Genomic DNA, 72089 nt, shown 5'->3' on the forward strand with positions numbered 1-72089 from the left:
GATATCATTTCACTATCTTTTGTCTGCTGAAAAGTTGACTCTCAGTCTACTCTGGCACCTATGAAAGTAATGTGGTTATTTTTCCTGGCTGTTCTTAAAATAATCTCTTAGATTTTGGTTTTTCAGCAATTTTTCTAGCCCATGATGATGGGTAGTTTTTATTGCATATATCCTGCTTGGAGTTCATAATATTTAATACATAATTTCAATTATTGCATTTTTTAGTTGTAGAATTTCCATTTGATTCTATTTTATAGATTCTACTTCTATAGTGAAATTCTCCATTTTGTACCAATTTTTCTTGAACATATTAGTCACAATTCTTTTAAGATTCATATCTGATAAGTCCAATATCTGGGTCATCTGTGTATTTGTTTCTATTATCTGGGGTTTTTTTCTCCTGATTTTCAGTCATTTGGTTCTATCTTCCGGCATGCCTGGTAATTTTTTATTGTATGCTGAACTTTGTATATAAAAGTAATGGAATCTTTCTTTTGCACTGAAGATTTAATTTTTATCTGGTGATAAAGTAAAATATAGGTGGGTTAAGTTGTTTAAATTAAAAATTGAAATAATTTTTGTTTAGATTTCAGTGTTTTTGAAGGCTGACATTTCTAGCATGCTTCTCAACCTACGAAGGATCTTTTACTAGGGCCTCAGTTCATGCGGAAACGTTCTCTTTGGTGGGCACTGAATTTTTCTCTCTGTAACATTGTGAGACTGATAAAGTGTGTTTAATTTTTTAACTCCTTATCAGTTATTTTCTAATATTTTTGTTTTAATTCTGGCCCACACAAGAGTAGCTTAGGAGTTAGGAAATCCCTTAAGGGGAAATTGTACAGAGAATATCAGACTCATTTCTCTGTGATTCTTTTTATTATCTGGGATCTGGAATCTCAAATTTTGGCTGCCTTGGTGGTCTTGAATTTCCAGTTTTTCATCTTGTGAACTCAGTTTGGTTGCTAAAACCTTTTTTTTCTCCCCAAAGCCCAAGTACATAGTTGTATACCCTAGCTGTAAGTCCCTCTAGTTCTTCTATGTGGGATGCTGCCACAGCATGGTCTGATTAGCGGTGTGTAGGTCTGTGCCTAGGATCCGAATGGGTGAACCCTGGGCCATCGAAGTGGAGCATGGGAACCCAACCACTATGCGACTGGGCCACTCCTTGCTAAAACCTTTAAACTGATATTTTCTGTTATCCTCTATGATCAGTGCTCTGAATTACCAAATGTCCCAAGGAGAAAATAGCAGTGGAAATGTATGACTTATTCTGATGCATTTTTCTTCTCTCCTAGGTCTCATTGGTTGTTCTCCAACCCCGCCAATTGGCTGTTTTTGTTTTTGTGTTTTGCATTTTATTGTTGGTTGTTTTTTTTCCATAGTTAGCCTAGGTGGCAGTATTCTGATACAAGCAACTTTGTTATAATCAGAAGCAGAAGTCTGTCAAACGTTTTTTATATGTCATAATTTAGAAGTTGGATTATGGGTTTATGAGTCAGATTGTCATGCTTTGAAGACCAACTTTACTATTTTTCTGACATTTGACTATAAGCAATCTAGTTGCTCACTCTTGGCCTGCTTTCTCATATGTAAAATGGAGATAACAGAGTTTACATGACAGTTGTTGTGAGAAGATATGAGAGTAATATAAGCACTGTGCTAAGCATAGAGCCTGGTACTTGTGAAGCACAAATACAAGTGACAAACATGAATATCAGTCAGGTTCTGCTCTAAAGGTGCTCATCACTCAGCAGAGAGTACAGACATTATATTACTTTTTAAGTGAAACTTTGCCAATGCTTAGCAATTACAACATTTTTTTAGTAATCAAAAAATGTTTAATAGTCTGTGCAAGAATCTACTCAGTGATTGTTGCCAAGTTTACTAAATTGTATTTTTATTATTCTTTTTAAAATCTGGCTTTTTTCTACTGTCCTCTGGCACCTCACCTGTTCTGCAAAATTTCCCTAATATTATCTGTAGTAATATTGTACTGTATATGCTTATTTGGACTCAGTTTGGCATGCAGTTTTATGCTGTTGTCTATTTAACTTGTACTTATATTTTCTCTCCAACAAAATTTTACATCCCTAATGGAAACCATGACTATGGTTGTTATTGTTGATAATATTCCCATGAGCAGACTACTGATTCATCATTGCCATTTAATAATTATTTGTGTAATTGGGGCATGAGTTGAAAGAAAGAAATAGGAAAAAAAGAGATTCCCACTCGAATTTAAAATGAGAAGATATATAGGGATTCACAGTTCTCAAAATTGTGGTTTCAAGAAAATGTTTTATTTCTGTTCTCTTTGGTCACCAGAGAAGTAAAATGTTAAGTCTATTAAAATAGATCACTTATTTTATATATTCCAAAAGATAAAAAATACTTTCAAATTACGTATTTATTAATTTCAGAAACCAATTACAACTTATAATAGGAAACATTAGCCCGTGCTAACATATGAGAACTCTTGCACTATAAAAATTGCATTAAAGTCTTTTGTTACTTGAAAAGAATTGATGTTATTATTTGGTTTTATGATTAAAATTTCCAGGCTCTTTGGTAACTCAGGGAAGGCATAAACTGTGAAAGCCTCTCTTTAAGGGCCTCTTGGCTGCCCTAGGCCAATTAGACCATTCTTAAGACAAGGCCTGGTCTGTTAAACTAAGAGATTTACCTGCTACAGAACCCTGTCTAGCTCTGCCTCAGTTCTTTGTCTAATCCTACTTTTGATGAACTCCATATAAGCATTGAAGCATCTTTCCTTAGACTTTCTACTTTTGACTTTTATTTAGACCTTCCTTGCTTTCAGATTCCCTCCACAGAGGGCTTAATTTCAAGTTTTCTGCTTAAGCTCCCTCTATGGTTCTATTAATTGCCAATATAAAGTTTTTACTAATATAGTGTAATAATTACCCAGAACTCTCTGGAGAAGCTCTTTTTCTCTAGCTTCTAAGGAATACTTTGACCACAACATAGTCTAAAAACCAAACTTTCATTAAAAGAGATGAACCCAGACCTCTCCAAGGGAAAGATATGGGTACTATAAATGGTCATTTAAATGCAGTATACTCTTCTTCTAGGAGTAGTGTTGGATTAGGTTTGATAATCAAAGTCAGGATGCACAATAGATTACCGCCAGCATCAAGTTGGCTTAGATTTAAGAAAGAATACATTACAGAAAGCAATGCAGCATCACAACAGTAGGATTAAACTCCCAGTCACAACTTCCAACGTCCTAACTGTTTCACATTTACGTTACATGTGGTCACGAAAGATGAGGCGAAGCCATCATTCTGGGGGCCTTTCATGTTTTATACCTAGTTAGTCACTTAGCCCCTTCAGGAGTATGTGACTCTCCTATTTCTCCCTATTTCCTGGAGCAACTGTTCCTCATCAATACCTTCTACATATTACCTGATAACAGGTGCTTGGTATAATGCAGAGTCCTTGGCCTAATTTCCACGTATCTTAGATCCAATATAGATAAACTCCTAATAATTAACTGAGTTACAAGGAGAATTATCCAAAGATCAAATCCTCAGGCGTCCTGAGTCCAAAGAAAAGACCACAGAATCAGTTATTAACCACAACTATTCAACAGTGCTTATAAATTTATGAATAATGAATTAATGGAAATAATACCTGCAAATATACCAATTATCTTGCAATTAGTCAACGATATTCAGTGAAGGAAGCATTTATTTATTGCTTGCTATATTTTGGAATTAAATGGGTAGCTAATGCAATGATTTTCATTCTTTTAGGTTGGTAGTGTAAGTCCAAAGTGAATTCTGTTATTAAATGTTAGAATCACTTTTTTTCTCCTTTTGGTGAGGAAGATTGGCCCTGAGCTAACATCTGTTGCCAATCTTCCTCTTCTTTCTTGAGGAAGATTGTCACTGAACTAATATCTGTGCTAATCTTCCTCGATTTTGTATGTGGGACGCCACCACAGCAGGCTTGGTGAGTGCTATGTGGGTGTAGCCTGTGACCCAAACCCAAGAACCCCGGGCTGCTAAAGCAGAGCACAGGAACTTAACCACTACACCACCAGGCTGGCCCCTGGAATCATATTTTTAATGGATTGCTGCAGTGACATTCACATTGCATTATTATGTATATTAGCTGATATTAACACAGAAAATTTTAGACAGAAAATAAGCTGATGTGAATGGGTTTTGTTGTCAATGTCTTTATGTTCAAAATGTTTGTACCAAACCAGGCTCGGAAGGAAGAAAAGCATCTTCTTTACTTTAACTATTGACAAGCATCAATAATGTGAGACCCTCCAGTAAAATATCTGAGCTTAGGTTTTTTAACAAGATCAAAGTAAGCACTGCTATCTGTCAAAAGCATAGTTAACATAAAATATTTCAATACTAATAGCATTTGTAATATGTTTAAATAAGTCATAAATTTTGTTAGTCAAAATATTGAAAACAATAAAGTACCATTCACTAACCAATATATTTATGATACTGTTATTTAAAATTATAAAAATATTTATTGTCCGTTCCGAATCTCTCTTCCATTGCAATCATTCCAAGAAAGTGCCTCTGTACTTGGGTCTAAAGATATCATTATGGATCTCTGAATAATCTGCTTATTATTTGATGAAATTCTTCTGAAAGTCTTCCCAGTATTAAGTTGCAACTGTTCTGTAAGAAGGAATATATAGAAAAGCCAATTAGCTTGTCAGACTCCATAAGCATTTTAAAGCTGGTGTTTAAGAGAGGCCCATGGCTACTTTGATTTTACAAATTTCACTAGGTGATAATTTCCCAGCCATCAGAATTAATGAGAATTCAGGAAATGTCAAACTTCAGGGAATATAAAACTTCACATAACAACATTTTAGAAGAAGCATCTAGTAACCTTCCCAGGTGACAAATCAGGCCTTTCTTTATACATATTATGAGGAGAAAAGAAGGTAGAAGGTGAGGGTAGAGAATGTGGGCAAAGCTGAATCTAAAGCTTCTGGCAGAGTATTTTGATCCTCCACTGCACCTGGTTTGGATCAGTCTAATTTAACTAACTAATCCTTCTTACACATTCTGTAAGAATGGAAGAAATGCTATATCTCTTGTAAGATTTAGTAACTGGGAAGGTAGATAGAAATACAGAGAGAGGAAGTAAGAATGGAGCTTGCCAACTTCACAGTCTAAGATGATGCAGATGTCCATCCATGACCCTTCATAAGCCCTTATTCTAGAAGGTGCTGACCACCCTTTAGAGAATTCAGTTCTCACTGCATTATTCTTTAGGACTAGCATCTGTGAAGGTGATAGTATATTAGAATATTCCCTATAAAAGCGTGGAGGGAAAATATCTCTGGGTTATACAGATTGAATTTTTCCTTTCCCCTAAGAAGTGCATGCCTCACTTAGCTAAAGAGAGAAGCATTCTTTTTTTTGTAGCCATCAGCTCTAATGCCTTTTTGAAGTCTCTTAGAAGTGGTATGTGTATCTTCCAAAGTCACCTGTATGTACCTAGAGTAACACTTTGCACAGCCCCCACCTTTCCCTGTGCCTTCAACCAGAAAACAACAAATCCCGGTAGTAGACGAGTCAAGGGCTTCCAGGCAATGGTGCTTCGTATAGGTTCCCTTTGGAAGGCAGTGTAGTCATTTGTGCCATTGCATGCTTCCCTCAGTACATTTAAAAATTTCTGCTCTATGACCTAGGGGTCTCAACAATAAATTGGCGTGATATCACTTTTCCTGCATTTTTCACACTGCACACAGCCTAAATTAAAAGACTGTGAATCAGGGTCATGGGAGTCTCTTCTTTTACTAGAGCTGTCCACTGGAAGCACTTTCTCCCTCCCTAAAGAGCTTATGCTTTTACCAGCTAAACTTAAAATGGGTCTTTTCCATGTCCATTTCCTGCATATTTTGTTCTTGTTCCAAAGTATTTTTTCTCTGCCTTTCATGTTAGTAAAAAAAAAAAACACTTCATTGTGCCCTAGTGCATATATTAAAATATAAAATAAAAGAGGATTAAACATATAAACGGAAAAGTCAGCAAGCAAATAAAGAGCCTAACACCAAAAAACACAAAAACAGAAAGAAAAACAGTAGGTTAAAAGGTTGCAAAGGAGAAGAATATGGGTTTCTGAAAGGGGTTTAAATGTAAACAGCCCCCTGACCTTGGGTTCAAATATAGAATAAATATAGGGGTTGGACATATTTATTAGGCAGACAATTTGAAAAATTTAATCCTCGGCTAAATTAAAAAACATCCAAGGAAGGCAGTATTTGAATGTCTACCCTCAAGTCCAAGAGGAGGCATCTCTAGGGATTTTCTGGAGAGAAGAAACTCTATTGCAACATTTTCCTGGCCTGAAAGCCTACTTAGGAGGAACTGAACAGGACTCAGCCCCAAGGCCAAATTTCAGGCTCAAGTGGATGGGTTGCCAGGACATCCTACACGCCGGACAAAGGCAGTGAAGCCAAGACTACCCACATTCCCATGCTTTTAAAAACTAGGGAACCTCAAGGGGGTACTTGATTTATGTGGAATAACTGGCCTGCCCAAATAGATTTCAGAAAGAAAACCTTTCCAACACTCTCACCTGGGATTGAAGACTCTGGAAAATGGGGTGGAAGAAGGAAATAGATTAAATTGCTCCTTGGCTAATGCATTAGGACTCTTGGAAAACAGCCTGAGGCTGAGAAAATAATAATAAGTAGCAGTTATTGAGCACTTACTGTGTGCCATGCCATGTAGTTTTACATGTAGAATACCCTCCTATCTGCACAAAACTCCTTCAAGGCATATGCACTTATTACATCAACTTTTATGGGTGGTGAAGCTTAAGCCTAGATTGGTTAACTAACCAATAAACATGCTATGAACATGAAATGAACATCTAGTAAATGGTGGAGCCAGGAATCAAACCTAGATCTGCCTGACTTAGGGCCTGCATTCTTGATGACCTACAGGGTGATGAATGAGCCACTGAAATAAAGAAAATAATGAATTAGGAAGGAAATTTAACAGAGGAATGATTTGTACAATTCTCTACTCAATAAAGCTCATAAGTAAAGGATGTCAAATAAGATTGTTTAGAACTCACGTATAGAACAATAGGAGCTTAGAGGACCTAATGTTGCAGGGCACAATTTGCACATTTACTCAGGTTCTGAAATTTGGAACCTCTATGAATTGTTCCTACTCCTTTGACAACTGTTATCAATCTAATTTATTGATATTAAAATAATGAAAAGTAAAACTTAAAATTAAGTGTCTACAATATGTTGTTTTCTGTACTATTGCTATATGCATTCACAGACATTCTCTTTCTTAATCCAATGCCCAACTCAGTGGTTAGTATCAAATATGCATTCAAAAAGTATTTTTTAAATAATGAGGTAGGTAGTATTTCCCTCGTGTTACAGATGTGACAACTGACACTCAGAGAAAACTTACCAAAGACCACAAGACCTCATGTAGGATTCAAATTTAGTTTTTCTAACTTCGAAACCCATACATTTGGTACAATATCAAAAGCCACAAAATTACAAAATTATGTTGTTATAGAAATGAATAAAGGGAGTGGAAAGGAGATTACACTCCTGCAGGGTCTTAAACATGAGCAAAACCTTTTATGGAACAAAAATTGATTGTATATGGGGATGTGGAATAGTGCAGAGGGAAGCATTCTTGGCCACTGCTTCCAAATTTGTTCAGATAATAGCACATATAATATTTGTATAGCACACTGTGAGAATGAGGAAATAATTCTCAGCTGGAGGCAACTTTCCTGAGAGCTCTAGCCACCACTAGCTCTGACTGACAACCCCATGAGCTGAGGGGATCCTATCTTATCATGCTTTTAATCCATTGGCTGCATACAAATATTCCAGACTTAAAAGTTGAGAAGCTTAGTTCTGGGCATATGAAATAGCAGGCAAAAATGTAGATATGAGAAAATGCATGAAATATTTTTGAAACTTTGAGAAGTTCAGCTTGGTTTAGGAGATACAGTGGGAATAACTTAGAGTCAGATTATGAAGTTTTTTATATGCCAAGTATTGGGATTGTAAAATTACTTAAAAACTGCAAGAAAAAAAAAAAAAAAGCTAAAATAGTACTATAATAGAAAAAAGGATTTTCCTGTTTCAATTTTTTCTTCAATATCATTTTGTATATTTGAAAGTGTATTTATAACTCAGGGTTTCTTGCTGTAGTGCAGTAGTTGGTATTAGACCAAACCTCCCACTGAGATCAACTATTAAAGCAGAATAAAATGAAACAAAATAAAGCAAAAAAGAACAACTACCTAAAATTATTCTCCAATAACTAAGGCAAGAAGGAATTGAGAAATCAAATTCCTGAAGAGAAAGTAAGTGCATTGAAATGAGCCCTACATTTGTCTTCACCTTTTCACCTGGGCTGCCAGTTCCTAGCTGTGAATGTAGACGCTGATCACAAAGCAGCAGCCTAGAAACTGCAGGAAGACAAAAAATTGGACTTCAAGATTACCAGAAAAGCCATAATTTGAGGGGGCCAAAATCAGGGGACTTCAGAGACATAACTCTGATAGTCTACGTATAATTTCTACTCTAAGCATTCACTGACTCGGAAACATGGAGAAACGCTGAGATTCTGCTCAGAAGCTAAATAGTTTACCAGGGATTTTGAAAATCTCACAGTGTTAGAAAGACAAAAAGCAGTGTTCAGATCCCCCAAATAAGAACAGTTCCATTTAAACACGTAAGCTTTTTTTTACATTGAGATTCTTGCAAACATTGCATATGAGGAATAAGAACAAACTAAAAAGAGGCCAGTTTTCCCTGAATGATAATGTTCTGCCTGTACTTAGATGTGTGTTGGAAAACAAATACACTGAATCCTCTTTGGAGGAAGATATCTGGAGCTTCTATGATTTTTTTCTACATACTGTCCAGCATTCAATAAAAACTTATAAAACATGTCAAAAAGACCCCAAATAACCAAAAACAAAGAGAAAACAAATAGGTACAGACATGCAGCTTATTTAAAATTTGGAGACAAACATAAATTTTTAAATAACTGAGATTAATATATTTAATAAAATAGATGATAATTTGAAAAACTTCACCAAATAACATTGTTTTAAAAAGGAATCAAATATACAGCTTAGATAATTGAAATTAAATTAAAAGATGAGTTTAATGGCATCTTAGCAACTGCAAGATACAGGATTAGTGATTGGGCTATAGATTAGTAGAAAATAATTCATAATGTAGCATAAATAAGAGGATGGAAAATAGACCAATCTAAGAAATATATAGATAAACTATTATAATTAATTAAAATTTAGCAATGTTGCTGATTATAAGGTCTATATGGATTAGATTTATATATTAGCTACAAACATTTTAAAAAGTTGAAAGATAAATCAATTTACAATAGTTTAAATTTACGAAATACTTAGGAATTAATCTAATAAAAATTGCAATACCTCTATACAAAAGTGTACTAAACATTACAAGAGAAATCAAAGAAAACCTAAATAAATGGAGGAAAACATTGTGGTCAGAGATTGGAGGATTAAATATTCTTAAGATGCCAATTCTCTCTATTTTTATTTATAGTTCAATACAGTTTTAAAGTCCCAACTTTCTGTGTCAATATTCTTCCACGTTATATGTGTGTCACCACCACAGCTTGGCTGATGAGTGGTATAGGTCTGTGCCTGGGATCCAAACCTGTGAACCCAGGCTGCCAAAGTGGAATGTGCCAAACCTAACCACTGCACCACAGGGCCGGCACCTTCAATTTTTTTTTAACTGACAGGCTGACTCTAAATTTATATGAGAATGCTAAGGACCAAGAGTAATCATGACAATCTTAAGAAAGAACAAATTTGGTTTGTATCACCAGATATCAAGGTTTTTATGAAACTATTATAAGGAAAGAATATGAGATATTGGTATGTGAACAATTTGACCAAAGGAAAAGAATATGGAGTCCACAAGCAGACTCATTTATATATATTCACCTGATTTACAACAAGATTGCCGCTAAAATTTAGTAAGGATAGGATTATCTCTTCAGTAAATAGTACTGAGTCAATTGAATTTTTTATGGAAAAAGTAGTAATTTATTCCTACCTCACACCTCATTTACAGAATTCAGTCCCAATAAATTATAGACCTTAAAGTAAAATGTAAAAAACGTAAGGTCCTACAAGGTCAAAGAATATCAACACGTCCATTTAGAAAGATTCTAAAAAATATTTTTTAAATCATAAAACACTATCTAGAAAGAAAAGGATGAGTAAATTGGACTTTATTAGAATTAAAAAAAATTCTGTTGATTGAAAACACACCATTAAAAGAGTGAAAAGGCAAGCCATACAGTTTAAGATGACATTAGGAACACATATATTTGGCAAAAGACATGTATCCAGAATATATGAAAAATGCCTAAAAAAGTATAAGGAAAAGACAGCCCATTCGATTTTAATGGCCAAGACTTGAACAGGAATTTTGAACAAGAGGATTTCCAGATGTCTGATAAATATACGTAAAGGTGCTCAAACTTATTAATGATCAGAGAAATGCAAATTAAAATCACAGTAAGACAATACTAAGTGTTGGTGAGCCTATAGGACCTTGAACTCCTGTACATTAGTAGTGGGAATATAAATTCTTCTATTTTGGGAAACTGACAGTATCTATAAAGCTTAGTGTATGCATACCTTCTGACCCAACAATTCCACTCCTAGCTATGTAATCAAGAGAAACACATGCCATTTTACACCAAGAGACAGATGTGAGAACATTCACAGCAGCGTTAGTCACAATAGAAAACTGGATACGATTCTCTAGCAACAGTAATTTTTGTACATTTGTGTGATGAGATGATATAGAAGAATAATAAAGAAAAAAATCTACTGCTATATGCAGCAATTAGATGAGTCTCGCTGATAGATGAGCCAAAGAAGCCAGACACCAAAGAATACATATATAATATAACCCCATTTAGTTAAAGTTCAAAACTGGCAAAATGAATCTAGTTGATAGAAGTGAGGATATTGGTTAACATTTGGGGGCATTTTAACCGGTAGGCTTTTAGGAGGAAGGCTTTTTGGATGTTCTGTATCTTCTCTTTTTTCATTTGGTTGTTAGTTACACAAGTATGTTCCCTTTACAAAAATTCATTGAGCTATACATTTCACATGTGTTTACTTTACGGTATGCCAGTTATATTTCAATAAAAAAGTAAAATATCTATATGCATAATATAAATAAATTTTATACATTTTTATTATACATAAATCTAAACCATTCCCTTCTTGGTCAATGTTCTGCCATCACTCCAAACTAAACTGTATAAGGTCATCCTGTCTTCAGTTTCAGCCACCTACTCACATCTCTCTCTCTCCCCTTCTTTGATCCTCACAGGTCATAAAAGCCTGAAAAAATGAGTTTACTTCTTGGGCTGCTGTTTTCACATATGTAAAATATAAAGATTGGGTTACATTACTTCAAACTTTCTTTCCTTTTATTGAACCTTCCTTCATACGACTGCCACTCTAGTCTTTCTCACATATAGCTTTCATTACTCCACTGAACAAAGTCTGACAACATCTTCTTCAATAAATTTAAAATTTTCCACTTGGTTTTGAAGACAAAAACTATTCTGCCTGTCCAATCTTATGTCTTACAGCTCCCAAGAACATCCCTCTCTCCTATCTCATTGGTTCAGAATGCTCAATGCCCTGAGATTCCTACGTATTAAATTCTGTTAGGTCTTTTTCTTCCTCTCTCTTTGATATCTGCTAGCTGTTCGAGTCCACACTCAAGCCTTCCTTCACCTTACTCCTCTAGCCCTCATTGATGTGCCTATTTTCAAGTACTTTGCAGATAGAATGGTGTAATCTTATGCTGTCATACATATGCCTTATACGTGACCATTATATCCTCCCAAGGGGGTATCAGCTCTTCAAGTTGAGGAAATATGGGTTTGCATTCCGTACCACTAATTTAATGTGTGCACTCTCTGAGAAGAAGCAGTTTTTCCCAGTTTTACTGAGATACAATTGACATACAACACTGTGTAAGTTTAGAGTGTACAGCATAATGATTTAACTTACACATATCATGAAAATGGTTAGCATAATGTTTAGTTAATATCCATCACCTCATATAGATACAAAAAAACCCCAAACAAAACAAAACAAAATGTATATAGTTTTTTCCTTGTGATGAGAACTCATAGGATCTACTCTCTTAACAACTTTCATATATATCAGACAGCAGTGTTAACTATAGTCACCATGTTGTATGTTACATCCCTAGTAGCTATTTATCTTATAACTGGAAGTTTGTGCCTTTTGAGCACATTCATCCAGTTTCCCCTTCCCCATCTTTTTATCTGTTTGTGATTCTTCTACTCTAATACACTGTCAGATTCTGGAGGCCAGGCTTCAAATTGCATTCTTCTTTATTTTCTTACAAATTGAGCCTAACGTCCTACACAAAGAAAACCTTCAATATATACTTATTAACTGACTTTTACTGAATCTTTCAAAGAAACAGGCCATATAATATTAGAAACTAACAACACAGAAGTTTCCTTTACTCAAACCCTCTACTCTGTCACACTCTGCATAGGATTCTAACTACTTATCATGTGCTGCCGGGCCCTGTGGGAGCTAGCCCTTGCCTAACCTCCTGGCTTTCTATCCCTAACCATCCCCCCTCCTCCTCTTAGCGGTTAGTCTTCTTTTCCCTCTGCCTGTAATGCTCTTCCCTCAGGTCTTCACAGTACCTAATTTTTCACATTCTTCAAATATTCCCTCCTTAAAGAGGTCATTATCCATCTTATCACTCCATATCCAATATTACCTTTTCTTTTTCTTTGTAACTTCACCTATACTTAACCCAAATATAAAACACTTAAACGTAGAGACTTTGAGTTTCTTATTTTTGGTGTATCTTCAAGCCTTGCACATGTAATATGTTCAATAAATATATATAGAAATAAACAAATAGAGTAAACATTTACAATGACAATTGAAAAAATTCTAATTCAAAGCATAGGTTCAGAGCGAATTAAAGCTGAAGATCCTGAAGGAAAGAGTAATATATCAACCATATGGGAAGAAGACAATCTCAGTATCTGTGAGTATAATTAATAATAATAGAGTGAATGTGACTTGTGGACAAATTGTTCTTATAAAATGATAGGGTAAGTGAAAGTGTTTTAAAACTTCTGAATTCAGCCTAAGTTGAATATTGAGCTATATAGTAAATGATGAATGAAGTTGATTGTCTATATCTAATCTTATTATAAAGAGCATCTAGAGGCCAGATGACTTTAGAATCACGTCATAGACAACTCTTTAATTCTCTAATTTAGGTGGAGACAGGGATCATTATACCATTTAACTGACTTTAAAAGTTGAGGCAGTAAAAACAAATGGCCTGTCTAATATTTCAACATTAGTTTTAGCATCATGTTGAATTTCAGTTCATAGCCACATGTTTGTTCCTGCATTTACTACATAATTTGCCACATAATTTATATTATGAACATAAATTTCAATGTAGTGAGAGAAGCATCACACTCTGCACTTTACAATAGATTTCTCTTCTGTAATCATCCAATTATGGGTAACCAGAAAGGCAATGAATACAGGACTAAGTATTAAATGTGGACATATTCCCCATTAATTTATTCAAAAAGTGTTGTCAGGAGTTGGTTCAGGTTCAAGAGTGGGCTGACTTATGGAAAGACGTGAATTCAAGCCCAAATTAGAATCTTAAAGGAATTATAGTGGGTTTGTGGTGGCAAAGTTGTAGCACATACCAATTAGATGACTCTTGACAAATCACATAGAAACAGTTTATAAAAATTAAATGTAGACAGAAATAATATTAGTGATATATAATCATTTTTCCTCTTGTGTGATACTTCCCATAGATTTATCCCTTTACTTTCATTTATTTTTTATTCATAGATATCCAAAATTCCCCTCTCCCCACCCCCAAGAAAGTTCCAGTCTCAAAGTTGTTAAAGTAAAAACAATTGTTGTTAAAATGGAAAATAGAAGCAATTTTTATCATGGGCCTACCACAGTTTGGCTCAGGTCTTCCAGTCTCTGCTCTAGTGAGAATGAAGCCAGACCACACACTGAGGCTGAATTACAACACTTCACAAAGAAGAAAAATACTAATGGAAAAAATCAAATGGGTTTCCAAATAGGAGGTGGTAGACAGTGCAGAAACCTCTTAGAACAGCTCTTACTACAGCTAAACTCTGAATCCAAGGCCTCAACACTCAATCATGAGCTTGCATTCCTATTTCACTGTGGCTGTAGGACAGGAAATGTCCATGCAACTACATGTTGTACTAGAGTCTATCAGCTTGAATGGAAATGCAGTTTTAGAGCCTTTTACCCCAGTCCCTACTTTTTGCAAACTCATCCTGTCATTTACAAAAATAAAAATGAAAGGTGCATGGGATATTTTGTTCTGTAAAATTATTTCAGCAAGTGAATGAATAAATTAGGGGGTGAATAATTGGAAGGAAGACTTTAAATTGATAGTGACAGAGAAAACTAACTTCTACAATCTTGGGCACAAAGGCAGCTTCCTAAGTCCTCAAATCCAAGTAAGTGTTGATAAATCAAATTGTAGGAAGAGGAGGGGTGAAGATGTGTGTTAGGGAAAACTCAGAAAAGGTAATTGATTCCTTCTGGAATGTTCCCCATCTCTTATCTCCAGCCTAGTCACTTAGGATACAGTAGCCAGCAGAAGAAAATACTGCCCCTTCCTTCAGAAAGACAAATATAAATTTAAAAAGAGCCACACAGATGCAAAATTAGAACTGCTGTGAGTGCTAGAAAAGAGAGATACATGTTAATATGAGAGCGTATAAAATGTATGACTTGACTAGGGATTCAGAGAAGGCTTTTCTGAAGAAATATGATGGAGCTGACCTATACTGTAGGCACATCAATCTCAGAATCACGAGGAAGTTCATATCCTGAACACAGCCAGGCTGAGAAGGGCTTCCCAACATTATAACTTGGTTAGACCTGGGAAGGTTAGGGTCATTTGGCCAGACATATATGTTTCCATGGCTCTTTCACAAATATTATGCAAACTTCTGAAAATCTGGACCTAACTTAGCATTTAAGGAGTCCTTTGGGGAAGAGTACAAATAGGAGCTGAGGAGATGCTATAAATCTAAATCAAAAAAATAAATAAATAAAAGGGAAAAAATAGAGGAAAGAAGCAATAGGGAAGAAAATGAACATTTTTAAGCAGCAAGTAGAAACTAGGTGTTGGGTATAAGTTATTTCATTCAATCTCCCCCAAATACTATGGGCATTTAGTGTAATTATCCCCATTTTATACGTGTGGAAACTGAGGCTTCCAAGAGTTAAGTAATTTAGTGACTATGATAAATCAGGTAATAGATATGCTGGGATTTGAACACAGGACTCTTGCTTCAGAACCATGCTCTTGTTTTTTCCATGCACAGTGCTTCTTCTCTAGAGAAATCTCACTAGGCCTTAGGAGTAGATTAGATGTGTCATTCTAAACTCTATGTTTAACCCTATTTAAATAAAGGGAAATGCTCCTGAGAACTCAACCCAATTGCCTTATCCCAAGAGAGAAATCCCAGAGATTTGCCTTAACTCTGTGTGTCTTTGATAACTATTGTTTCTGTCAACCTAGTCATGCCCTGACCTTTCTCTTGTGAAAGTAGATTGTGCCCTCCCCTAACTACGGAGATAGACCTATAACCCAGGCTGGAATAATAACACTTTCCTATCCTCCAGCTATTTTATATGGAAATGGCCTAGAATAACCAAAACAACTTTTGAAAACAATGATATAGTTGAAGGACTAACACTTGATTTCAAGACTTACTAGAAAGCTATAGTAAACAAGGCAGTGTGGTACTGGCATCAAAATAGACAGACCAATTAAATATAATACAGTCCAGAAATAGAACCACACATATATGATAATTGATTTTTAGAAAAAGTGCAAAACAATTCAATGGAAAAAGTAAACGCAAATGGTGTTAGAATAATTGGCTGTAATTATGCAAAATGTAAACTTCAATCCATACCCCACATCATATATATAAATGAATTCAATATGGGTCCTAAAACTAAATGGGAACCTAAAAATATAAAACTTTGAGAACAAAACATAGGAGAAAAGCTTTATGACATTGGATTAGGCAAATATTTCTTAGATATGGCACTATTGCAGGAGGTCGATAATGCTATTTCATTATGATTTTAATTTTCATTTCCTTATTGGCATGATGTTAAGTATCTTTTGTCATTTTTATATCTTCAGAGAAATGTCTTTTCAAATTTTCAGCCCATTTTTAAAATTTTATTTTGTCTTATTGAATTGTGTGTTCTTTACATATTCCAGATACAAGACATTTATCAGACAATTGTTTTGCAAATATTTTTCTCAGTTTGTGGCTTATCTTTTCATTTATAAAAAGTAATTTCCTTCTAAAAGTTTTTAATTTGATGAAGTTTATTTTGTGTTTTTTTAATAGATTAACTTTATATATTTTAAAAAATCTCTGCTTACCTGAGGTTACGATGATTTACACTGTTTTGTTCCACTAGTTATATAGCTTTCACTCTTACATTTAGGTCTCTAATCTTCTTGAAACGTAGGGTAAAGGTTCAGGGTCACATTTTTCTGTATGAACATTCAGTTCTTCCATCATCTGTTGTTGAAAAATCTGTCCTTCACCCATTGACTTATCTTGACACCTTTGACAAAAAATCAATTGTTCATATATGCATTTCTAGACTCCATATTCTCTTTCACTGATCTATTTACACATCCTTAATACCAATATCACAATGTCTGGATTATTCTAGCTTTATTAAGTTTTGAATTCTGGTAGTGTGTTAACTGTAGCTTTTACACCTACTTCAAAATTAATTAGCATATTCTATGCCCTTTGAATTTCCATATAAGTTTTAGAGTCAACTTGTACATTTCTAAAGAAAAGGCTCTCCCTTTGTACAGCTTCCTTTTCTTTCTTATTCTGACTCACAGATTCCAGCTACCTTGGCTTCCCCAAATCCTGATGTCTGTCTTTTTAAATCTGCAAATCCACGAGGCCACCAGGCTCCATTTAGGCTCATCCTTCCTACCCTGCGGCCTGGAAATTGCTTCTAGGAAGTACACTGGAGTATTTATGGGGCTGACCTTGTTTGTTTCCCTTTTCTCAGGGATCCCAGGCCTCTGCTGCCTTTTGTTGAATGTCTGGAAACAATTGTTACAAATATTTTGTCCAGTTCTCTGTTTAGGTTGAGAAGGCAATGCCTGTAGCAGTTAATCCTTCGTGGGCAGAAGCAGAATTCCTGTCAGTCATTTTAATTTTAGTTCTTCTAGTGGATGTGTAATGTATCTTATTGTGATTTCAATGACTCATGATCTTGAACAACTTGTCGTGTGCTGTTGGTCTTTCACATATCTTCGTTTATGAAAAGTTTATCAAACATTTTGCTCATTTAAATGTGCTTGTCTCCTTGTTAAGTTATAGGAATTCTTATATATTCTAGAAATCAGTCCTTTGTCAGAAATATATATTGTGAATATTTTCTCCAAATCTTTATCTTTCTTAATCACGTCTTTTGAAAGACAGAAGTTTTTAATTCAATAAAATTCAATTATTGATTTTCTTCTTTTATGATCCATACTTTTTGAGTCCAAGAGATCTTTGCCTACCCCAATGTCACAAAGATTTTCTCCTATCTTACTTTTCTAGAGGTTTTATGGTTTTGACTTCTACAGTATATCTATGATCAATTTGAAATTAATTTTGCATGTATAGTATAGGGTAAGGGTTAAGGTATATATTTTTTCAAATGGATATCTAGTGGTACCTGCACCATTTGTTGGAAAGAAAATTTTTTCCCATTTAACTACCCTGACATATTTGTTAACATTAATTAACCATATATGTGTGTTTGTTTACTTTGGGGCACTATTTTTTCTTCCGTGATTTATATATTTGTTTATACTTGAAGATAGGTGGTTTAAGTCCTCCAGCTGTGTTCTTTTTCAAAATTGTTTTGGCTTGAAGAAAGGATCAAAAGTTCACAGGAACCTGAGGTCATGTCCAATGGTAAAGAAGGAAAAAATTGAGAAAAAACTGAAAGAATTATAGTGCTGAATTTTGACCCACAAAATAAAATAAATATTTATGTATCCATACTAATGTAAATAAACAATTTTTAAAAATGAATATATGAAGAGAAAGGACAGCTCCTCCATTCAGAGATTTCCAGATAATAATTATAGAAGGAATGAAGGAAATTCTAAGTTTTGCCATAAATGAGAGTTGAACTGCATTATCTATTGAGGTCATCATGTGGTATTCTTTTTAGGTTTGTGAATGTGCTGAATTAAATTGTTGATTATTAATTTTAAAAATCAATAAAAATTATATAATAAATATTTATGTATTTGTAAAATAGAAATATGTTAATATTATTTATAAATGTTTATTTATGTTGTTTAATAGTATAATAATAATTATATTAATGATATAAGGTTATATATATTCTTGATGTCATAACTTCATAGTTAGGAAATTTTCCTCTTTATTATGGTAATAATCTTTGATTAAATTCTGATTTGTCTGATTTAATCATAACTATTCCCACTTTCTGTTGATTAGAGTTTAAATGTTACACATCACTCCATCCTTATACTTTATATTATCCTTTTTTTTTTTTTGGAAGATTAGCCCTGAGCTAACATCTGTGCCCATCTTCCTCTACTTTATATGTGGGATGCCTGCCATAGCATGGCTTGAGAAGCATTACCTAGGTCCGAACCTGAGATCCAAATCTGCAAACCCTGGGCCACAGAAGCAGAATGTGCAAACTTAACCACTGCACCACCAGGCTGGCCCCATACTATTCTTTTTTTAAAAAAATTCTAAATGGGTTTCTTGTAGACAGCATATAGTTGTATTTTGCTTATTATATCCAATCTGACATCTCGGTCTTTTAATGGGGTTGTTTAATCCATTAATATTTAATGTAATTATCAATATGTTTGAATATAAATCTACCATCTTTCTAGTTCAACATGATCCATTCACATTTTGTTCCTTTTTTCTCCTTTCCCAAATTCTTTTGAATTATGTATTTTTCATACTCTATTTTATTTCTATTATTGCCTTATTACATATACCATATTTTTTAAAAATTGTGTTGGCTTGTCCTAGGGTTTCAACTGTATAAATTTAACATACCATAAGATAACCTTAGATGGTCTTACACCAATTCATGTATATACAAGAATCTTGCTATTAAATACTTTTATTTCTCCTTTCATTCTTTATCCAATTATTTTCTTACATTTTTTCCTACATGTGCTATAATCCCACAATTCATTATTAATTTTATTTTGAAAGAGTTAATTATCCTTTTTTTTTTTTTTTGAGGAAGATTAGCCCTGAGCTAACTGCCACCAATCTTCCTCTTTTTGCTGAGGAAGGTTGGCCCTGAGCTAACATCCATGCCCATCTTCCTCTACTTTATACGTGGGACGCCTACCACAGCATGGCTTGTCAAGCGGTGCCATGTCCGCACCCGGGAACTGAACCAGCAAGCCCTGGACCGCCGAAGTGGAACATGCACACTTAACCTCTGCACCACCAGGCCGGCCCCGAGTCAATTATCTTTTAAAGAAATTACCAATATGAAAAAATATTCTATGTCTACCCATGTATTTACCATTTCCAATATTCCTACTCCTATTTGTAGATCTAAGTTTTTGTCTGTATATTTTTTTCTCTTGCCAGAGAACTTTCTTTAACATATCTTGTAGTGCAGATATTCTGGTGACAAATTATCTGTCTTTTTTAATCCTTTTTTATTTTGTCTTCATTTTTAAAAGATGTTTTCATTGTGTTTACCATAGTCTTTTTCAGTACAGGCATACCTCAGAGACATTGCAAGTTTGGTTCCAGACCGCAAAAATAAAGCAAATATCACTTTATTATGAGTAACACAAATTTTTTGTTTTCCCAATGCCTGTAAAATTTATGTTTACACTATACTGTAGTCTATTTTGTGTGCAATAGCATTATGTTTAAAAAATAAAGTACATACGTTAATTTAAAAATACTTTATTGGTAAAAAACTCTATCATCTTAGCCTTCAGCAAGTCGTAATCTTTTTTACTGGTGGGTATCTTGTAAAAGACACATCATCTGTGAAGCACAATAAAGCAAAGCACAATAAAATGAGGTACACCTGTTAAGAATATCATTTTCTACTGTCTTAATAAATTGCTTAAGAGAAGTCTGCTGTCACACTTATTTTGTTCCTTTGTGTATAATGTGGACTTTTTTCTCTTGGCATTTGAAATTTTCCCCTTTATTGTTAGTTTTCAGCAATTGGTTATGATGCACTTTGGTATTTGTGGTGGGCAGAATAATGACACCCAAAGACAGACACGCCCTAATACCTAGAATCACTGAATATGTTACCTTTGTGGCAAAGGAAAATTAAGGTTGCAGATGGAATTAAGGTTACTAATCAACTGACTTTTAAATAGGGTAATGGTCCTGGAGGAGCTGGGTAGATCCAATGTATTCACAAGCTTTAAAATTATAAAAGAGATTCAGAGAGTCAGAGGAAGAAGTGACTGTGAAAGAAATTCACAGTGAGACAGTGAGATACAATGTTGCTAGCCTTGAAGATGGAGAAAAGGGTCCCTGAGCCAAGGAATGTGAGTTGCCTTTAGGAGATAGAAAGGGCAAGAAAACAGGTTCTCCCCTAGAGCTTTCAAAAAGGAATGTTGCCCTGCAGATGCCTTGATTTTAGGCTAGTGAAAGTTATGTTGGATTTCTGATATACAGAATTTTAAGGTAATAAATTTGTGTTGTTTTAACCCACTAAGTTTGTAGTAATTTGTTGCAGTAACAATACAAAAATAACAGAGTGTAATTTTTTTTATATATTTATCCTCTTTCTGGGTTGCTAATCTTCATGGATCAGTGGAATCATACTTTTCGTTAAATTTGGGAAATGTCCAATAATTATTTCTTCTAATATTTCTTGTGAGTCTCACTTCTGGGACTTGAATAACACAGTTTGACATTACTTCCCAAATCCCTGACTGTCTGTTTATATCTTTGTCAGTCTTTTTTTTCCAGTCTGGATTTTATTTTGTAGTTTCAATTGCTGTACAGTTGGCCCTTCATATCCTCGGGTTCTGTATCCTCAGATTCAACCAACCACAGACTGAAAGGCCTACAGTGGTCATGTCTCTACTGAACATGTATAGACTTTTTTCTTGTCATTATTCCCTAAACAATACAGTATAATAACTATTTGCATAGCATTTATATTGTATTAAGTATTATAAGTAATCTAGAGGTTATTATACAGAAGGATGTGTACAGGTTATATGCAAATATTATGACATTTATATAAGGGACTTGAGCATCCTCGGATTTTGGTACCCATGGGGGGCCCAGAACCAATCCCCCATGGATACCTAGGGACAACTGTACATCATGTTTACTGATTTGTTTTTGTGGTGTCTAATCTGCTTTTAATCTCATGCAAGAAAAATTTTTATTTTAGACATTGTATTTTTATTTCTAGAAGTTCTCTTAGGTTCTTTTTTATAACTGATATTTTTTCCTCATTTGTTCTGTTTTCCTTTAAATACTTGAAGATATTTGTAATAATCCCTTAAAAGTTATTATCTGTTAATTTAATCTTTTCTGTCATTTTTGAGTTTTTTTCTATTACTGGTTATAGGTAACATTTTCTTGTTTCTTCATATGTCTATTCATTTTTATTTGATGTTGGCCATTTGTAAATTTCATATCATTGAGTATTGTAGTTCTTTAAAAATTCTTTCAAAAACTGTTGGACTTTGGTTTGGCATATAATTAAGTTACTTATTTTGAGGCTTACTTTTAAGTTTTATTAGTGCAAGTTTAGGGTAGTTTCACTCTAGGACTTTTTTTTCAGTCCTACTGTAATGTCCTTCTGCTGTCTCTACTGAGTGTTGTGAGTGTTCAATGTAATCTCTCCATTTCTGGCTGTCCAAAACTCAAAATTCGTCCAGCCTTGTGTGAACTCTGCATATTTTTTAGTTTACCTCTATCAGGTTTTACTTTTCCTGGACTAGTGGATTTTTTTCCTATGCACAAAGAATTTAGAATTAGAATTTTCCCTCTGTAGTACCCTCTTTTCACACATTCTACTCCTCATTTTCTGGCTGTCTCCACATCCTTGAAATTTGATCCCTCCCTCTTCCTCTTCCAATAGACCAGAATTCTATAGTTAGGGTTCCCCTCCCTGCACCATGAGCTAGAAAGTGCCTTTAGAGAGAAAGCCACAAAGATAATATGATTTACCACATTTGTTTAGCTTCTCTTAATATCAAGATAATAGTCCTGTAATGATGATTGCCCGATGTCTGCAAACAGTTATTTCATAGATTTTGTCCAGTTTTCTAGTTGTTTATGGCAAGAAGGGAAGTCTCATCCTGGTTTCCCCATTCAGACAGGACATATAATTGCTTTCTCTAGTTTTTAACTGATAATTTATATGTTGAAGGATTACCAGTATGGCTTTTCAGAAAAGGCTGTTTTCTTTTATCTATACTAGATTCTTACCTAATTGTAGGGATTCATTTCTGAGAAAGAATAGACTGAATTAAAACATTGCCCCTTACACATTTTTGCTTTAATACCCTCTAAAAGAATTTTGTAAATATATATATATCTTTGCACATTTTCAAGTTAACATCTAAATACTTTATGAGCTATTTAAACAATTTCTGCAAGAAATATGATATCTAATATATTGCAAAAATTGACGTGAAAACAATCTCCCCAATATTTTAAATGTTTGATGTTTTAATAAGAGTCATAGAAAATTTGATGTCCTATATAATCTATTTTTTAAAATGTGTATACTAGCTTCTTTCTAACTTAATTTCCACCAAGGACTAGTTTGTCGTAATGTAATATATTTTTAGCCTTGAATTATTTTTTAATTTTTTTAAAGACTGGCACCTGAGCTAACATCTGTTGCCAATCTTTCTTCTTCTTCTTCTTCTTCTTCTGCCCACAGCTCCACAGTACATAGTTGTATATTCTAGTTGTAGGTCCTTCTGGTTGTGCTGTGTGGGATGCTGCCTCGGCATGGCTTGACAAGTGGTGCCATGTCCACGCCGGGATCCTAACCAGTGAAACCCTGGGCCGCCAAAGCAGAGCATGTGAACTTAACCACTTGGCTATGGGCCAGCCCCTAGCCTCAAGTTATTTTATTGACTTCTGTATTACACTTCTCTACCACAATAATATGCATTGAAATTGTAAGTTAACTTTTTTCTTCATTTCCTGGGATACAATGTTCTAAATTTTTTAAAGTGTTTTCATCTATATATTATTATAATTATTGCTATTATCCTAAAAATTGATCCAAGTAACATATATTGCACATTTTATTAAGTAATTATTAAACTTTTAAAGTGAAGTTTTTTATGAAATACATTTTTTAATATGATGGATAGGACTTTTTTTAAATTAGTTCTTGTGGCCTTGGATGAATATTACTTATTGCTAGAATAAGATGGGTTTCAACATCATTAGCTACCCATTTTTCATTTTTATAGATCTAAACCCTGAGGAACTATGTACTCATAAATAAGAAAAGTGGAATGGAGGGAGTTTTATTTTATCCATGTCATTCAATTCTTTGTACAGCCTCCGAGTTATATCCCAAAAGTGACATGGCAATTTATCATTAAAAATTATTTTTGATAATTCATAAGTGGATAACTACATTACAATCTACTTCAATCTTATTCACTGCAAAGAATTTGAAGCCATCTGATGTGCCAAAAAAAAATTCTTAGTCAGTAGTGTCATTCATTTTCATTGGGGTCATAATACCAATGTTTAGATTATTTTGAATTCTTCCTTTTTTCAGCTTCTTGGAGGTTTTAATACCATGGGTTATGAATGAGAGAAAGATTCAAACTTTCTGTTGTAAAACTGGAAAATAGCTATTAATTCCTTGGCTATAGGCACTTTCTTAGGTAGGTGACTCTAAGGAAAGAACATAGATGGAAGTACAGGATCTGGAAATTTGCCCAATTTTTTAAGCTATCCAAATCCATGTATTACTTGGGAAATATGTACCCCCTGGGGTCACAGATTCTCAGTTGGAAGATCACAATACTAGAAGTCTCTGGTTGTATGCATCTACTGTGAACAGTTCTAGACGTTGTACAATACAGACTATAAGACGCGAAGTTCTACTTTCTATAGGATTACACTTTATTTAGAAGCACAATATTACACACTTAAACTGTATATAAATATACTGCTCTATTTTTACAGATGAGGTAAATGAAGCTTAGAAAGATGAGGTAGTATGCCTGGTTTTTCCAGGGCAGTAATGTGATGGACCTGGAACTCAAACCTGGGCTCCTGTTATTCCAGAGTCCCTGCTCCTTTTACAAACACTGTCTTCCAAATGGCCAGAAAAACAATAAAATTCAACAAATTTGATAAATGGAAGCTGCTAGGTGAATATGTGTTCTTTGGAAGTCTATATAAAGAAGAAGAGGCAGAAAAAAACTGGCCTTAACGAATAAGGATTGCTATAGGTAAAGCAAAGGGTCAAGCTGGGGAATAGGACAAAGCAGTGGGAACGTGTAAGCCACATTGTAGGGGAAAGGGGAGACAAGAACAGCTAGATAGGGGGTTTGTTAGGAAAGTAGAGAAAGTTGGCAAGTTGCTGTGAAGTCAGGCATGGAAAAAATCTTAAAACAATGATTCTATCCTTGAGAATTAGGAGTCATTGATGAGTTTTGAACAGGAGACTTGGTGAAAGTCATGTTTTAGGAAGAATTATCTGGTAGCAGCCTGCATTATAGTTTGAAAATGGCTTTGACAAGACTACCTAAGTAGGCTGTTGTAATAATCCAGATGTGAGGTTATAATGGAATAGAGTAGAGTGTTCGCTGTGGGAATATAAAGGAGAAGACAAATGCCAGAGACAGTATGAAGAAAGAAATCACAGGCTGGAATAGGTAATTCATATGGGGAAAATAGTGAAATATTAAGCAAGAGCAACTGCCTTGGGTTGTACAGAGCCTTTAATGCAAGCTCAGGGTTCTGGATATTGTAAGTAGTGAGGAGCCAAAAACTTTTTTGAGCATGAAAGTAAGAGCTAGTGATATAAATATTTATCTCATCCTACAGCAGGAACATTAGGATATAATTATAAAAACCTAGGAATCTAACGTCTCAATTCGATAAATTACGAATTCCGCTCCTCAAAGGGTAATGTAAAGTTATTTATTTTTCATATTAGGTCACAGCCAGAATAGCTTGTTTCTGCTATTTTATGTTTAAAAGAAAGTGTAAGTAGATATTCAGTGAGATTTTGGATTACTCTGCAATTGGCTTCTATTAGGAGACAAGAGGATGTAAACAATTTGGGCTCAGACACCCTCTTCAGATAGTAAAGCTTGTTTAAGCAAAAGCTGCTACTTCCAACTATCACCCCACACCACACCCAAGAGGGCCGGCTGCTGTTAAGAATCCTCACCCCCAGGAGCAGTTGCTGACAGGAGTATTGGAAGAGGAGAATTGGAGGTGGTTCTCCCAGGTCAGGGAAAGTGCAGGGGGAGGCTTGCAGCAGAGTTTGGAAAGAATTTATCTATAAGTCCCATGAGAGAAGCAGAATATGAAGGAAAGGTGGTCCTGGCAAGATCACGCTAGACTAGCTGTCTTCTTCAGTGGCCATTTGACTTGGAAAATTTTTGCTAAGCATGCAGGCTCTTTTCTCTTTCCCTCTCTCCCTCTCTCCCCAATGCCCTCTCCTATTTTCACTAATTCGCTTTTCCCCCAACTAAAAGAACAGAAAGTAGATTGGCTATTCTTCTACAGAAACAGACACCTACCTGGACAATGAGACACCAGTCTCCTCACTTTGCTCCCAAAGTTTGTAAGTGGCTCTTATGGAACCCCTCACAAGATTGGAGGCAGGGAATATTTTATTCCCCTCCTACACCCTAAAGAAAGGAAGGAACTGTTAAAAATTTCCAATGAATGATGACCCAATGAGTCATGACTTCATTGATTCTTTCCTTTTACTTTCTGCTTATAAAGTCTTATCGGGGAGGTAGTGATGAAAGGATGTTTGGGGGTAGCAGAGCAAATTTGGTATCTTCCTAAGAAGATTGTAAGTAGATCTGACCCCTAAATTTTTAAGACATTTTTATTTTGGGGTAATTTTTAATTTAGATATAATTTTAAGCTTCCTGAAAATGTAAAAAACACTAGAAGGAAACTTCCAACTGCCCGTATTCACATATTGTTTACATTTTATTTTATCACCCTATCATCTATCTGTCATCTGTCTATCTGTCTATCTATCTATCTATTTATCTATCAATCATTTATCACCTGAAAGTTGGAGGCAGTGAATCTCTCTACCCTTAAGTACTGTATTATGTATTTTCTAAGATATCTGGTTCTTTTTAGAATGTGCCAGGACCAGAAGTTTGTCCCTAATTTTCAATTCTAGTGATAAAATTCAGAACAACTAAAAAAGTCCCTCTCAACATCCTATTGTAAAAACATTTTTTCTGGAAAGCAAATTGATAAATAGTAATAACACACATACTCATCATCATTATATAATAACAACTACATATTAGTATCTCAAAATATACTTGGCAATTTATTCGTCATTTTATATATTATTTGTTGTTCCCGTTATATTTTTCTAATCATGCTATTCTTCGCAATAACAACTTATAATGGAGGTTCTTTTAAACAAAGTAACTACAAAATATTATTTCACTGAGTAAGGAAATTTAGAAAGTGTTATTAGTTAATACTGGATTAAGTATTAATTTATGACCTTTATATCAGAAAGAATGAGTTTGTATCCTATTAACACAAAACATCATTAAGTGATTGAGAACATGCACACATTCTAGAAGACTGGACCAAACAGACCTTCAAGCTTTTATTGAAAGTGTTCACTTTGGGCAGGGAGTTTGGGTTGCTTTCATTTATATTAACCTTCAAGCTTTTATTGAAAGTGTTCACTTTGGGCAGGGAGTTTGGGTTGCTTTCATTTATATTACCTTTTCTTTGCTCTGCCCTTCTTCAGTGTGTAGCCCAGTAGTTCTTTAACCTTGAACCTTATGCTTGACTACTTGTTCATTTCTCTCCTGATGCCCCAATGTTCCTTTCCTCTTCTATCCTTTTTCTTTCCCTGGTCATATCTGAGGAGGCCTTTGGATCTAGCTGGCATAGGAGAAGAAAGAACAACACAGGATCAAATATCCACAAAATGATTAGATCTTTTAAGTAGCCCAGGGTAAATTTTTCTTAGAGTAACTTCCATGCTAAGATCTTCTGGGGTCTTTTCTCATCTTTGAATGTCATTAACAATAAAAAATATGGTTAATTTAGCATCTTCTCTGTGCTATGCACTGTTCTATCATTTTATACATAATGCAATTTAATCTTCAAAATAATCCTCTGAGGAAACAATGTAACCAATAACTGAGAAAATATTGCTATTGAAAAATCTGTTACTAGAATATAAATATTACATAATATTACAAGATAGAATATTGTAAGATACCAGAATATAAATATAAAATAATAGAATGTAAATAACTAAGAATAAGTCACTATTTGGGGCTCATCTTATAAAATCCTCATTTTTTTCTATTGCCATTGTGTATCACTTTGAGAAAAAAAATCCTTATATGTTGTTTGAGATGCTTTTCTTTCTCCACCCTCACTCTTTATCTTCTCTTTCTACTACCTGGAACAGATAGGATGGCTGGAACTCCAGCAACCATCTTGAATCATAAAATTGTCTTGAGAATGGAAATCTTGTGCTAAAAGGATCCCTAGTCATTGATGATATTGTGAAAACTCCATATCAGCCTAAATCTGCTTATATCCAGACTTTTTTATGAGACAGAAATACAATTCTCTCTTTTATAACCAACCCTAGTATCATTTTTGGCTTTTCTGTGATATAGAAAAAAAACCCAAGCTCCTAAACTATAAGTACTTAAATATTCTATATATTTAGGTGCTTGTACTTATGGTGAAAAAATTTGATGGAGACAATAGCTATTAAGCTGGGTAGAATAAGATCAGATTTTTTTGTTTCAGATTTTGCTGACTACAGTATAGGAGATAATTTAAAAAATAGTAACAAAAATATTGGAGTCAGAAAACCCATAGGAGGCTGTTACAGTCATCCAAGAAAAATATGATGAAAGCTGAATTTACGAAAGTTGTGATTGGGATAGAGGGGAAAAAAAAGCAGTTAAACAGATACTTCAGATATAAAACTGTCAGGAATATAAGACTGAGTGGAAATGGGATGACAGAGAAAGAATAAAAAAGTTCTAGAAACTCTCAGGTTCTGAAACTGGTAGGGAAACCAATATAGTTTTTGAACACTGAGAGGAGAAATGTCAGTGGGAAAGTTCAACTTTGCACATGTTGAATTTGAGTTATTTATGTGAAAGCTGAATGGATATGTGCAGGATGCAGCTGGATAAGGAGACCATTGCTGTTGCTTAACAGAGGAATTCTGGCTGGTAGGATGTGTGTGTGTGTGTGTGTGTGTGTGTCTTGAGAATGAAAACTATCAACCTGAGAGAGGATAGAGAGTGGGGTCAAATAAGATAAATAAATAAATAGATAAATAAATAAATAAAATCCTGGGGAACCTCAAAATTTAGGGGTTGGTGGAGGACAACAGGTGTCCAAAAAGGAGACAGATAAAAAAGAGTGAGTGAAGAACAAAGATATCCAAGAGTCATTTCAAAAAAATGTCATTTCAAGAAATGTAATTTCAAGAAGGAGTGAATAATATAATGTGCTCAGTGCAGCAGATCACCACTGAATTAGGGAATGAGGAAGTCATTATTGTTATTGAGAACAATTTTGGTTGAGTTGTTATTTGGTTGAGGAAATACTACAGTAGGTGAGGAGCAAATGGCAAGTGATTCTTTAGAGAGGCTTAGGTGAGAAGTAAAAGGAAACATTCAATAATAGTGAGAGCCAAATGTAGATTAGAAGATGATTAAAAATGAGAGGATTGAAGCGTTATTATGAAATAATTGACTAGGAACGTTTGGAGAAACACCTGTGTCAAAATGATACCCACATCATAGGTCTAGGGAAATTTGGTCTTGGCTTTAATTGTTCTAAAGAAAGAGCAGCAATTCAATACAAATTTCCAGGTCTGCATAGTAATGGATGAAGTTATTTAGATAGGAAATAATAAATAAGTTACTTTCGTTGGATTTTGGTATCAATGGGAGAAAAATGAAATAAATCAAGAAGACACTTAGGCAAATGATCCGTCCATTAATGTATTTCCAGACTTCTGCTGGCAATTAGGAAAATGTTACACCAATCACATCTGTACTTTCTCAGTCAGCATAAAAATCCAGAATAGACTCTAAATTAGTTACCATGAAGCCAGCAAGCTCATGCAAATGTTGTAACTCACGTTTTTGAATTTCACCATTTCCCAAAGCAAGTTGACCCAATGATCTATATTTGGTGGTGATTTTTATTCCCAGATGTTGAAAACAGCTTCTTTGCTGGCAGTAGGTCCTTGAGGATGCATTTTCCCTAAGCTTTAAATAGCACACTTTAGGGAATTGGTATTACCCAAGATATAAAAAGATTAATAAGGATTTAAAATTGAATAACTCTAGTAATTCCTTTAATGGCTGTGCATCCAAACTGTTTCCTTGGTTAATATTATAATAGTTTATTTATCACCACATTCCTTAGAGATAGCTCTCTTAAGTTTGTGACCATAGGGTTTCCGTCATAATGCAGTGCTGAGGCCGCACGCCTTATTTCTTGGCACAACACAAGCAACCTTGCATAAGTCCATGTGTGAGACTTTGGAGAGCCTAGTCCCTTCGATCCCCTGTGTAAAGTTTCTTTTTAAAGACATCTGAATTTTATCTGTGTCTTTCTGGCTTTCACTGAGAATGTTTATTCAATTCAATGTGAGAGAATTGAACTCTCGACAAGGAGCATGATGAATTTTCTAATTCAAACTGAGTACCAAGAGGTGGCCTGTCATCATTTTCCTTTTGTTGCACTGAAAAAAAAAAAAAACCAGCAAATGAGTCTCCTTGAGAGCAGTTCCCACTTCTGTTTCAAGTTCCCCCACCAAGTCATTAAACATTCTCTGGATTTTGTCAACAGCCTGGTAAACATCCAGAGAAAGAATCAAAATAAGATCGTTTATTTAACATTCTTCTCCTCCAACTGCTGATTAGGATAAATAGTTTGGATAAAACTCCTATCTGATCCAACAATCACAAAAAGAAAGCGTTTAGCTATTGGAGAAGTTTAGATTAAGTTAGAAATACTTTAAACAGCAAGGAATTTTTTGCACACTTTGATATTTTCTTTATCTTCAACTCATCTTGTTAAGGCAATGTTAGAGCTAAACATTAATGTTAAATAACCACTGAGAAAGCTCCATAGAGTCTAAGTGAAAATATAGGAACCCATTTCCAGAACAGGCTATAGGCTGGAAAACCTCAAACTCAGTGCTCCATTTTAAGTAACGGAAAGAAGTTGAGTCTAGATAGCTATTTCCAAAGGCTGTGTTTTCAGACTTTGGGTGAAATGTGTGCTGATTCTGCTTATCTCTAGAGAATATCCAATGACTTAGCCAAAAGGGAAAAAATGTTTCTAATTATCAAAAAGACTTTTAGGCTTGTAGGAGATCAGACGTAATATTATAATGCCTCATTTTACATCTCTGTGCAAGATTTTCCAAGAAAATATGTTGTAATTCTAAATAAAGATCTAATGAAATACACTGCTATGTAAAAAACATGTTACCATCTTTTATGATCTATAATCCAGATTTTAATGAAGTAGTTGTGATTCAATAAGTAAAATAATTAGGTCAAATTTGTAACATAGCATTCAAGATTCTGTAATAGCTCACAAAATCACCTCTACCTCAGCTCCTATCAGCTTTGCTCTGAATATCTATCCTATGCTCCAGAAAAAATAGCTTAATTACGGGATCCATAAGATGCCACACACTTCAAAGCATTTGTGTCTTTTCTCAGGCCACTACTTACAATGCTTCTTTTGTTCTTTGAGACTGACTATAGTCCTATCATTCCTTCTAGAAGGACCTCAAATGCCATCATGGAAAGCTATCTTTGCTAGACATAACGATTGTCCAACAAACTATGATTCTTCAGACTGAGGTATTAGGCAGCTATTTCAAACCTGGCCCTTTGAGAAAAACAACTGACAGTAATTGTGATAAAATTAGAGCTGTCAAAAGAAAATGAGAATTTTGGAAAATCTTTCTCTACCACCATGAGTTTTATAGTTTCCTGATACTTTAAACACTTTTCTGAGGAAATTGGTGAGGACATTAATGATGGTGACTTTTTGGTAATGTATAATGAAATACGTCAAACTGTGGAAGAGCTACATAAATCAGTGATCTGTTTTCCAAATGACAAATGTGTGAAGTTACAAAATCACATATGAGTAAAATAGTCATTTAAAGTGTAAGAAAAACTGGTGGCTTTTAAGATAACAAGGTAAGAAAAGTTTATTGATATGATTTCAGATTCTAAATTCCAACTAACTTTAAAGAAATTACTCCTTGTCAGGAATATTTGCAATTATCTGAAAATTCTGCTCCCTTTTCCAGTTACATATCTGTGGGAAAATAGATTTTCTTCATATACTTCAATAAAAAACATACTACTACAAACTGGCTACAGAAAAAAAGGATTGTGAGAATCCACTGTCTTCAATTAAGCCATCACAGATTTTCAAAATGGTAAAACAATGCCACTTTTGTCACTAAATTTTGAATATATGATTATTTTTCAAAATAGCTCCCAATGAATAGGTTTTAATGTAGCAAGTATAAATTTCCCCATGAAAAATGTGGATGTTTAAGAAATGCAACTTCATAAACTTTAGCTCAATTTATTTTCTGAATCCAATTGAATTATTTGCCTGATAAAGAAAAAAATATATATATATTCCCGATAATCTCATTTAAATTTGAGAATTTCCTAATAATTATAGATTTAATGCAAATTATTTTAATCCTTTTCTTCCCACTTAATTTGGTGAAAGGATGGGAAATGGAGAAAGGAAGTGTTAACTTCTCAATTTTGGCTACTTCCTGTACCAAATATGCAATAATTTGTCATGGGATCTTCTACATAGTTAGGACTTGAGATTCCTTTAAGGTGCATGGTGGATGCTGGGGAAGAAGTTTTAAGTAATGTGATGTGAGAAGAGGGATGAAAATCATATTTACTGGAATTTTGAAATATCATCACTATGTTGTTATATATATATACACTTTACATCTTCTTATTTTCCCATTGGGGACATTTTCTTTTGTCATTAAATGTTGCTCTACATTATAATTTTTAAAGATTGCAGAATATTTCATCCTAAGGACCTATTATACTTGATTTAAAAAGTCTCTTGAACATTTAGATGTTTCCAATTTATTGTTATTATAAACAATGCACTCAAGTGAATATCTGTTTACCCAAATCTTTGTATTCATTCATGATTATTTTCTCAGGACAAATATCTAGTAAGGAGCTCTTGAGTCAAAGACTGTTTATATTATTAAAGTTTTGGGATTATTTTCCAAAATTATCCTCTAGAGTAGTGGTACAAATTTACATTTCACCAAGAACTATAGGAGTCGAGATTATTTCAGACATGAAATAATCGTTTACATATTTTTTGTGAATATCCTATGTATATTTATTGTCCATTTTATTATTTGCATGTTAGGCCCTTTGTTATTGTTTTAATTATTTGTACTATAATTCTTTCAATGATGTTAAAATGTTTCCCTGTTCTTTCTTTTGGTTGCATTTACCTGTCTATCCTTTTACTTTTAAACTTTGTCAACCATTATTTTGCGAATCTCTTTTTAAGGTAACAAATGCCAGATTTTCCTTTTTGTGTCAAATTTCAATAGAGAAATTTAACCTATTTGTATATTTTACAACTAGTATCTAAGTTTCGTCTTAATTCTGTCGTCCTCTTTGCTTTCAGTTTTTAATTTTTTTAAGTAATCTTTGCCCCCTCCTGTCTTGTGCTATTTAGATCACATTTTCTTTGCTCTTTTGTTTAGTAATATATATACTTTATTTTTTTAGCTTTATTGCAGTTTAATTGACAAAATTATAAGATATTTAAAGTGTACAACATGATGCCTTGATATTCCTCCCCTTGAATTAATTAAGAAATCCATCACCTCACGTATTTACCTTTTTTTTTTTGGTGAGAACATTTGCATTCTACTTTCTTAACAAATTTTGGTTATGTAATACAGTGTTATCAACTGTAGTCACTATGCTATACATTAGATCTTCAGACCTTATTCATCTTATAACTGAAAGTTTGTACCCTTTTACTAACCTCTCCCTATTTCTTCCACTGCCCAGCCCCTGGCAACCACTTATCTACTCTCTGTTTTTATAAGTTCAACTTTTTTTTCCAGATTCCATATATAAGTGATACTATGCAGTATTCGTCTATCCCTGTCTGGTTTATTTCGCTTAGCATAATGCCCTCCAGATTTATCCATATTGTCTCAAATGACATAATTTCCTTCTTTTTTTTAAGGCTGAATAATGTTCCATTGTGTATATATATATATATATATATATATATATAACTCTTTTTCTTGATCCTTTCATCTGTTGATGGACACTTAGGTTGTTTCCATAAATTGGCTATTGTGAACAATGCTACAATTAACATGAGACTAAAGATGTCTTTCCAAGATAATCGTTTTGTTTCCTTTGGATATATACTCAGAAGTGGGATTGCTGTATCATACAGTAGTTCTATTCTTAATTTCTTGAGGGAACTTATGCTATTTTCCACAGTGGCTCTACCAGTTTACATTCCCACCCACAGTGCACAAGGTTGCCTTTTCTCCACATCCTTGCCAGCAGGTGTTATTTCTTGTCTTTTTGATAATAGCCATCCTAACAGATGTGAGATAATATCTCAGCATGGTTTTGATTTAGCATTTCTCTGATGATTAGTGATGTTGAACACTTTTTCATGTGCCTGTTGACCATTGTATGTCTTCTTTGGAAAAATGTCTGTTCATGTCCTTTGCCCACTTTTTAATTGGGTTATTTGGTTTTTTGCTATTAAGTTTTATGCAGTCTTTGTATATTTCGGATATTAACCCCTTATCAGATGTGTGGTTTGCAAATATTTTCTCCAATTCCTTAGGTTGCCTTTTCATTTTGTTCATGGTTTTCTTTGCTATGCAGAAGGCTCTTGATTTGATGTAGTTCTACTTGTTTATTTTTGCTTTTGTTGCCTTTGCTTTTGGTGTCAAATCCCAAAAAATCATTGCCAAGACCAATATCAAGGAATTTACACTCTACGTTTTCTTCTAGGAGGTTTACAGTTTCAGGTTTTAATTTCAAGTCTTTAATTTATTTTGAGTTGATTTTTGTGTATACTGTAAGATAGGGATCCAGTTTCATTGTTTCGCATGTGGCTTTCAGTGTCTCCAGCACCGTTTAATGAAGAGACTACCCTTTCCCGGTTATATATTCTCGGTTCCTTTGTCAAAAATTAATTGAACATATATATATATATATATATATATATATATATATATATATAGGTTCATTTCTGGGCTCTCTATTCTGTTCCATTGATCTATGTGTCTGTTTTTATGCTAAAACCATACCGTTTGGATTACTATAGTTTCGTACTATAGTTTGAAATCAGAAAATTGTGATGCCTCCAGCTTCGTTCTTCTTTCTCAAGATTGCTTTGGCTATTCGGGGTCTTTCATAGTTCTGTAACATAGATACTTCAGCTCCTGCTTCTTATGGAAGTTATGATTACTTTTTAGTTATTAAAATACATTTATCCATAGCAACCATGCTTTTACTTAGCATCTGTTTCTAAATTAGAGTAAAAACACTTGAATTCTCTCTCTGTTGCATTACCAATCCAATTCCTGCATTCCATAAGGAAAGAACTCCTTGGTTGAGTTTTTTGGTGATCACTTTTATGTTTAGCATGGCAATTTTAACATATACTGAAAATTAAAAGAGCTCAATGTAGCCCCATATCCACATCATCCAGATCCAAGTGAGACTGATACAGCTGCCATCTATCCTTTTTTACATAAAAATATTTAAACCAATGTTTTTCTAATTATCAATGTCAATGATGAAAAAGAACCTATATAATATCTTTTATAAAAATTATAATTCTAGCTCAGTTTTATTCTCTTCTTAACTCCTTATTTTTCCAAGTCTTTATTGATATATGCATATTAATATTACATTATGTATATTGTATGCACAATATGTAAAAATATTTTGCACACATATATTATTGTATGTGTAATGAAAACAATTATTTAAACTTAATTCTATGTTTCCTGGTTTTTTTGGGGCACCATAATTTCTTTCATACCATTATTTTCCATACTTTTGAAATTTTTCATTGTCCTCCAGTCTACTATAGCATGTATTTGAGTCATCTTTACCAGGAAAGTATATGTGTGGCATTCTTCCTAAGCCATTGCATGTCTGATAATATCCACTTTTTTGTCTTACACATAAATGAATTTGGCTGATCATAGAATTTTGCCATGCATTGAAAACATGACTCCATTTTTTTCTGTTTAACTATTTTCTAAATAATTAAACTATTTTTGTGTCTGGATACTTGCACTATTTTTAAAAGTTTATCCTAAAATTCAAAACTTTCATGAGGTTATGTGTAGAAAACAACTGTCTTATTTTTCCTGAAACTTAACAATCTCATACTCTGAGTATATTTTTCTACACTCAAGAAAATTTTCTTCCATTGTCTCTTAAACTTTTGCTTTTTATTTGTCATGACTGTTATCTTTTCTTAATTTCTATTACATACATTGAAATTCTTTGGTCTGTCACATATATGTCTTAATTTTCCACATTTTAGTCCTTTTTGTCTGTGTTATGAGAGACTTTCTAGAGCTTGACTTCTGTTTTATCTATCCTATTTTCTACAATCCTGATATGTTTTCTATAATCTCTTTTGGAGTACTAAATTCAGCAACCATGTTTTCCCTTTCCACACCTCTTTCTCTGACATTAGATTTTTATCATTGTGACTGCCTCCTTAGTTACATAAGTATATCTTCCTCATATTTTCTTGAAAGTATCTCACTCTTCTAAAACAGAGAATATTAATAAAGTACTGCTGCGTTAAATATAGTTTTCTTTTCGTGTGCAAAATATTACTGTTGGCGAGGGCAGGAAGGGAAATGAAGTGGTCACTTCTTTAATGTTTGAAATCAGCTAGTCTTATTTTCAATATTTTTACCAGGAATTGTTCAGTTTCTGTTACCATTCTCCAGTTGCCAGCACAGATAAAGGTGTTTCTCTGTATTTATAATTCATCTTCTCAATGCCCCATCTGTGATGTAGCTGTTGCACTCTAATAATCTCATCCATAGGGAAGTAGGCTTTTGGTGACATTTATGTGACTGTTTTTGACATTTCCTCCAAAGTCCTTGCTATTCTTCAGGATATTTCCAGCCATCCCCACACAGTGCTTTAGGCTTCCATCACCTGTCACCAGGAAAGTTTTAGTGACCTCCATTATCTCTTCCTCTAAACCATTATGTAGACATTTCAGACTGGAAGTTGACATTCACTTATTTCAGTGAGACTGGTGGCATTTTCATAATTGTATCCCCAATCTCCCTCCTCCACCAAGTTTAAATGGGGGGAAAGATATTAAAATGATTGTGTTAAACCCAAAATCATTTAGAGATCTCTCTAAAATATTGATTTCATCACATAACTCTCCTGGTTCAAAAACTGTCAGTGGACCAAAACTGCCTATGGGATAAAATGAAAACATTTCAATTTATCATCCAAAGTTGGTCATAGTATGCTTTTAAATAGTTTTTCCAGTCTCAGCTCACATATCTCCTCAGCTCAGTTTTTTGCTCCAATAAGATCGTTTCCTCATTTTTTCCAAATAAACTGTACTCGGTTCTACTTGCACACTTTCCCTCACGTTGTATCATTGGTCGGGAATGCCTTGTATGTAGGTAAATTCTCTCCATTATTTTATTCCTAGCTTAAGACTTACTTCTTTAATTGAACTATCCAAAACCATCGCAGCTTATATCGCATTTTCTTGCCTGTGTTACTCATCAGTAGTTAATTAGGTGATGTTGAATATTTCATGATATAGTGAATGAGGAGTTGTCTCATATCTTCTACTTAGATAATACCTGGAAGTGGCACTTAACTTTAATACTTTTTGATCTACATTTTGCCCCCAACATTAATATATATAATAGTTCTCAACAAATGCTTGCTATACAAAAGTATGACTAAACAGAGAAAACAAAACAGAAGACCTAGTAATTGGTTTTCATTTTAAGATACTTCACACATTCTTGGAAAAAAGTCTAACTCTCACTGAAAAGTTCAACTGAGTTAGAGTTTAATCAATAGTTTTCATAATAAAGTTAAAATTATTGTGAAAGAAAATTGGACCACATTCACGGGGTATTTAGAATGACCTTCAAGGGTATCTTTTCTAAGGAGAGATGATAATTGCCTCATCATGAAGGCAGAATGGTGAAATGGGCTTTGAAGTAAGATCAAGTGGACGCACTTTGAAGTGAACTCTGAGTTCACCACTCTGCTCTGCCACTGTCTAATAGAGTCCTCTTGGGGAGGTTTCTAATTCCACTTTACCATTTCTTCATCCAAAAAATGGGAATAATAATGACCCATGAATGATATGTCAGGATATTAAATGGAGACTAAATATTTAAAATATCTCTAGAAGTTCAGTGTCTATTACGTAGAAGATAATCAAAATCCCATTTATTGAGTAGTTTATATCCCCATAAAATAAATTCATCTGCCATAATTTGATGAGGTAAGTAGTATTATTACCCCAATTAAAGATGAGGAAACTGAGAGACAGACAGGATAAGTAATTTCATAAGATCACATAGTTAAAAAAAAATGGTGGCAGACCCAGACAATTTCTGTTTTGTATGTCTAGAGCCCTCACTCTTGACTACTAGGCTATCCTGCCACCCAGATGCAAGGGATTCTTGGTCTCTTTTCTTATCTATCTTGACTCACACCGGCAGTCAGATCTCATGTAAGTTACTTACCTCTTTTGCAGAGCTAGTGTAAGCTTGTTGGGATGTTAATGGGAAATGATAACCCTCTATTTCCCTTGAGATATGAACACGAGACAAGAGGGATTTAAGAAACTATATCACATTACTACAGAAAGTCTTAAAATCTCTTTTCTGGAGATTTTCAACAGTATTGTTTGGAATGGCTAAGGTATTTCTGGATGAATTTTACAACATTCCATTGTCCCCTTTGAGTCCTATGTTCATATAATTTGATTTTCTAAATCCGTTGATGTATGATACAGATAAGTTTCCCTTCATGTGGAAATGAAATAGCTAGTATCCTAAGTGGGAAAAAATTCATATTTCTAAATTTGGCTTCTATTTATATTTATATATTTTGGAAAAAATTAAACAATTTTTATTGTGTATAAGTTTAAATGAACCTATACCTTTTATAGTTAATGAGGCAATTGCACTTCAACAAAGTTTAAAACATCTAATTTTCAAATTCCTTTTCATGGCTTTAACACATTCTGAACATTTTAGTCAAAGTAATTAAATGACATCTTAGAACATTGATAGCATAGACATATTAAAAGATATAGAAACAGAAACAGGGAAGGAAAGAAAAGGGAAGTGACAGGAAAGCAATAGAAAAGCAGCTCACTGGGCTTGAGACACTGCTGAATATGTATCTATCTCAGCCTCAGTATCCATATCAGAACATGATGACAATTCTAAAGTCAGCTTCCAGGATCAAACTTTTGGATGTGGGTGGTGTGAACATGAATGTGTGTGTGAATGTTTTTTTCCGGCTGGACAGACATTTTTCCTTTTTTGCCAAAGCCATGTTGTGTGTATAAAAGATGAACTCTCTATTCCCAATGCTGATACAGGCACCAGAAAGCAGTAGGAACACACTGGGAGCCAACTCTCTTTTGGAAAACCAGACCAACTCTTGGAAAGAAGCCTCAAAATATTGAGTTAATCCTTGTGTAGAAAATCATTCTTCTGGGGTTTGCATATCAGTTATTTAAATATCCTGAAACTGAGATAGGGAGACAGCACATTATAAAAATAGAACTGAAGTGGCCTTAAATGCTCATTTGGATCAAGTCTTGGGATACTGTCATAAAGCCAAAGATAAGAAAATCATGCCAGATGGTGGCCAGTCAACTTCCACAAGGCAAAGAGAAATATCACAATTTTCACATGTGAGACCATTCCTATATCTTATCACCTTTCAGTAATGAAATTTCTCTTTATAAATAGTAAACATAGACACATGAAGGTATGGGGTATGAAAGAGAAAAAGGAAGTGGAAAAAATATTGTTTAGGTGATTTAGGCATATAGAAGGCATATAGAAGATGGTCAATGGATAATAGTCCCTTCCCCTTTACAAAAATCCTCTCAATAACCCTTAAATGTTGACATTATGCCCATGTTCCAGAAATGAAACTGAAGCCTAACTACGTATAAATGATGGAAATGGACTGGGTCTGTTTGACCACAAATGCCACATGTAAGCTTTCCACAGTATCAGGCTCTTCTTCAGATTGTACTGGCTTTCCCAGAACTATAACAAAGATCTTTTTTACTGCTTTATTGGTGTAGTTTCTTCTCGAGATGTCTGCTTTAATGAGCATACCTTTCTCTCTCAAAGCACTGTAAAGTAATGCTTAAAAGTTTGAGTCTCTGGAGTTAGCCTTTTTTTTTTTTTTTTTTTTTTTGAGGAAGATTAGCCCTGAACTAACTACTACCAATCCTCCTCTTTTTGCTGAGGTAGACTGGCCCTGAGCTAACATCCATGCCCATCTTCCTCTTCCTCTACTGTATATGTGGGACGCCTACCACAGCATGGCTTTTGCCAAGAGGTGCCATGTCTGCTCCTGGGATCGGAACCAGCAAACCCAGGACCGCCAAGAGGCGGAACGTGTACACTTAACCACTGTACCACCGGGCCGGCCTGTCTGGATTAAAGACAAGCTCTGTCAACTGCTCTTGTGTGATCTTGGAAGTTACTTTAAAAATTTTGTGCTCAGAACAGTAAAAGGACATTAAATAAGAACTAAAGAAATCTGAATAAAGTGTGGACTTTAGTTAAGAATAACATACTGATGTTGGTTCCTTAACTGTAACTATAATAATGGAGTGTGTGGGAATTGTGAGGTGTATGTATGGGATGGGGGATGTATGGGAATTTTCTGTACTATCTTTGCAGTTTTTATGTACATTTGAAATTGGTCTAAAAAATAAAGTTCATTTTTAAAAAACTATGCTTCAGTGTTCTCATGGTTTTCTTAAGAAAATTTGATGAATTAGTACATATACAGTACTTAGTTTCTGGTAAATATGAGTATGAAAATAAGCATTAGCTATTTTTGAAAAAGTGTTAGCTATTTTGGAGAGTATTTAGGAAAGGGAGAGGTTCGGGCAGAGAAGGAAACTCTTTTTGTTGGGAATATACTCAAAGTATGCAAAGAACCAGTAGTTAGTCTAAAGAGTTCCTACCTTCCTATGCACCAAAAGTTTGTGTAGCAAAGGCCTTATCAGGGATGTGCATTTTAAGATCAACGAGTATCCCTAAATCTTTTAAGAAGAGTTTACCTGCCTGCTTCTCTCCAACCTGTCCCCAGTTACGAAGACGGGTCAGATGAGATTGAAGAGAAGCACAAGGAAAAGAATTAAACTAAGCGCTGAAGAGAAGCAAATTAATCCCACATAGAAATTACGGATATTTTGCTGAACTTTCAATGTGACTCTGGCTGTCTGAACTATGAAACTCAATGTTGGAAACTCAGTATTCTGCTGCCTAAGTTTCTCAGTCACCAGTCGCCAATCACCAAGTCCCCTCATTCCTCGATACTTGGCTATATTGCCTTCTGTTGCAATTTTCTTACATAGGATGAAAAATTCCATGTAGTGCCACAGAAAGAAAGCATATGTGAAAAGATAGCATGTTCATTAGGAAATGAAACTAGGTGTCAGATGAAAAGAATTAACGACTAAAATAAATATCTATGAATCATCTTGAGAAAGCTTGCTGCTTGGTTGACTCCTTGCACATTACAAATTTGGGGGATGATGTCCCCCTGTCCCCTTCTTAACATAGTGCTCATTTCATTTTCTAGCATAAAATTGGATCACAAAAACAGTGAACCTCTAACTTCAAAAGACTTTTCTATAGCTGAAATTATATATTGATTTTTCCCAATCTTGAATGTGCATGCAAACCTCCCTGGGAAGTCTTGTTAAAAGTTATATTATAATTCAATGGTTCTCAGATGGGGTCGAAGATTTTTGCATTTCCAACAAGCTTCTAGGCCTTTGAACCACACTTTGTTGAGTAAGGCTATGAAGGGTTAGCCTAAGATACACTATACTATGCCTGCACATTAAGATATATTACACTATGCCCACACATGAAGTTTGAACTCAGTAAGGACCATCAGTCCTGTCTATCACCAGGTAAATAAACTCCTATGTTTTGAAACTCTAAAGAGACATATATGCCTTCATTTTTTTAAATAAAAATGAGAGCTTAACTCAATAATTCTCAACCCTGGCAGTACCAGAGAAAGTTTCACAAATTGCCCCTACTAGTCTATGGAGATTTTGATTTAGTTGGTCTGGTGCAGACCTGGAGATTAGCATTTTTAAAGCTTTCCAGATGATTCTAACATGCAACCAAGATTGGGAACCACTGTAGAACTGAGATAAGCGTAATTAATTCCTTTCCACTTGAGCTTATTCATTGATTAGCTTCCTCACATCACCCAAGTGGCGCTAAATTCTGAGGCAAAACAAAGTAAGTGGCTACCAGCCTCTAGGATTCTGAAGTCAAATGTTTGAGAAATACTGTTTATTTCTTATCCTTGCTTAGAGATTCACTAAGCATCTATTAAAACTATATAGATAATCAGAATTGCTGTTGAATATGAGTGGAATTCTAAAGCTATGGGGCTCAGTCAGCAAGCTGATAGAAAATGGACTTGGGGCAGACATTTGTGTAGGCTTTACACATCTATATGGTGTGTTTAAAGTCTGACCTGTCAAAAACCAACTGGTCTCTAGAGAAGACACTGAGAATATAGTGGGTGATAGAGTCTCCCTAGCCTGACTAAGGACATGGGTATCAAGTTGGTATCAATGTAAAACATATTAATAAGAAGGTCTTTAAATAGCACTGTCGCAGCCCTCATCCCTCCTACCTGCCTAACAGAAAGGAAGAGAAAATTAAAAAGGTATTACAAACAATAGGAACAGAATTTACCTTTCCTTGGATCCGTGCAAGAAAGGAAAAGTGGTGTCTTGTGTACTCAGCATAGGACTTAACACAATCAGGACCGACTGCTGACAGATTTCTCCTTCACTCCACCCTTGGAACCAGGCCAGAAGTCGGGCTTCAAAGTATATCTAAGTGAAAGTTCATTTCAGCTTTATCAACAAACATGAGTGCAGCCAAGTAATTCTGAATTGCCCTTATATAAACAATGTTTATCTGTTATTTCCTTTTGAAAATAACTATTGTGTTTTTTGAATAAGCCAATAAAATATTGTTTTTCTTTGTGATTCCTGACATGTTTTTATATAAATTCCACCAGTAAAACCTACTTTTGAAGGTTCCCAAGATTTGAAAAACACTTTGTGTTTTGCCCATGAATAAGAATTCAAACACAAAAAGGGATATTTTATATCATTGACTATTTAAGAGTGTCGTGATATTGAATATTACCACAAAATGTTTCCCCCCTTCAAACGTAGTTTCCTTATCAGTAAAATGGGGTGAATTGCACCTACCTTAGAGGATAATGAGGATTATGTGAGAAAATATTCACTGTATTTAATGACTTTTAAAGTCTTCTTCTGTCAATGGTTAGCTACATGGTCTCATCAGATTCGAATTAAGTCTGTCCTGTCCTACACTCAGACTGTACTTGACCCACTGGTGGGGATTGTAGTGCACTGAAAAGAATTGTGTCATGCACTTAGGGTTAACCCAGGCAACTTCTTGAGTCTTCATCAAACTCAAAGGCAGAGACACACTTTTGGCTTCATCTACTCTGAAACGCATTGAGATTCGTTTTGCTTTTAATCAGTGCAAGCAGGCACAAAAGGTTGCATTTACATCACGTTTTTGGCCTTTACTTTTTAGAATCAGTGCTTTCCAAACTGGTTCTCAAGGAGCCCAAACACTTCCTCAGAGTCATTTGGTGAGGGAGACGGAGGAGGAATGAGCATGGATTCAAACAGGTGCCTCTACCTCCTGTTAGAGTAGCTTCACTCCTACTCACCTATTACTTCTCTGGAATAAGACTTCTAGGAACGAAAGAGTTTTACAGCTAAAATAGGCATGATAATCATGGCTTTAAACAGTTACAGGAGATGGAGCACTACCTAAACTTGAACCTATCTCAATCTTCAGTCAACAAAATAATAAATGAATTAATGACCTCCCATTTTCCTACCAAGTCTATTAATATTTCTTTGAAGTGACAATTTGTATGTTGAATTTCATTTCCACATCAACTTTCTATGTGCTTTCAGACCTCTGTTTCCATTAAAAAGTGTTTGTTTTTTTCTCCTTTCTCACTGAAATGCTTAATCAATAAAAACGCCTTGCCAATTTGATTAAAATTCATTATGTGGAATCTCATTTTATTGGAACATGCTATTCAAGCCATTATTCTGGACATTAAACAGTTTAAAGTGTGCAGAAATCAAATCAAGAAAAGAAAAGGCCACATGGATATGTTTTCAGGCGGTTGTGCAATGAGTCTCTAATATGCGTTCTGAAGTGTCTTTAAATTGCTGTTAAGATTTTAAAGATATTTGCTGATCTCTGCATAGCAGCTTTTGTGTATTTGCTGGCAGGATAATTCCAAATATAAAGAGAGGGCACCAGATAAACAAATCAAATTACAGTAACACTTCATTAAATGCAAGTTTCTAAAAGTTCATTCAATAAATATGAATACAAAAGACTGCCCTATTAAATGTGTGCTTTATTGAAAGTGTATGTGTCTCAAACACTCCTTCTTAAATATAAAATTTTAAACTTGCTAATGCTATGCAAAATTTTCAGAACAATTTAATTATTCACCAAATTTGATTCAGGCCACTGTATACATTTGGATGAACTTTCCAAATAATCACAGGTAAAAAAGATTATTTTTATCCAAATTAACCCAAGTAGGTTTGGGGGGAAGTAGGAATTATTTATCTTTCATTAAAAGCAATGAAGAGAGAATATTTTTCTTTCCTTTCTTCTTTTTGCTTTTCTATTTGTTTAAATCAGTTCATCACTCTAGAAAGCACTACAGAAAGAATAAGTGAATTATACCAATTATTTCATGTAGTAAACTATAATCCTCATAAAGTTATCATAAATAGATTTTTTTCAGTATTTCTCAGGTTACCAGAAGAATCACAAAGGTTTGAAATCCAAATAGATTCCTTTTTGCTAAAGTTTGTTTAAAATATAAATTGGTGGTATCTACCTCAAAATTAATATGTGTAGGTCCATCAAGGGATATGTAAGAGGATAACCATTTTAGCATCTCTTTTAGTGGTGGGGATTTGGAGGCAAGCTGAGACTCCATCTAGCGAGAATGGGTAGGTAAAATGTGGAGGATATATAACATGGAGAATTGTGAAGCAGTTAGATATTGTGAATTAGATTACACGTTGCAATAATGTAAATTGACCTTAAAGACATAATGGTCAATGAAAAGAACAGAAGAGAATATGATATCTAACATGGTACTATGTAGGTGAACTAAACATATGTGCACCCAAAAAAACAAAACATAGTTTGCAAGAGTGCATATAAGCCAAATAAATAGTGCATTGACTGAAGAGTAAGATTATTTTATTCAATCCTGTGCAACCAGCAGCCACTAAAAAAAAGGTCTATGATGTCAGTACTCCATCATATGTTGTTTAAGAAATACAAAGAAAAGAAACAGACAACTTAGTGCTTTATCATCCCTTTTCCCTTTTTTTGCGTATACTTTTTTAAAAAGAATTAACACTGAGCATTTACAGGACTTATGATAAAAAGGTCAGGGTTGGAAGTGACCTTGAAGTTAATTTAATGTAATTTTCTCTCTGATATTTAAATTTTCTTTATAACACTCTCTCGAAGTACCTGTCAAGCCAACAAGAACACTTGTATTAAAGAGGGCTCCATATCTTTTGAAGGAGCACATGCTTTTGGAGTGTACCAAGTTACTCCTGTAACATGGGAACCAATGGGAGACTGAGTAAGAATATCCCACTTTGTGCAAAATTCTATTCCTCATAGAATATAAAGTGTTTTCTCAAAGTTGAGGAAAGACCACTGACATTAGTATTAAAAAGTAGAGAGAAAGACAAAATTTTTAAAATGCAGATTCCTGGACGCCACCGCAGACCTACTGAATTAGAATCTCTGGGTCTAAAAATCTGGGTTTTTAACAAGCCACTGCAGACCTACTGAATTAGAATCTCTGGGTCTAAAAATCTGGGTTTTTAACAAGCCTTTACCCCCACATCCATTAAGTGATTCTTATGCTCATGAAAGTTTAAGAATTCCTTGTATAAAGAAGCAACATTAAAGTATAATTTACTCTACTCATGTTTCTATTAATAAAAAACATTTAACATGTTCTGGTAGTAAGCTATTTTATATTTTTCCTGTATATGAAGTTCACACTTCATCTTTCTTCTCATTCATTGCTCTAAGACACTGTATTCACAATGAAATTTAAAATTGAGGAAACTGCAATCTTTCATCATAATTTAAATTTATGATTTTTGTTGTTGAAGAAGAATCTAAAACCACCAGGAATAAACTTAAAATGTGTTTACAATTGTATTCTTCTATCATAGCAACAAAGAATTATTTCTTTAATAAATATCCCTGTAGTTATCCAATTCAAAAATTTCTTTTCTTGTCAGTACTGTTGAAATAGAAAACAAACGAACGAACACTCATTCACTGGCAGAGTTGAAAGAGAGAATTGGGGATAAAACGTGAAGATCGGGCACTGAAGTTCTATTTATCACATATGCGTACCTATTTTACTAAGAGAGAATACTAGATGAGAATTTTGAACAAGACCAACACTGTTTTGAAATGTAAGTTCTGAAGCCAAAATTCATTGCTCTGACCTAATGAGAGGACCACTTTCCCCCTTTTCATTTTCTCATCTTTAAAATTTAAAAATTTACATTTATCCTGAGGAAATAAAGGACAGGAAAGAATTTACTTTTTCTAACCACATCCAGCTGAAATGGACAGCATATTATTGGCCATATAGTGATCAAGTTATTGTGGTTTGTAAGGCTGTTATCCTCCTCATTGATTCAACTTTGCAAATTTTGGAATTCTGGCAATGATGCCGAGACGGGACTTGTAACATTTTTCCTTGTTTTCTCTCTCTAAAAGCTCAAAGAAAACTACTCATACTGCTGACACACACTCATTGACTACACACTCACACATGCACGTGCATGCATGTGCAAGCATGTGCATGCCTCAGACACACATGGACGCACACACAGCATATCCCTCTGAGAATAGAAATCTGGCTTTTTGGTGCATTATAAAGAATAGTGAGGGCCAAACCTTTTAGGGCTGGAAAATAGTTAATGTTCTTGCCAGTGAGTTAAAGCTGGAGTATCCCCTTTGTCATAGCTGAATTTATGACATGGATCAAAAACTATAAAAAGCTATGTTGCATCCTGCCATTAAGGAGAATTAATATTTTCAGTGGTGTATTAACCAACGTTTTTCCAGTGTCTCTCGTTAAAAGCAGATTGTTGACTTTTCATCATGGTGTGCCAAACATTTTCATTGAAACCCTAACAAGACTTTCATCTTAGAACCATTATTTCTTAATGGACTTGGATAGGGGCAATGTAAAGGAATGGCTTTGCTTTGTAGCATTGCGGCATGCGGCAATGGCCCGTCATTAGCATGTTGGGCCTTGCTGAATCATTACACATGTAGACATTTAAGGCGTTTCCAGTGAGACTGATCTTTTCCTTGGAGCACACTTCATGTTTTATCTATTATGCTTAAGCAACATAAGTTCTTTTTCCACTTTCATGTATCTTTATTATGATTTTTTCTATTCAATTGTCCAGTAAAAACTATAATAAATGAGATCATTCACACACACACAGACACACACACACACACACAGAGCTTTTTTTGCTTCTTATTTTTTATTGAGGATATCTATCTGTGGAATTTTCTTCTGTACTTAGGAAATCAATGAGTCTTTTAAAAACCCTTAAGCCCCAATAATTTAGCAATAAACTACATGACATCAGTTGTTCAGATTCCTCAAATATATATATTCTCATATATCGTTGTCTTCACATGAACTGGAACTGATTGTACTATAGCAAAGGAAGTCTGTAGGCTAGAAGACAAAAGGTGCCATGAAAATAGAATGCCTCCTTCTTCTGGAACCTTCCAATTTGACTGAGTTTTTAAATATATGGTGTGAAAATGATTATGATACAGCTAGTGAGCTGATGATGACAGGCTCTAATTTGCCCAATAGTCCTTCCTTTCTCTCAAATACATATTTAGAGTCAATGACAATTACACATAGAGATGGGAATTTTGGCTTTTGGCTTGGGTTCTCACTTGAATGTGTTGGCCTATATCTCTATTGAGTGTTTTATGATGTGGTTGATCAAATTGTAAGGTATGACTATAGACATACCACTGACTCTGAAACCAGTAAGCTTGGAGTCACCTAAGGTTAGCTATCAAAGTCAGATAAACTTCTGAAATCCAAGAATGCATGGAAAAGGGCTGTTTATCCAAGAAATAATACCTAATTCTAGAATCCAGATTTCACAAAGTTTAATATGCCTCCCAAGAAGTTTTATGATTTGGAAATCTGCATTTATTAAATACATATTTCAAAATCCTTTGTTGGGTATATAAGTATAGCTATTCAATTTTTATTCCTGGGATACAAAAGTCATCCCACTTCCTCTAGATATATTATTACAGTCATATGCTTTTGACTGAAACTAACAGATTTCCAAAACAAAAGTGTATTAAACAAGGAAAGTTATCAATATAGCTCATGTAAGAAATCCAGAGGCTGCCCAGCTCAGGTGGGTAATTGTGTAGCTCAAGTTTGTAGGGCCCTGATCAGCACTTTGGCCATTAGCTTTCCCACATAATTGCAAGCCTGTTGCAGCTCTGAGTGTCACTTCCTCACACAACTATATCCAAGGCAAAGGCAAAAGTAGTTGAGGCTTTCTACTCACAGTTCTCTTTCTTTTTCTTGAAGAAAAACATTTCTCAAAAACTCAATAGATTTCCCTGTATGTTTTTGTTTATTTATTTGTGTGTTTGTTTTTAGCTTGATATGGAACATATGAAAGGTAAATAATTTTTTTAATTGTTTGAGGGAATCCCAAATGATTAAAGCTTCTATTGTGTCTAAACAGACATGCTATTAAAAATATTTAATAAATGGTACAGCTTGGGGACTAACAGGACTAGATGCAGTATCAGAATGGATGCCAGGTGTAGTGACTGGAGCCTATTCAATTGAAAATTGGCTGAGTTGACTTGTCTTGATTTAGCCTAAGTGTTTAAATAAAAAGGCTTTGGCTAAAAGGTGATGGAGACCCAGACTGTGATGTCCTCCACCAGACTACACTGTCAGTTTCTTGAGGGCAAATAGTTTGTTTTACTCATGATTGAAGCCCTAATTTCCAACATGGTGCTTGAAACTCAGGGAGAAGTTCAATATTTGGTGAATTAATCAATGCCTACATGTAGTCAATCACAGAATATCTGGATTTGCTTAATATGAAATTAAGGAGTTCTTTTCTTTCTTAACTCTTCCTTCTGTTATATTCTTTAATTGTATTTTCAATAGTTTCAATACTTTAAGATTTTATTCGTCTTTTTAAGGAGTACTTGTGTAACTACAATTGGTTAGAATATTTTTTTCTTGATATGATGAAATACCTAACCATTTTATTATTGGCATTATAGAGTTTGGGTGGTCTGTAATTTTTGAGGAGGAGTAGAATTTGCCATCTTAAACTGTCTCTTTGTCATAAGGATTATTTTAGCTGACTATTTTTAAGAAACAGCTGACATAAGAAAAGCTCTAAAAACTGAGTAGAAGTTACCCTTTTGTAAGAGACATTTACATTTATAGGAGAAATATCCATTTGTAAAGGTGTCTCCCTCTGTCCTGGGAAGAGAAAGATGACTCTAAATCTCCAGAATCTCTTATCAATGGAGAAGGCAATGACCTAAATCTGCATGACAACCTTCCCTTGTTTACTGTGCTTTTCCTGATAGCCTCCCATAACTGGCTCCCCCCACCAACATCTTCTTTTGTCTTTAGCTGGAGATGGTATTTAAGGTGGTGGCCTGGGCCATTTGGGGAGTTACTCAGTTTTCCTGGGTATCTCCCGTGTATACAGAAGGTATACATATTATTAAACTTCTGTTTGTTTTTCTCCTTTTAATCTGTCTTTCTTTTTACGGGGGAGTCTCAGCCAAGAATCTAGAAAGGTAGAAGAAAAGTGATTTTTCCCCCTCTACACTTTATTTTTTAATCAAATAAATGTAATATACATGTTTCAAAATAAATATATTCTTCCTGTGGCATGTTTTGTTTCTACTGTGATGGCAATTATGAGATTAGAAAAAACATGGCATTTTATATTTTAGCATAAGCGATTTGGTTCATACTTCCTCTTTGGGGAGAGACATACTAGCTGAATCTCCTAATTTTACAAAATCCAAAATAAAAGTTATCTTTAAGAAACACCTTGCTTTAGCATACAAATATAGCATGCCCTAGAATATGTATAAATGAAAGACTATGATAATGAAATTGCCTTAAAATTGTAAATGAAAGACTGTGATTATGAAATTAACTCCTTGTTAAATAGGTCCAAAACAAAAGCAGAGTACTTTTAAAATTAATACTTAAAAAAAAGAGCAACCTCACCAAAGGGAAAACTATGGGAAAAAGAAAGGTTTCAAAACGAGATTTAAAAAAAAAACGGAACCAGAGAATATCAATAATACAAAATTTGATGTGCTAAAATTCTTTTAATTATTTCAGAATTCAAACCTGCTTTCGCTTACTTGAAATTGTTGCATAACTCAAAAGCGCCATTGTAATTCAACCCAAATGGTGGGGTACTTCAATGAGCTGGTGGAATTGATTCAGGACATTAAAGAGATGCCGGCAAAGTTATAAATTGCTATTCTAATCGGGAGTGAAGAGGTTAATTCAAAATTCTACTGAAAAACAGACTGGCAGAAATGTTTCCAGGGACGTGCGTATTTTTTTTCTTCTCTCTCTCTCTCTCTCTTTTTTTTTACTCAGTAGGGGTTTGGAGAAGAGGTTTGGAAGGGAAGGAGAGGGCTGGTTCCAGGCCCCCTGCGTTCCCCAGAGCACCGTTACGGAAGGGGGAGGGCTTCCTGCCCGGGCAGCCATCTGTAACATTCTGCGAACAGCAGGAACCCGGGCTGCTTCTGTCGGTAAGCCCGGGGTGAGGATTCTGTCTGCAGTCAGAGAAAAAACTGGAGGAGTTTCCCCTCTTATTTCTCGCATTCCCTCTGCCTCTGTCTTTTCTTTTATCTGTTTTGAGTGAGCAATGGAGTTGGCCTTTTCAAGAACTGTTTGTATAAATAAAATAGCATCTCAACGATGTCAAAACAATACTATTGAGGAGACTGGCTTGACTAGTACCAAAATACCCAGCCTGACTCCTGGAATGTGCTGGCAGCAAGCTGGGAATGTCATCATCCCAGCTAATGTCACACTGTGGAACACTTTCTGGGATCGGTGGACGTGTGTCTGATGTTCCCTAACGTTACTGCTTTCTAGGCTTGAGTCAATTAGAGCTGGCTTTTTGGAAAGTGGTGTCATTTAAAACCTATTTTATGAAAGTTATTTTTGTGCCTATAATTTGGGGCTCAAAAGTCTGTTATTTCCTCCAGTCCTTGGCATGCACAATATGCCGCCTATGGAAAGTAGTAAAGAGTGACAATGGAAAAAATAACAAGGCTTTTTTACTTTCAACATCTGGAGAAAACACTTTAAGGAAATGTTAACAAATAAGTACAGGGATTGATAAAGTAAAATATATATATATATATATATATATATATATATGCTTCCTTATAGAGGCAAAAACAATCAATACAGATGGAATTTTTTTAATCAGTTTTACACAAAGAATACAATAAAATTTACAATGAAAATGATCTTATTTAAGAAAATTCAGTTCACATCCTTTCCTAGGGTTAACCAAATGACTAATGTCAAATCCTCAAAGCACATAGGTACAAAAACATTTTCTCAGTAAAGAAGAAAAGCATAGGATTCCAATTTTCAAATTTTCCTATTTTCCACTTTTCAATAAGCTTTCCTATTTATTTAACTTCCTGGCAAGAGTAGAGAAGCAAGCAAATTCTACTGTAGAATCTGAAACTTAAAAATCAGACAGAAAACTTCAAGAAACATTCCAACGCAGAGATAAATATTAGGATGAACAATGCAGCCATAGTTTTATTGAGAAAAAAAAGTACAAATGTGAAAGTGCTCTATTCTTATACAGCAAAATAACTTAAAGACAAAATATGCTTCAAGGGAAAATAAATCATAATGAATATCTACTACTGTATTACCAAAAGAACGGTGGATACATTTCAGCACAGTTTTTCTACTTCAATTTTTTCACATTTTTATATCTTAAAGTAAACATTAGTAAATATTCCCATCTGGTCTAAGTTTTTATTTTTGACCCTGAATTACAGTTTTATGATATCAGTGTAAGCTAATTTATAAAGGCATTGCATCAAAATTTGGACACACAAAGAATCAAATATAACAGTTTTTTTTCCCCCTAGAATCACCTAGTATTCAGATGAGAAAAAAAAAAAAACTTTCCAAATCAGTATTTGGGGAAAAATATAATATCTTGAGAAAATACTTTAACAAAACTTATTGAAAACTGGAAAATCAGGTTAGTAGAAATTTTTAAAGCTTTAGAAAATCAGTGGATTGCTCCCAGGTGCATGGGGCTAGTGCTCATGGCCTTAGCGTCCCTCTGATGGGGGATATGGCAGGCACTTCCTGAGGTTGTGTTGATTCCCTTCTTATATCCAGTCTTCTTCGTGTCGATGTCCAGGGTCAAGCTTTGAGTTTTAACACCTCAAAACTTAATTTCTTCTTAATATTGCAAAGCAAAAGACCAATACCATCACCAGGATCGTGAGATTGCCATATAATACCAGAAAAACAAATTATTAATTTATAATTTTATAAAGACAATTATTCTAAAGAAGGAGGCTGCCCTGATCCACACAACCAGTGTTTCTTGCTTGTAGGCAAGCCGTCTAGGAATCCAACCAGTCAATAAATTTGCCATGAGAACTTGCTGTCCAAGATAAGAATGGTCCAACTCCTTGTGACCAGCACATTTTCTCCATGAGAGCAGATTTCCCTTCTTTAAACAAATTAATACATTGAATAATGTTAAAGTCCAGATAAGAGGTCCTGGGATACATTTTGTCTCCCTAAGGAGAATGGAAATATATTGGATGATGCACAATTCTAAAGTACCACTCTCAGCAAACAGTTTTATCTCCCTCATGCCTACATTTTTCCAGGCACTTTTTGTTTTGTATACTTCTGTGTACTGACAACAGAGTTTACTTCCATTTGTTGACTTTTTTCAATGACTATTCAAGAGAAATGGTTATTGACAAAATCACTAAGTTAATGGAAGCCTCCATTTTTCTGGGCTACAGCAAGATATTCATGAACTCTTAGCTCTATAATTCCCAACAAAAGACTGAAAGTCATTATGAGGATGTGTAGATCTGGTTAACCACTTTACTCTGTCCATATGGGTAATTCACAAAACCCTTGAGCAAGAATAATTACCCCTATTTTTCAGATGAGGAAACTCAACTTAAGCAACATTTCCTAGTCACTCCTCTGGTAAAGACAGAGAAAGTATATGAGCTAAGTCTCTGACTTCTCAGTAGGACTGCATGGCACTACTCTGTTTTGACCTATACTTGGCTAAAGAAAGATAATGCCCTGTAAACTATAGATGGGTTTATTAGAGGACAGGATCTGTGGGGTTTGGTTTATACATTCACAGAATTAAGTTCAGTGAAACACAAATGAGACTCTCAATTAATATTTGCTGAATGAATGAGTGAATGAATGGTATAAACTCAATAAAGAGTTTAATTGCCACTTTGTAAAGCTGTAGATTGAATATAAAATATTTCATTATTTCCTTCAAATTTATACTAACCCCTTTAAAAATATACTTATAGTATTAAAATTATGCTCACAGTTTTGGAATTTTCTTTTTATTTAGCACTTTTTCATAGAATTGTCAAGTAGAAGGAAAAGAGTTTCATGTCTATACAATTTAAAAATATAGTCATAGCTCATCACCAATAATTAAGAAAATGCAAATCAAAACTAAAATGAGATACCACATCACATCCATTAGGATGGCTACTGTTTAAAAAAAAGACAAAAATGGAAAATAACAGGTGTTGGTTAGGATATGTAGAAATTGGAACCCTTGTTCACTGTTGGTGGGAATGTAAATGGCACAGTTGCTGTGGAAAATAGTATGACAGTTCCTCAAAAAAGTAAAAATAAAATTACCATATAATGCAGCAATTCTACTTCTGGGTATAAACTCAGAGGAATTGAAATCGGGTTCTTGAAAAGGTATTCGCACACCCATATTCAGCAGTATTATTCATAATAGTTCAAACAGAAATAGTCCATGTGTCCATCAACAGACGAATGGGCAAGCAAAATGTGGTAAATACATACTGTGGAACATTGTTCAACCTTAAACAGGAAGGAAATTCTGATACATGCTATAATATGGATGAAACCTAAGGACATTATGCTAAGTGAAATAAACCAGTAACCAAAAGACAAACACTGTACGATTCCACTTATATGAAGCACTTAGAGTAGTCAAAATCATAGAGACAGAAAATAGAATGATGGTTGCGAGGGGCTGGGGGAGGAGGAATGTGGAGATATTGTTTAATAGATGCAGCGTTTCAGTTTTGCAGATGAAAAGTTTTAGAGATGCCTGGTGGTGATCGTTGCACAACAATATGAATGTACCTAATACCAAGGAACTGTACACTTAAAAATGGTTAAGGTAGTAAAGTTTATGTTATATGTATATTACCACAGTAAAAATATTGGAAAAAATATATAATCAGAGAAAGAGATATTGATCCGCACATATAAGTCCCTTTTGGGACTCTACTCAGCATTATCTCTCCTCTGTTACTTGGTTCATTATTTTAATATAACTAACTTTTAGTCTTAACTGTATGTTTTATTATGAGGGAGAGAGTGAAGATCTGTGGACCCTGGTTAATTATTTAAGTGAATCTGAAATCTTTGGATTTACAATAACCTCTTTGTTCTCAGGGAGTCCTAAGAAGCCAATGCTTAGATGTTCACAGGAAAATATTGCCAAAGAGTCTTAAGAAAACCAAGAGTTATAAGAAAATTTGGATCTTTAAAAAACAAACCATCATAGTATTAATTATTTATTAGCAATAAAATTTAAATTATTGATTAAGGCCTAGGCATAAAGAGACAGCAGCAGTGAATGAGCTTGGTCTCTTGCCCTGCATTATAGGGATTCTATGAAGTGATTGTGGAATTCTACCTCTGAGCAGTGAAGTTTCCATGGGCCATATGATAGTGTACTTACTCAGCAGCCAATTAAAATATTTATTTAAAAAATTCATTTAGCAAATATTATTGATCACATACTCTATAGTAGCTCTGATTAAGTAGAACGTATACAACAAGTATGACTAACGTGGATGTATTGACATATGTGTTTTGTAAAGTAACTTCCTAAATCTAAATAGTTATTGTGTATTGTATGTTTTCTTTTAAAAGTGTTTATAATCCAAATTTCCAGCATTGAATTAGAATGGCTAAAATGTAGCACTATAATTGATTGTCAAAATTTTAAATGTGGCATCCTTCTATTAGAGTTTACAAGTTGTAGTGGTCAAATTTACACATTCATAGTTAAAAAGATCTTTCATGATCTTTGTTTTAAACTGTTTAATGAGGTTAAGTAAAATTTTCTTACTCTGAATTTTATCTTTTATGATTAATTAAATAAACTCATGTATTTAAGAATTCAATTAAGGAGACAGAGATATGCAGAAAGGATTCTCAATATTGATGCAAGTCATCAAATATACTTTTTTGCCATGGAACACGTTTTACATGTTATTAAAGAAGTTAGTCAGAAGAGGCTGTGTGGCACACTGCCATGGTTTTTCAGGAAAGCCCTGGTGGCAGTGCCAGCAGCCTTCCTGAGGTGGTTCCAGGACACTTGACTTTCAAAGAAGACACTGAGGTAAAACACCTGAACCTGGTTTTACACACAAATCGGGTAGCCTCCAGAATCTCTGATAGCTACACCTTTGACCCAGCATTTATCTTCTACCACCTTGGATTTTTATTCACATTTCTGTGTGCTTAGATTTCGTTTCTCTAGTAGAACTCCAAATGTCTTCATGGTATATGGAAGAGCTTTTTCTTATAGAAGTTCAGCGGGTAAATCAGCAGAAGACACTTTTGATACCAAGGAAACATAAAGCAGAGAAGGCTGGGGACCTAACCATCAGGATTCACCAATTGCAAGATTCACAGCACTGGCTTATGATCATATATGTTTGGTAAAGGGTAGCAACAAATAGTTTGTGGAGGAAAAAGAGATGGATCTAAATTGGGAAGTATAGATGAGTAGTTTCCCAGCTGTGATTGGTTATTAATGAAAGCAGTCATCAAAAGCTTTCGAGAGGTAGAGATACCCAATTTTCATTTTCTAATTTCAAGTTCTGGAAAGAGCTTTGCAGAAAAACAAATTCTATATTGGTGGGGAACATACAGATAGAAGAGAGATATTTGGAATATGGTGATTTTCCCTTCTTGCTGGCTCAAATCAATCTTATCATCCCAGAGTATTTTTATCCTGGGCAGGTAACACCGTCAAGAAGCTGCAGGTGGAGTTGGGTGGGGAGCAAATAACAACTTTCCCCCCCAAGGCATACATTGTACAGTTTTTCCTAAATAAGAAGGAGAGGTGTTAAAATTGGAAGATGGTAATCTGATGTAGTAGTGATAGATTTTGCCCCAAAATGGCACTTATAGTTTATCTTTGTTTTGATTGTATACTTGACTTAACATTTGCAATGTTTAGACTGTTGTAAGACAGGTTAAAGTGTACATATATTTCACAATTTATGTAGCTAATTTCGGGTACAAATTGTGTTTTCTTGTATTATAATATTTGAGCATGTAGTTTCTTCCCCACACAGGGGTGTTCCCTTGCCATGTTGTTACCTGGAGGTGAGGGTAGGGGCAGGTGGCCGGGTTGGTGGTGGTAAATTTATAATTACAATTATGTGATAACGTGGGTAAAGGAACATTGTGAGCTACTGTGATGAAGTAATTTTCATATTTGCCAAGTGACAGCCAGGGGGATTATGAGATTTGTGAGAAGTAAAAACAGAGTAACTTTTTTGGTGTATACTCAACAGTGCCCACTCCTTGCCCTTCCCCACTGTTTCTTTATACACTCACATTATTATTTCATTTGATCTTCACAACCATTCTATATTAACCCCATTTTACAGCTGAAGAAACTGAGGAGGTTTCACCCAGTAGTACTAGAAGGACATAAAGCTGGAACAAGACCTCTAAGTCAAGGAGGCTGTGCTCCACTCACCAAGCAGGCTCTCAATAAAAACATTCATCTACAGAGACAGAGAGTTATTTCCTGAATGTCCTTGTTTTCCTGAAAGGCCTTTCAGCAACCACTGCTAAAAAATAAATTGGGGCATGGTAATTTAATGCTCTTGTGTCACTGTCTACTCATTGTCTCTCACTTAAGCAAGAACATATTGCACATCCATTTCTCAACAGCATCACAGACTATCACTATCTAATTTAGGCTTCATCCAGGAAATAAATAGCAGATTCTAATATGGACTTGGGAGGTGCAAATACATGTGTATACATAGCAGCATGAATGTACATAAGTCCCTTTCCTCTGCCCAGTCACAACAATTACTATGAAAGCTTCAGTAACTTCATTTTGGCAAACAGAATAATGGGTCTGTGAACCAAATGTTAGCCTTAAGTCTGTTTTTCTGTTAGATCATTAGGTTTCTTTTTTCTGTGCTTAACAGATGTGTGGAAATTAAATGGGTCTGGAGTCACTAATATTTTATGAATATGAAAAGCACTGTGCTTCCTGTGAATAAAACCAACCATTATCCAGTTAATTGATCTAAATAAAATATTTTCCTGCATTTAAAAAAATATTTTCTGCTTGGAGAAAACTCTTACTTTTGCATTCTTCTCTACTTGCCTATTAAACTTGACTCATGTCCTCTGAGGAGGAATGAGTGGCAAGTCCTCTGCCCCCACCACTGTAAATAATGCCAGAACGTGTGCTATGTCATCACACACTAATCACTGTGCGGAATAACAGGAAGGGCCTTTGGAGATTACCTGGTTTAATTCCCTCACTTTATAGAGGAGGAAACCAACCAGGGTCTAGAGAGGGAAGTCCCCTGCACAAGGTCACACATATAATTAGGGGCAGACCATGTTTGTTTATATTAATACAATTCAACCTTCACTGTTCTACAAACAGCTGGTGGCTCTGTGATGGGAACAAAAACATAACACTGTTGCTACATGAACAAACTTCATTTATTCATGTAATTTATTCAATCAAAATTTAACTAAGAGTTATTGAGCCCTTCTTTATACAAGGCAGCATGCTAAACATTGGAGATCTGGAGCTGAAAATGTCAGATGAGCTCCTAGCAGGCAAGAGCTGCTCTCAGCTTCTGTAGGCAACAATCAGATTGAGTTGGTCCTTAAGAAACAAAGGTCATTGAGGACTCTTCATAGCATACAACTATTGCAGCAAGACAATGGCTCCTGCCACATGCAGTAATAAAATTCAAGGGGTCATACGTTAATGTTTTCAAAATCAGTCAAGGCCGCTGCTTTCTGTTAGTAATACAATCATGAAAAATAACATGTAAGTAGCAAGAATAGAGCTACAGGACACTGATTCACATACTTCACTGATTCTTGAGTTGCAGTTTTCCTCAGACTTCCTACTCCTTAAAATCACTACTTCAAAAAAAAAAAATTATTCTTGTAAGCTCTGGACTAGAGGTCGAGATTGGAGGGTTCTTCTCTTAGGTGGATATTCTCAAGGAGTTTAAAAAAACGACCAACAAAAAACCAACTTATACTCCTTTAAAAATGTCAGGCTAGATAAAAGCCAATATCCCTTTGAGCTAAAAATTCTTTCAGGAAATACCTCACTTCACGTTTTGGTAGAAAATATATTTTTATCACTGAAGTATTTTTTAAAGAAATAGAAATATGTATAGCATGAGTGATTATTTTTTTGTGTGTAACAGGATTACACAAAGTGGAAGAATCAGAAATAAATTCCTAGAAGGCAAGGGCGGTGCCTAGCATGTCTTTGTACATGCAGCTCATAAAAGAGCACTAAAAAAATAGTGGTCACTCAGAGACTTTGCCAAATCTCAAGTAGGAAAGATTCAAAGTCATAGAGATAAAAACTAATAGAAAACATGGTTAATTTCAAATATAAAATTGCATTACTCATGATACATCCAGTTCACTAAGCAAAGACATGGAGAGACTCTGATTTCTAATTCTAAATAGTACAGTGTGTTGGTTAAGAGCTTTCACCTTGGGGAAGACAGATCTGGTCGGAAATACTGGTTCTGTCAAAATAGTTTCAATAAGATTCAATAACATTAGCAACTATGAAGATGAAGTAGTGAGAGCTGGTGATTTATATTCCTAAATTGAAATATACTTGAAACTGCAAAATTTTATTTAATATTTTAAGCAACGTTTCAGAAATGATACAGATCACTTCCTAGATCTCCTTTAGTCCAGTAAGATGCATTATTCACCAAATTCTGCAAATCCTTTTCTGGTTTCCCCACATTAGATCTTCCATAGCCAGTTGTTATTTTTATCTCTTAAGGACACAGACAGTTAACAACAAGCGGATTAGAAACTGGAGTTAAAGAAGTGACTGAGAACCAAAAAGGATTTACTTAATTGTCTATTTTATGTAAAAACAAGCCTTGGGCCCTAAAGAGGAAAGTGAGTCTGTTTCTTAACAGATAATCACCCGGGAGGATAGTTTCAGTGACCATTCCATTGCCAGAAGAGTCAGCAAATTGGCAGCCTGGTCCTTCCATTCCTCTCTTCTGGTATTTCAGCAAGATAAGGTGGTGTCAGATCAGTTACCCGTACTTTCTCTCGCCCTGGGCTTTCCATTTTCCACTAGCAATCAAGGACAGTTCCTTTCCTTGTTTCAATGCCAATCACCCTCTCCCCCTTCCCTTAAAAATCAGTGGAATCTGCCTTGGGTTAGGAAAGTTCCAAAATACTTTCTAGGCAGAATCATGGAAATTAAAGATGTGGAGGACCTCATTGGATCATCTAGTTCATCTATTTCCCATTAAGGAGTTTTCCAGATGGAAGATTTTCATATGCTGGATGCCTCCTCCAGTTTCTGCAGGGCCTAAAGTCAGATTTTGAGCATCTAAGACTAATGTGGAGAGGTGAATAAGGCCTGCATTCAATAATTTCATAGACAGAAAAGTGCCTTATCCCAAAGGTGTTATCATGTTACAACAGCTTTTGGATGGAAAGAGGTGACACCTCATCAGAACAGTTCCGTGAGAGGGCTGTATGGTGCTCCAAGCACCGTGGCCTGACATTTCTTTTGCAGAGAGCTGTGTTTGGTTGCTGTGTCCTGAGCACAATGGAACCCATTGGGAACTCAGTCTTTTTTTTTTTTCTTTTTTCCTTTTTTTCTTTTTTCCTTTCTCTCTCTCTTTCTTTCTTGTTACTCTAGTTTTCTACACATAGAACTGCTGTTTGGGGGATTTTTCTAGAAGTCTCCTGGAAGAGAGAAGTAATGTCTAATGGGACATGGATAAATCTACAGGAGGACATCAGTCAGTAACAGACACGTTTTTCATGAGCAATTTGTTTATGAAAGTCTCCTTCATATATTTCCATCAACATCACACAATGCTGCCAAACATTTGTAGTGTTATATTAAAGAGCCACCTTAAGTGAGTGCCACGTGGTTATATGGTTATGGTCACAATATGGTCTAGAACAGCCTTCTGATTTTTTCATGATACAGAAATCCAACTTTAAAATCAGGTGAGGTGGAATCCTGGCTTGCTTGCTTTCATAGCTGTACAAACTTGCATAAGTTATTTAGCCTCTCAATCAACTCATTTGTGAAATAATTTTTTATAAGAAAATAAATGTTAAAATATCTGGCCCAGGCTCAATGCAAAATAAATAGTAGTTTTTTGCTTCCTTTATTTTTCAATGGTAATTAATCCAGGAGCCTTGGAAGAATCCCAAAAATGAGGAACAAATGTGAAAATGTTTCTTCCCCCTGCCTCACTTTAAGAAAAAGCCCAAATTAATTCTACATTTTTTTGGTAATAGTGGTTTGCTTCTGAGTACACAGCTCCTTGATACTTTTTTTAAAAGAAAAAAGAAAATCTTGCATCCAGTGTAGAGTTGACAAAAACACAAGAATTTTAGATACTAAACTATTAAATCCTACAGGACTCCACGATGCCCTTGACCTGACACACTAAAATATACGTTAAAAAATTTAATAACATTGGAATTATCAGACATGCTGTGCGCATGGGTCAAAATGGTTAAGTCTCTTGATTGCCATTAGCAGGTATAGGGGATCAGAATTTGCTACCCCAAAATCTGTCTCTTTGGCTTGATTATTTTTAAAAACAAAAGACTCAGAAAGAAACTTTGACCTTCCCCCTAACTGCCTAACAGAATTTAAGACAAAAGACCTGTTTCAGGAAGGAGCTATCACCATAAGTAACTATAATGGTAAACAGGGAGGAACTTAATAAGGCCCATTGAGTCAATGTCCTCCCCATGTCCCATTGTCTTTGCAAGCTATGGCAAACACTTGTGTACCAAACATTTGCTTTTCCACCTCCATGTGAATTGCTTTTCTCCCCCTTGAAGTCCCAAACTACTACCCTCAACATCCCCTTTTGTTTTTAGCTGAAGATGGCATTTAAGGTGGTGGCTTTGACCATTTTAGCAAGTTACTCAGTTTTCCTGGTTTCTCCCATGTATACAGGTTATTAAATTTGTTTGATTTCCTCCTGTTATTCTGTCTCATGTCAACTTAATTCATAGACTAGCCAGAAGAAACTAAAGGGTAGAGGACTATGCCTTCCACCCCAACACAGGGAACAGCTTGAGCTAACAATCACAAAGGGCATCTTTAGGAATGATTTGAGGAACAGCTTTCCTTGAAATACTTTTCCCTCAGATACTTCACATTTTTCCTCTTTTCTCCTACTTTGTTATTCAAATGTCATTTTTTCAGTGAGGCCTGACCTCCCTTAATAAAATTATAATCCCCTACACACTCCTGATACCCCTTCACAAACCCACTATATATTTATTTATTTGAATTGTTTGCTTTCTGTCTACTCTCAATAAATGCAAGATCCACAAGGGCAAAGACTACAGACCATTTTATTCATTGCTTTTGCTTTGGCAACTAAAACAGAACCTGGCATACAGTGAGAACTCAGTAAATATTTATTCAATAAATGAATGAATCTGAATCTCATGAAATCTGATGAAGAATAAAAACTTGGCTTCAGAAAGAGAAAGGGTCATGTTCTTTAGAAGCAGGAGTATTTAGGTTTTCCCCCTGGAGCTCTGCCATTATCATGGAAGTCCACATTTATGGGTAGAATGTGTCTTCTAACATCTCACTCAATGTTAATTCTCTGTTAGCATACCTAAAGGATTCATTTAAAGGAGGGTATAACTGACTTGCCTGCCATTAACATCAGATGGCACCTCAAATATTTCTGCTTAGATTCTGGAGCAGTGGCCAACAGTTAAATGCTTACCAAGTAGTATATAGGGTTGAAACAGACTGAGTGTAATTCATTGGGAAGGAGAGTACCCTAGTAGTGTACATTAGGGGATAGTGTATTGAAGCAGAGAACCAATTCCCCTCTTAAAAGGTGAAGCCCTTATTCGGTATGGCTGGTGTTCTATTGGGCCAAAGCCCACTTTTCCCAGAGCTTCTGATTTTCAAAAGAAGCTGCAAATGTGGATCTTTCTATAAAATCTCCCAATTTCAAAATTGTGAAAACTTCTTAAAATATTGTGTTAAAATATGTTGCAAAGGTCATGCAAAGCAAGTCTAGAGGACAGATGTGGTCAACAGGCCCTATGTTTGTAACTTCTGATCTAGAGTATCTCCCAGTTCTAGTTATTTGAATTTGATAATGTAAGCCATCTTCACTTTATTTGTAACATTTAAAAAATTACTAACAAAATTTGCTGCTTTCCAAACTAGATTTCTAATATGCATATTTTTTTAGTTTCTCTTTCTAAAGGATCCTCTTTATTCTCTTGGTTATTTTAGTGCTGTCCTTTAAGGCCTTATCTAGTTCTGTACTTCTATATCTCCCTTGAGTGCTAAGAGGAATAGGTAAAAGAACACTGAATTTGCATGTAGAAAAATCCAGGTTCTATCTCTGGATTTTCCTGCCTCTTACTAGTTATGAAAGCTTGAACAGTTATTTAAACTACTTAGATCTATGCTCTTCTACCTTTTAAATGAGAATGACAGCAGTTATTCTTTTCATCTGATGTGAGACCTTGCACCTGAAAGATTTTGCAAACTATAAAGTGCTTACAATGTAAGATTTATTCAAGGATAGTAACACCCTTGCTTTATATAATAGTTGAGTCCCATTGAATGCTTTATTTCTAATAAAATGCCTTATTGCCAATAAAATTCTTTATATCCAATAAAATTTAGAATGCATAATTGCATGGTTTTGTTGTTGCTGCAGATCAACAATTTCCATAACATTCTGAGATGTTCTCTAGACTCTATGATCTTTTTCTTAGGTCGTAATTTATAATTCACAGTGTAATAGCTTATAAATTCATTTTTTCCTCAACCTAACTCACCCAAGCCTTTTTTGCCCTTCAAATCAACTTTCTGAATATGTTCTTTTTGTTGTCAATTATCTCCTGTCAGTCACACTCAATTGTATTTATGAAGGGATATTTGATCCTTTCTCACTCATTCTTCATTTGAAATTACCTTTCTGGAGCTGGCCTGGTGGCACAGTGGTTAAGTGCCCATGTTCCACTTCAGCAGCCTGGGGTTCGCCAGTTTGGATTCCAGATGCAGACGTGGCACTGCTTGGCAAGCCATGCTGTGGTAGGCATCTCACATATAAAGCAGAGGAAGATGGGCATGGATGTTGGCTCAGGGCCAGTCTTCCTCAGCAAAAAGAGGAGGATTGGCAGCAGATGTTAGCTCAGGGCTAATCTTCCTTAAAAAAAAAATTACCTTTCTCCTTAATCTCCACCTTCAAAATTCACATCTAGACATCACTGACTGCTCAAATAACATGTTTTTCATGAAACTTTCAAATCTTCCACCTAAAAATTACCTCTTACTCTTCTAAACATGTATATAAGCTTAGTGCATTTCACTTTGATTAATATTTGTACTCATGTATCAAAATAAGTACAATGACTCAGTCTTGTTCACTTTTGTAGCCCCTATAACTCTTAAAATAGAATGTGGATATAATAGGTCCTCAAAATAAATTGGATGAATGGATTTTTCTTTAACTCCATTACCTTTATTTTCCTACATCAAAGTCAAGTGTTATTATTCTTTATTTTCATTGGTTGCATTATATTCTGGCATGTCATGCCTGTCAACTCAGTATTTCATACACAGAAGACCTTGGGAATTAGGAAAAAGAAAACTTAAAAGATTCTCTCTGCCTTTCTTTCTAAGCAATATATTTAACATGCTGGTTGAGATTGTGTTCCAGCATCAGTCCCTGGGGAACCTCAACACTAACACTTTTCTAAGTAGAGAGATGATCACTTATTCCTACACATTGCTTCCTGTCATTAAGCCATTTCCGTATGTAAGAAAACATTTTCCACAATAACAAGGAAACCAAGTTTTTTTTTTTTTAATTTTTGCTTGACCACCTATAGGATACACACTTTCAAAGTCTTTTTGAAAGTAAAAATAAAGTTACCCTCTCTTTTGTCGATGTCACCTCTGAGAAATCTAAGAGATTCATTTATTCAATAAATCTTTGTTGAGAACCTGCTAAGTGCCAGGCACTGTAATAGACTGTAAGGACACATAGGAGGAAAGCCCATTTAGCCCTCAAGAAGCTTCATCTTCTGCGATTGGCTAAGTGCTCTAATGAGAGTACAGAGGGGCAAATTTCTAACTCTACCTTGGAAGGAGGCCAAGATTTAACTGAGGTGGACACTTAAGCAGAGTCTCCAAAGACAATTTACTTGGTGGTCGAAGGACAGGAAGTACATTTTGAGGAAAAGGAATAGCACATGCTAAGTCATGGAGGCATGCAGCAGCATCACAGTGTGGTGAACTACATGCGGACTGTGAAGCATTTCTGGAAAGGAGCCATGGAGCAAGATGAAAATGGAAGATGCCTTATTGTAGAAGGTCTTCTGAACTACAGTGCAAAGTTCCTATTTTATCCTGCAGTCTGAGCAATTAAACATTTGCAAGCAGGGAATGGGACCATAAGATATGTCCTAGCGGTATTACTCTGATGATGAAATAAAGGATGTACTACGGAAGGTGAGGCTGTTTGCAGATTATCTGAAAAATCTAGTTCCACGCTCTAAGCTGTTGGAGCAGCAACAACAAGGAAAGGAGGGAACAAGATGTAGTATTTGGGAAGTTTAATCAATAGGAATATACAATTGTGATTGAGTTAATTAGTAGAGCATTAATTTCTCCTTGTGGAAACATATCCCCCCAAAAAACTATATTTTTCTAGGAATCCTTGATACCATCTATCAGTCTTTCCAGGTGCTGCCATCCTGACAAGTATGGGGATACGAATCACCACTCTGAAGTTCCCAGGTTTGCTTCCAATTTCCTCCCAATGGACACTGTGAACTGGAAACCATTAGTCTTTGCTACCACAAGTCAGCTTAGCATGACAGTTTGCACATTCTAGCCAAAAGTTTCACCAGGGTCCCTAATGACTTATTTATACGTAGTCTGTCAATTAAATATAGAACGTACTCTTTATTTACTCAGTACAACTTTGTTTTTATATATTAACTTGCCATAATTTGTGCATCCCTTGCTTTCCTTTAAAGATGATCTTATCCCTCCCTTGAACAATCTCTGCTCATCCCTCATTTCTCATTCTAGCTTGCCAATGTGAGACATAGTTGAGTTACCTTTTTTATGTGACACACATTTTTCCTTAGGTTTCTAATAAGGTCATTGTGGGTGACTGGAGGCTTCCTGTGTCCTAGTTCCTCTCTAAATGATTCCTATTTCCTTTACTGATTTATGCCAATAAGTGAGGATAAAGAAATAAGGGACAGAATGGAATTCTGATACATTATATATAATATTCCATAAAATGAAAACTGATGGGTCTACCCTTAATTCTTTAATTTTGTTATTTCTTAAGATCCTAGAAATATAATTAAAGTGCATACCAATTGTCCTATTAATTCCATATATTCATCCTAGTATTGCTTTTAAGCACAGAAAAAAATTGGAAACAACCAAAATGCACTAAGATGGTATAGTGACATAATTATGGTATGTCTAGATAATGTACTAAGCAGCTGTTAAAAATTATTATTTTAGTCTGCATATTTTGACATGAAAAGCTATTCATTATATATAATAAAGGAAAAACACATTACACAGTTAGATGTGGAGTATGATCTTATTTTGTGCTAGATTTCCTTTTACATGATTCTATTTCAGTGATAGAATTTCAGGTAACTTTAACTTAATTTTTACTATTTTATATTTTCTAGTGGAGGGAGCAAGGTGAAAATTTAGAATACTTGCTCTCTTTATTTGGGAATATTTGTCCTGAGTTTGAGCTTTGCTAACATTTTCAGAATAAAATATTAGCAATAAAAATGATCAACATCATGTTTTAAGAATGTTTTCATGACATGTTGCAAAACAAAACAAAATAAACCCCAAACCTGCCATCATTGTCTCTGAGTTGGCAGCTCTTTTTTGACAAGGGAGAACACTGGGCCTCCCCTATACCTAAGTCTAGGTAGGGTTAATTTCACAAATGGTAGTGCCACTACGACTAAATCAAATTGGCAATGCCAGATTAAATATTTCTGGGTTTATATTTAAACTTTATGTCTATTTTTTAAAAATCAAACTGAGCTTTTTTTTTCTTTCTCTACATTCTTTTTGTTGAAAGAATCCCCACTCTCCCACCCTCCAGTCCAGTACACAAGGGCATCGTTCAGCATTATTATTCCTGACTAAGAAAAGGAAAGGACAGCTATTGGGTCAGTTGACATTCAGAGTTGTCCTTATTTTCTTGGTGGCACGCATCTTGACGTTTCCCACTTGATAGCTAGTGTTGGTAAATTGTGTGCATTTTTCTTTCCTTTTATTTTATTCCCTTTTACTTTGGCAAGTTTCATAGAAAGAGGGGATGACTCCTTCCAATATCCAGTGTTTTGTTTTGTTTTTTTTCCTTTCCTTCACAATCTGGAAAATTTCACTATGAAATCTGAAACCCAATAATATGCGACCAACACATTTTGCATGTTAATTCACCAAGAAGATAAATCACATTTTCTCATGTTTCCAGAATCCCTAGGATTATAGGGCATCCCACACTTGCTCTCTGGATGCTCTGCACTGGAGCCCCATCTGGTTTTCTTTTCTAAACATCTTCCCCTGAGATCCTCTTTAATTTGAATTGTATTAAATTCATCAAACTTCTTAATGAGCCTTGAGCATTGTTCAACTTCTGTGGTGGTCTCTCCTGGATAGTAGCAGAGGGGAATCTTAACTGCCTTCAGTATATGTACTTCTGGGCGTTCCCATCAGGTCTAAGCACTGTTTCACATTATGTGATTGTCATAAATAACTTGGTTGAAAGGGTCAATGTTTTCTTATCTTGAAGAGAGTCAAAGGCCAGTTCGCATTTATCTAGGAAATGCACCTCACAGATGCTAGTCTTAAAAGCTCCTCAGGGGATGGGTGGGGAAATACTATTATACTTACATAATTCTAAAAACCTGGGGGGTAGTAACCAACTACACAAATTCTTCCCTTTCCTTTTCATCAAGGCCACGGCAAAAGAAAAAGAAAAAAACACCACTAGTAATTTTATTTTTCTTACAATTCACAGTTTCTTCTCAGTAGTATATACTTTCCTTGTCACGTCTTAGCTTATTTCCTTTAGATGTCTTTTACTTGTATACGAAGTGAGTTGTAAGAGCAGAAGCCAAGGGCTTTTTTATTTTGTTTTCCTATGATGAACTGGGATCTAACTTAAGAAATTTAACTCAAATCAAGTTTAAAAAAAATAATAAAGTTTTGTAACAGTGTTTTAAAGGCCCCCTACACAGTCTACAGCTGTCTGGATCTGTTCCTGGATAGAAATCATAGATGAAGTCTGTGATATCTCCCTATTGAATTTTCAGTCCACCACCCAGTTTTAGTTCATGCTGTCTGCTCCTTGCCAAATTCCACTTCCTTTAGACTATAATCCATGTGCATTTATTTATGTTTGAAGTCTGGGAAATCAGCTTCTAAATACCAAAGTTGAATTTTACCAATTCACTTTAAATAATTGGTAAATGCCTGCAAAATTCTTCTTAAAACAAATATTGCGAGACCAATTCTACTTTATTGTTGACTTCTGCAACTGAGTTACAGGTTCCCTTTTCTTTAAATCAGCTTTGTTGAGGTGTATTTTATATACAATAGAACACACTCAAGTGTACAGTTCGATGAATTTTCATAATACATACATCCATGTAGCAACCAATCCAAGCAAGATATAGAATCACCCTAAAAATTTCCCCTATGCCTCTTCCAGAGTGCACAGCTAGTGCAAAATTCCTACAGTAGGACCGAGCTTGGCAGGTATAGGGAACTGAAAGAAAGCCAGCAGAGCTGGCTTAGTGAAGAATGATATGAAAAGAGGTCAGAGAAGCAGGTGGGGTGTGATCTGGCATGAAGTAAAGTTTGACTTTATTCTATTTCCCATGTTAAGAAGATGTTGGAACCTTATACATAGAGGAATATTATGATCTGATTCACATCTCATTTTCCTTCCATTTCCATCTGTCCAAGCTGATACTTTCCACCTGGCCTAGATCCCCTGCTTCATGCTTCCCTCTTGTCATCCACAAGAATCTTTGGAATCTTTTTTACCGCCTGAACTTTCATACTACATTTTGTCTTCCATTACTTACACCATTACTTCCATTCTACCTTCTAGCATGTAAAATGGACGGAAGGAAAGAAGGAAGGAAGTGCTGGGAGCCTTTTCTTGGTAAATTACTTATACACGAATTATCATTGCAAGGAAGGTCTGCTTCTGAAGAACCAGCCTTAAGGCAGCCTTCCTTGAAGGTCAATGGTAGTTATAAATATAAAAAGAAGCTGAAAAGCTCTGCAAAGTAAAATCCCATTTAAAATTGTTATCCAGCATGTCTGATTCATTGAACCATGTCTAACACGGAGTGGATTATTCAAACAGTTAAAGAAAAACCGCTTTTAATCCTTTGGTGGCATGTTCAACTTCTTAAAAATTCTACTTCCAAAAGCTATCTTATATTGTAATTACATTCTAAGGAGATTATGGACACATATATAGTAGTTAATTTTATTTTGACCTTTCATACCCAGACTATCTTTAATTGTGCTGCCAACTCATCTCATATGGATACAGTTAGGGTGACCATACATGCCCTCCTTCATTCTCAAAAGTGTTCTGGTTTGGACGATCAGTTATATACTCTTAATTATAGTGAAATCATAACTTTCAAAACATATTGTCACCTTGGCCATGACACTAAATTATGTAATTATTCTATAATATAGGACTGCCCTACTTGGCAATTTATTGATATATAAGTAGTTATATGACAAGTGGGACAGAGTAGAAAAACAACCATTTGTGAAATACATACTATCCAGCATTACTGCAGGCACGGTAGCAAGTACTCTACAGTATAGCATTTAATTAATACCTACCAGGCTCAGTAGGTGCTGTTTGCATCAGCAGATGAGGGAATCGTTTCAGAGAATTAAAATAACTTGCCCAAAGTCACCTAAGTAGTAAGAGTGCCCAGGTCTTTATGGGTGCCAGAACCCCTTCTAGTCTTCTAATATGTAATATCTCTTTAAAATTAGGATTCTCTTTCTGGGAGAAATAATATAAGCACTTTAACCACGTGAACAGAAAGAGGTATTTATTAAACTCCTAGTAGGTACTGCTCACTGAGCCAGGAATTTAAAATATTATCTCTTTTAATTATTCCAATAAGCCCAAAGGAAACAAATTATTTTCCATATTTCATTGAAAATGAGGCTCAGAGATGTTAAGAAGCTTGCTCAAAGTCACATAGCTCATTGAGGTCAGGCTGGGATTTGATTCAGCTATGTCTGGTTCTGGTACCCATGTTCTCTGCACCTAACCATGCCATTTTTAGAAGGAAAAGTTGGCATAATCTTCCTAGAACTAGACTTAAAAAGTGCATAATATACTTATTCTGCAGAAACTTTTATCCAGAGATGAAAGTCTTGCCACAGCAGGGAGGGGGGCAGTAATGTCCCTCCACTTTCTCCGTGTCTTTGAAAGCGAACGCGGTTGTCAAGTACCCTACTATTAAGGTTGCCTTTTGATGGAAGCATAAGAAGGTCTATGCTTCAGGACTCCCAGCCGCAGAACAGGAAATGGAGCTACTTCCAAGAGAAATGAAGTTACCTTCTCTGGGGGAAACAAAAAGGAGCATTTAAACAGGCAATTGATCAGTAGGAAGACTGCAAGGTGATAAAAGAACTGGGAGTCGTGAAAGCCCTTGGCATACTAGTTTTAATAAAGATGATTGTCTCCAGCTACACTTTATGCAATGAATTCCTTGACATATGTTTCCAAGTTTTATCTTTAACAGTGCAGGTGTTTCCATTCAGAGCCAACTCCTCTCTTTACCAAGGACAAAAGACCCCTTTGGACTATTTATCTGATTAGCCAATCAGGATGTGCATTTATCTTGTTACTGATTTTAACCAGCATGTTTGCCGCTCTCCATTGTCCCAGAAAGGGTGTGCTAGAGTTTTGGATGTGTGACTTTTTACTGACTAAACCCAGAACTAATTTTGAAATCATTCAAAAGTAGGCATTCATTAACATTTCCTTTTTTTAAATTAGATTACTACTTGACAAAAACCCTAATAATTCTGAGTAAAATATTAAACATTTCAAATTGATTTAACTTATGAAAACATATCTTAAAACATTAAAGGAAGTTAATATTTAACATGTAGACCCTTATAATATGCTGACATATAATTTATTTTGTAATAATTATATTAGAATCTCACAAACAGGAACTAGATCATTATAAAGGTAGCATAACAATCACAAATGCGTACATGACCCATAATATCTCCTCACTGTGACTATATCACTAGATGTCATAGAACAATACTAGCTAATAACATGGTTGTCAGCTCCACACAGAATATTAGCGTTACTCCTGAGGGTTTCCAGATTGAAAAAACAGTGGTAGCTCTAGCACCAAATTATACTTCTTGGTAAAGAATAAGAATCTCTTTGCCTATGTAGAAATAGCTTTGTATCATGGTGAGACAATCATGGTGAAGCTTTCTCTTTTTCTCCTTAGTACATTCAGAACTAGCATTCGCCTGGCATTCCCTAGCATCCATAAATTTAGGATTTCAGTACTACTGCAAAACAGCCACTTCTCAAAATTGGTGAGACCGTAAACCATAAGCCGCAGATATTTTTCCTTCTGAAATCTATTGGAGACTATTTGTTTAAAAGACCCCAGAGAAATTCAGCAACACATCAGGACCCTTTGTCCATTGTGATTAACTATAAAAGAGACTGGAATAATGTAAATGGCATCTCTAGTGGTTTCAGGGGGGAAGAAGAGAAGAGGTGGACTGGGGGGGGGGGGGGCAGGCAGCAGAGTCCTTTGACTTTGCAGATTAAATGGCCACAACTTGTGTACATTGCTTCTATTCACAATCCTTTGGGACTATTTCCTGGAATACAGGAAGAGAATGATGAGACTCTCTCATGGAATACTGTATCTATCTATCTATCTATTTATCTATCTTCACAATATCAGATTCATCGGAAAGTTACCCAACAAACACCAAATATCCTTTTAAGTACAAGAGAATGCATTAAGATGTTAAGGGATGCTTTTCTATGAACATAGATCAGCACATCAAAGCTATGATGTGTGCTTGGCCTGAGTGAACAATTACTTCATGTCTTCTTATATATGCTTTTAAAGGACCCAATAAAATAATAATAATTCAAGGTAGTTGAGAAATTTAAAAATAGACTAATGTAGTCTAATGTTAGATGTTTCTGTCTCCAGCTATTTATTTATTTATCTGTTGTAATCAAAGAAGGACTTTGTGCCTGCTACAGCCCGAGAGACATATTTTGGCCCTGATTTATTACCAAAGTTTGTTGTTGCTGCTGCTATTGTTGTTGTTTGTTATAAGCATTCTTTCCTTTACTCACATTACACTCTACTTGTGATATTTTTCAGATCTCTG

At 35.0% G+C, this 72089-nt stretch overlaps 1 long non-coding RNA gene across 1 annotated transcript; it reads right to left on the minus strand.

Moving 5' to 3' along the window:
- Window positions 1–2279: 2279 nt before the first annotated feature.
- On the minus strand, window positions 2280–42607 carry LOC139045257 (uncharacterized). The gene is made up of 3 exons (XR_011503276.1): window positions 42523–42607; window positions 16577–16764; window positions 2280–4667 (listed from the first exon to the last, which is right to left on the minus strand). It is a non-coding gene; the product is annotated as an uncharacterized lncRNA (long non-coding RNA).
- Between the last annotated feature and the right edge of the window lie 29482 nt (window positions 42608–72089).

Source organism: Equus asinus, chromosome 1, assembly GCF_041296235.1.
Source record: "Equus asinus isolate D_3611 breed Donkey chromosome 1, EquAss-T2T_v2, whole genome shotgun sequence".
Classification (NCBI taxonomy): domain Eukaryota; kingdom Metazoa; phylum Chordata; class Mammalia; order Perissodactyla; family Equidae; genus Equus; species Equus asinus.